Here is a 72089-nt window from a genome sequence, read left to right as displayed (position 1 = left end):
AAGAAAAATAAAGGCTGGATGTAGGCTCAGCAGTTAAAACTACTTGTTGCTCTTCCAGAGAACTGTAATTCCAACATAGAACCAAATCCATGTTAGCTTGTCCACAACCCCTTGTAATTTTAGTTCCAGAAGCTCCAATACTTCTGGCTTCCATGTGCACCCTCACACATGTACACAGAAACACACATACTCACATAATTTTGTTAGGTCCCAAACTCCCAAAAAAAGGCAGTGCCACTGACTATGTCCCAAAATGACAGTCTGGACTCAGCTCAGGGTGAATTCTGACATGGTAAACAAAAATATTGCTGGCAGAGAAATAAAAGCCTACATGAAACATTTCTCAGAAACCCAGGTAAAGCCATCACTTCTTACCTCTCCTACAACCAACTACTGCAAATAGAGTATAAGGTTCTCTATTAGCATATACCTATAATACATATCAAAGACTCATATGAACATCCAGGCTCCTTTGGTCCCCATGAACACATACCTGTAATATATATCAAAGCCACCCGCAAATCCTCTCCCCTCTATCCTAAACTTCCAGGCTATTCCAGATTCTACTCCCTCCCTCCCTTCCACAGCAATACCATTCTCTTTAAAAAAAACCAGCAAGCCCCCTTGCTGTGGAATGTCATTCTGTATGCTGTGAATATGTGTTGCTCTGATTGGTTGATAAATAAAACACTGATTGGCCAGTAGCCAAGAAGGAAGTATAGGTGGGGCAAGCAGATGAGGAGAATTCTGGGAAGAGGAAGGGATGAGTCAGGAGTCAACAACCAGACACAGAGTAAGCAAGATGTCAAGGCAGAACTGAGAAAAGGTACCAAGCCTTATCTCACATGGCTAAACATAGATAAAAATTATTGGATTAATTTAAGTGTAAGAGCTAGTCAGTAATAAGCCTGAGCTAATGGCCAAGCAGTTATAATTAATATAAGCCTCTGTGTGATTATTTTATAAATGGGCCACAGGACTGAAGGACCACAGAAACCTTCCAACTATACCTCCTTACCCTACTTCTCTCTGCTCTCCTGACTCACCCTTATCCCACGCCATCTCTGAAGGAATTATTGTTGTTGATGATGTTTTATTGTCCTTGTGGAAAGAGGCTGACAGATCTCTGTTAGTTGAGGCCAGCCTGATCTATACAACAAGTTCTAGGACAAGCTAGGGAGGACTACATAGTGAGAGCCTGTCTCAAAAAAAAAAAAAAAAAAAAAAAAGTTTTGAAGTTACATTTCTTGGCTCAAATTTTGGTTTTCTCACTAACTAGGCAGATCTATCTGCCCTTCAATTTTTTCATCCATATAATATAAGTAATAGTAATACATACCTTCAAGCTGAGTGTAGTGGTGTACACCTTTAATTCCAGCACTTGGGAGACAGAGGCAAGCAGACCTCTGTGAGTTCAAGGCCAGCCAGTCCTACATAATGAGTTCCAGGAAAGCATAGTGAGTCCCTGTCTTGGGGGAAGAAGGGAGTGGATAGTAATATCTACTTTCATAGGCTGCTAAGGGTAACACCTTAGTGTGGTGGTATTGTGTTCCCCAAAATATTGTGCACTCTAATAAACTTATCTGGGTTCAGAGAACAGAACAGCCACTAGATACAGAGGCTAGAAAATGGTGGCACTCACACCTTTAATCCTAGCATTCCAGAGGCAGAAATCCCTCTGGACCAGGAACTAGGCTGGTTAAGCTTTCAGGCTTTTGAGAAGCAGTTCAACTGAGATCCATTTGGATGAGGACTCAAAGGCTTCCAGCCTGAAGAAACAGGATCAGCTGAGGAACTGGTGAGGTGAGGAAGCTATGGCTTGTTCTGCTTCTCTGATCTTTCAGCATTCACCCCAATGCCTGGCTCCAGTTTTGTTTTTATTAATAAGATCTTTAAGATGTATGCTACACATTAGAGCACAGTAAGTAATCAGCTCAATATGATATGTGCTAAGTGGAAAACACTATTTAGCTGTTTTTACAATTTTGATGCTTGGCTTGTTCTCTACCTAGTAAACCCAGATCTCATAAAAAATTAAGAGCACTTTCTGTAGCCAGACTACAAGGAAACATTTTTTTAAAAATTAAGTCAGGTGGAATCAAAATAATCCACCCCAGTGCTTACGAAGCTAAGGCAGAAGTTTGAGGACAGCTTAGGCTAGACAGAAAGATCTTGTCTCAAAACAAAATAAAAAAAAGAGGGGCAGGGAGTCATACAATCAACACATAGAGCTGTCTCATTTTATTGTTGTTGATACATAAAAAGTCCATGCTGATAATGAATGTGAAACGCCTGGTGTGCTGAAGAAAACAAGACCAGATCCTCCAGGAGGACATTTGTTAAGTTTGTGAGTTACCCTGTTATTTATTCCTTTTATTAGTCAGCTAATTTAGGGGGAAAGAGATCTTCTTGTCACAGAGATTTTTTTGCTTGAGATAGGATTTAGCTATGCAGCCCAAGCTGGCTTCAATTTCTTGATCCTCCTGCCTCTGTCTTTTAAATACTAAAATTACAAAACTGAGCCACTCACAGCTATTCTATTCATTCTGTCTTTTTCTTCTTGAAAAACTATGTTTTGAGTAATGAATTGTAACAAGAAATAACTGAGTGTGATACTTTAAATTATAAAAATAGCTAGACAGTGGTGGAACACACCTTTGATCCCAGCACTCTGGAGGCAAAGGCAGACAGATCTCTGAGTTTCAAGGCCAGCCTGGTCTATAGAGTGAGTTCTAAGACAGCCAGGGCTACACAGAGAAACCCTGTCTCAATAAACTAAAAACTATAAGCCAAAAAACAAAACACTTTCTTCAAGTTATTTTTGTCACAGTAACTAGAAAGGTAACTTAATATACTTCCTAAGCAGCACTGAATGTAAACTTGAAGCTCCTATATATACTTATCCAAAAATAAACATCAGTCTTTTTATTGTTCTTACTGAGTACATAAAATAATAAGACTTTCAAGATACAAGAAATAGAACTGAGAATGGAGTTTGGGTACTGATCTTAATCCAGGGCCAGAGCTCTTTTGTTCAGCACTTTCATCCTCAATGACTCTCCTTTCCCATTTTCCACTTTCCTTTTTCTTTATTTTCCTTTCCAAGAATGGTAAAAGAGTGTCAGCATTAAAACTCAATGTTGTATGGGCTGAGAACATAGCTCATCAGTACAACACTTGTCTAGCATATGTAAGGGCCTTGAATTCAATCCCCAGTACTACCAAAGAAGAAAAAAAAGGAGGAGGAGGAAAACAGAGGAGGAGTGGTGGGGAGAAGAAAAAGAAACCTCAAATGCCAGCAGATACATGACAGATACATGACATTATGTAATCAGGGGAGAAGAACAGTCAGTAAGACAATGTGGATGAGATAGGATGATGGATGTTCATATTAGATATCCAAAAGGAAACTCACTCAACTCCAGTCCCCTGATTTCATGCAGAAATGTGGCCCCATGGCTTTGTGAAATCTTCTAATTTTTTGAAAGAGTCCCTAAATCCAGTTTTTTAAAGGACTCTATGTTGAAAAAAAAAAAAACCTCCCTAATTCAAATCATATGTTTCTCAATCAGTGGGACACATTCTGATCCTGCAACATCAGTCTGCAGTCTGTGATCTGAAGCTTGCTGAAGAGGTCATTTATTACTGTGGTATTTCACTTGTGAAGTTTAACAACCTATTATTGCAAAGCAAACCATAGAATTGATGCACATGTTGTTATCAGAACTTCATTCTAAGTTACAAAGAAAATAGACACACTTAATGATAGTCATAGTGCTGAAAGTAATTTAGACAACATCTTTTCCAAAATCTATGATGTTTCTGAGTTAGTTTCTTCACTCTCTAACAAGTAGCATTTTGGCTTGTTTCAGTGCTCCAATGAGCTAACAGAGAAGGCTCTGGTCATGTGGCTGCTAACTCACTCTGCCCTTCAGTCTCTATGGACAGCACTTCTTCATAGTCAGTCCTCTATCCTTACTATCTGCAACCCATTGGTCCCAGGATGAGGACACCAGAACATAATATTCCAGAAGCAATAAACAACATTTACAAGACATTATAGACATTGTTTCTGCTATCACATCAAATTCTTATAAATCAACATACCTGTCCCCTTAGCCTCTGAAGATTACCACATGATCTAGCAATACAAGCAAGTCATTAAAGTCTTACCAAAGGAAAGAAAGAATAAAGTGTTCTTTTACTGTGTTCATTTGTTTTGTTTGTTTGTTTGTTTGTTTGTTTTTTGAGACAAGGTCTCTCTACATAGCCCTTACTGTCCTGGAACTCATTATATAAACCAGGCTGGCCTTGAACTCACTGAGATCCACTGCCTCTGCTGGAATTAAAGGCATGTACCACCACACCCAGCTTTAAAGTATTGTTTCTGTTAGTCTCATGTTTTACTTTAACTCTCAATTCAGGATATATTTATATTCTACTCTGCATGTTCCTAATCTAGAGTATATATATATTGGATTCTACAGGTAATAATCCTTTGTCTTAAAAAAATCCTGACATCCACTTTAGTATCAGGATGGGATGATTTTCATAGGATGTTAAAAGAATATGCCTGGTTATTTTGTCTGACTTTATAGAAAGAAAAATGACAACATTTGGGCTTTGTAATAGAACAAAAAATATTGCTTTATACTCAATGTGCTTCATAAAATGCAGTCAGTAAATTACATCAGAGAACACTACAACTATAGAATGAGGCTTTTTAACTCTTATTCTTTCACAAGATCATATATACATATAAAATCATATTCTCCTCCCATTATCCTCTCTCTTCTTCTTTCCCCTCCCATCAAAACCCCTCTTCCCAGGAAGTCTCCTTCTTACTTTCCTACTTCCGTGTGGTGTATATGTGTGTTTGAAGGCACTACCTACATGAGCATGAGTAGGAGAATATTTACTTGAACAAGGGAAATTTAGCAATGGCTACACCACTAAGGAATGACTTCCCCTGCCTCAGTACCCATTAACTGCTCATAACTCCTCAGACATGGATAGGGGCTTGTGGGCTCCTCTTTTATTCATGATGAAAATTTAAGTCCAGTTTTCTGCAGGTGGATGCTTATTTTTCTATCAAATTGATGAATCTCTTCTAAATTATGTGTTTTGGCAGACTCATTTTTAAATTCCTTTTAAAAACAAAATGTCAATATTGGGACCCATAAAAAATTTCAAATTCAAACAAACATTCATTTCCTAATCTTAATTGAGAATATTTTATTCCTTCATTTTTAAATTTTTTATTATTATTTTATTTTATGCATATGGGTGTTTTGTCTACATATATGTCTACATACCACATGCATGCCTGGTGCACAAGTAAGTCAGAAAAGGGTATTATATCCCCTGGAATTGGAGTTACAGAGTGTTGTGAGCCACCATGTGTGTATTAGCAATCAAACGCAGGTCCTCTGGAAAAGCAGCCAGTACTCTTAACTACTGAGTCATCTCTCCAGCCCCTTATTCATTCATGTTTATATCTCTTTGTTATATGATTACTTTTTTCTTCGTGCTGTATAAAGAAACCATCTTTTTGCAAATCCACCATCCATCTTGAATCAGATCATTTCTCATCCCAGATATTGCTATCCCAAATCTAAATTACCATCATCTCTTATCTGAACTACTCCAACAACCTCCTACCTTGGATTATTCTTCCACAGTCCACAAGACTGTCCACTCTACTTAAAATAAAATTCAGATTTCTTGCCAGGCATGGTAGTATACACTTTTAATCTCAGCACTGGGGTAACAGAGATAGGTTGATCTTTGTAAGTTCAAGTACAGCCTGACTACATAGTAAGTTCTAAGCCAACTGGGGCTACATAGTATGGTCTTATCTTTAAAAAACTAATACAAATTTCTTCTTAGGGCTCAAAGACCTAGTTGCTGTCTAATTCACCATAATTTTCTGCCATATCCACCCCTTCTACTCCAATCATACCTAAAGTCTTCTGAGGTTCTTAATGAACAGCAGTACTGTCCCCTTAGAAGAACAGAAAAAACAAAAACAAAAAGTCTAGAACATGTGACAGTGTTTAATTATCACACTGACTTGGGAAAAGTGTTTCCATTGGCTGTTAGTAGGGAGGGCCAGGATCCTAAGCATCTCACAGAAAACCAAAATGCACAGTTCAATTCTATACCAGATGGGGTCATTGCAACTCAAATGCTAGTAAAGCTGTACTATTTTTATAAACACAAAGCTTGTTCCCACCTAATGATTTCTAAATTTGCTGGTACTTTCAGCCCAGGACAATCCCTTTCTGATTTGTTAATTCTCATTACCTGGGACTCAGCTTAAATGTCATTTCTCAAAAAGGCTTTGAATGACTCTCATCTCTACTAGCTCCTACTAGGTTTATTATTCCATAACCCCACTTTGCTTTTTTTTAAGTATATATCCCTATACAAAATTATTTATTGCCTATTCTTTTGTTACTTTTCTTCCACTGTCAAAAATTTACTCGCCAGGGAGACTGGAGAGACAGCTCAGCAGTTAAGTGCACTAGCTGCTCTTTCACAGGACCAAATAATCTTTTAAATCAAAGACAAGAAATAATGTACCCACAGTACCTAAAAGTATCTAGAATATAATGGTTAGTCATCATGTGTGAAATGAATAAATATCTAAAATAATTTTTCTTATTTAAGATTAAGAAGATTCCTTTAATCTTCAAGTCAAGTTGTCATTTTGCAAAGGCATTGCTTTGATTTTTTAAAATTTTAATTTGGTTTGGTTCTTGCTATACTGAGACTAGAACCCAGGGTCTCACATTTGCTAGGCGAGCACTCCTACTGAGCTATATCCACAGCTACAGAAGTTAGTTTTACACTATAATATGTTCACATATACATAGCACAAAGAAGTAATGAAAAATTCAAAGTACCCTAATACACCATCACAAGAGTGAGGCATTAGCTGCCACTTTATAATTTACAGGAACCCCTGATGTTCAAGAAAACCCTTAAATACACCAGAGCAATTAGAGTGGCAGCTACATCCAGACTCCTTGTTAAGACTATGTCTTAGTTAAGGTTTCTATTACTATGAAGAGACGCCATGACCACAGCAACTCTTATAAAGGAAAACATTTAATTGGAATGGCTCACTCACAGTTCAGAGATTCAGTCCATTATCATCATGGTGGGACGTGATGGAATGCAGGAAGACATGGTGCTAGAGAAGTAGCTGAAAGTCCTACATCTTGCAGGCAACAGGAAGTGGACTGAGACAATGGGCAGTACTGAGCATATATGAGACTTCAATGCCTGTCTCCACAGTGACACACTTCCTACTCCAACAAAACCACACCTCCTAATAGTGCCACTCCTTGTGAGATTATGGAGTCAATTCCATTAAAACTGTCACAGGGGAGATCCTTCTACTGGTGTCATCTGCTATCACTAAGGGAGACTTCCTGTGGCTAGCTTCCTATGCTATGCTGAGGCATTAGCTAGCAAGGACTGACTGAAAGGGCCTTTACATTTGGCTCTAATCATTTCGCCAGTCCCATCTCTCATCTCTCTCTACATTTTTAATCTGTTGCCCCCTGTAACCGCACAGATGGTGACAATTGCTCCAGGCTCCCTCCCTTGTAGGCTGTTTCCTCTTCCTGAAAGACTGCACTCTTCTCTCAGAAAAAAATCCCTACTCACTCTTCAAAGCTACCTCAAACAGTTTTTCTGATTCCTTTAGGTTGAGCTTTATCCTTTCAAGCCCAGTTATTCTATTATCATACCATGAATGATTATTATTGCCACCATGTTCATCATTTATCGGGTGGTTGACATAGATTTTTCTTTACCACCCAGTCACTATCTTCCTACATTTGAGGATGGGGTAGGTTCACAGAGTTTAAAGTATTATTCTGAGATCACACAGCTACTAAAGGGATTCAAATACAGATGAAAAAGTTCCATGATCTTTCCTATGAAATCTTATTATCAGGTTTGTTTCTCTCTGCAGCAACCAGCAATAAATAACTTAAAAATAAAGATCTTATTTTCTTTTTGAAAAAATATTTATTTTATGTGTATATGTATATGTGTGTGAGTGCATGTATGTGTACTATGTGCATGCAGGAGCCTGCAGATGTCAGAAGGCATCAGATCCCTGCGAACTGGAGTTACAGGCAATTGTGAGTTGCCATGTGGGTGTGAGGAAACAAACCCAGGTCCTCCACAAGAGCAGCAAGAACTTTTAACTGCTGAGTCATGTCTCTAGCTCCAAGACTCTATTTTCTTATACATAGCAAAATTCTTGACATAGAGCTGATGCACTCAAAATATTTAATAAGCAAATGAAAGAATAAATGAATGAATGACCAGCATTCTAGAATATCAGTTATATCAATCACAGAACCAGTAATACATGCTGAAACTGTCATTGAACCCTTCACTAGGGTTTCCTGGATGACTTACATTATTCAGAATAAAAAGGCAGAGACTGAGTGTAAATTTAGGTACAAGGAACCAGACAAGTCAGTACAATGGCTTTCTAGTCAGTTGGTTTAACCTAGTAAAGTGGGTATTTTTAAATAAACTGTTTTTGAAGTAATTTGCTATTTTTAAAACTTTATATAGTTTTCCCAGCCTAATTCAATGCAATATCATAAATATTTACTAAACACTTGCATTGTGGATGAAAATGAGAACAGAGCATACTTCACAGGCTACAGGCTTTATAAAAACCCTTTTTTAAGCCAGGCATGATAGCCTGAACTTGGGAAGTGACTATAATCCAGCTACTTGGGAAACTGGAGCAAGAGGATCGCATAAGCTTAGTAGTTCAATACTAACATAAGCAACATAGTGAGACTCCTGTTTCAAAAAGAAAAGAAAGAGAGAGGGAGGGAGGGAGGGAAGTAGGGAGGAAGAAAGGAAGGAAAGAAGGAAGGAAGGAAATGGAAAAGGGGAGGAAAGGAGAGGGAGAGAAAATAAACCAAAAAAAAATCCAAATCCTTCTTTTCCCAGAGGAGTTTATAATCTTGCTTAAATGTACATCAAGGTTGTTCCACCAGGGTAAATAAGAATTCAGAGTAGTGAAACTCTGGCCAAATCCTCCAAAAGTTCTGTCTCACTTAGAACAAAGGCCCAAATCCTAGTATAAAACACTACTATGTAATTTGACCCTAATTCCCTTTCTGGCCTCATCTACTTTTTAACCCCTGGCCCCACCCTTTCTGGCTACAATGACCCTCTTGCCATTCCTTCTCGATGAGGCTTTCTCTTGCATAATAATCATGACCACTATACATGCCATCTTTTTGTTTTGTTATTTCTCTGTAACATTAAGGGCCATTTAACATATTATCTATCTTTCTTGTTCATTTTTATTATTGTCTTTTATGATGGTTTGAAAGAAAATGGCCCCCAAAGGGAGTGGCACTATTAGGAGCCGCGGCCTTGTTGGAGGAAGTATGTCACTGTGAGTGAAGACTTTGAGGTCTCTTGCTCAAGCTTCCTTCAGTGTGACTTTCAGTCAACTTCCTGTTGCCTGCAAGAGGTAGGACTCTCAGCTACTCCTCCAGCAGCACATCTGCCTGCATGCTGCCATGCTCCCGGCCATAATAATTGACTGAAGCTCTGAAACTGTAAGCAAGCCACCCCAATTAAATGTTTTCATTTATAAGAGTTGCTGTGGTCATGGTGTCTCTTCACAACAATAAGAATCCAAACTAAGACATTTTTCTTTGCACAGAGAGTACAAGCTTCATGAACATGGAGCTTTCTCTCTGTTCTATGCTGTATTTTCAATACCCAAATCTGTAATTCTCACACAGCAGAAATACTAAATATATTAATGTTATTGAAAGAATGAATGAACAAACTATCATTTATTTTTATATAATACCTTATCTAATCAGAGCACTTCTTTTATACCCATTTTTCAAATTTCTTAATCACATTACCATCACATTTTTTATTTAGAATTGGTTGCTGATAACTAAAACATTATCTGTCTAAATTTATTTTTGCTTTCAATGTGTTTTCCTGAAATAACTTATCATGACTATTCTCTAAAAATATTTTATAGTTTTTAGGTCTTTGTTGATTTGAATGAAAATGACGACCCCCCCCCCACTACCACCACCATGGGCTCATATGTTTGAATGCCTCATCTCCAGTTAGTATAACTGTTTGGAAAGGATTTGAAGGTGTGGCCTTGTTGGAGGAGTTGTGTCACTGGTGGGGGAGAGGCTTTGAGATTTCAAAAGCCCAGGCCAGGCCCAGTCTTCTCTCTCTGTTTCATTCCTTTCCTCCCTTCCTTTCTCTGTCTCTCTTTATCTCCCTGTCTCTCTCTGTCTCTTTTTCTCTCTGCCTACTACCCATGGATCAGGATGTAAGCTCTTAGTTACTGTTCCAGTGCCATGCCTCCCTGCCAACCAACATGCTCCCCACCATGACAATCATGGACCAACATTCTGAAACTATAAACAAGTCCCCAACTAAATGCTTCCTTTTATATGTTGTCTTGGTCATTTAAAACAACAATAAAACAGTAATTAAGATAAAGCCCTAGTCTAAACCTTAGTTAGGAAATAATGGCATATCTTATTGAAAGCACTTTAATGTAACTTGCAAAGATAAATTATTTTCTTTTGATACAATAAAAAACTATCTTGATTATAAAACTAGATCAGAAATAACTACAGTGATTAAGGTAGAACACCTGAAGATTCACTTAAGAAAGAGTTTTAGTTCTAAATTATTTTAAAATATTGACAAAAATGACCTTCTTATAGTTCTGATCACTAGATCAATAAACCAGTTAATTTTTAACATCCTTCCAACATTAAGAATCTATGTCAACCTTAAAAAAATATAAAGAGCCAGTAAGTCAAAAGTTTTTACAATTGGTTCTGGAGTATAATCTCACTTATATCCATATTCATATTCATTCTCCCTCTTCCTTCTGCCCTTCTATGAAGCCAGGTGCAGGTATTTCAATGATAAAAAAATTTGTGAATCAGTTCTAAAATAAAATAGGGAAGTTTAGAAAAGCAAATTGAGTTTGAGAGGGAACTGTGTATGGGCCAGGTGTTCATATAAGAATTACTAATTACTTTAGAAAAAACGGTGCGAGGAAGAGTATGAGTGATCAGTGACATATTATGACTAGAACTGAAAGCACAGGACTGAAATGGACAGGAAGACAACATGGAAAACAGTTGAGGACAAATTCAAGAAATTTAGGTGAAAGCTAATGCAAGTAAGTGAGATTATTTTATATTTTGGGAAAAAGTAGAAGGAATTTGAAAAGGAAAGTTTAGGTAGACAAGCAAGCTGGATAGCTAAAAAAGACAGCAGGTCAGAAATTTAATGCTGGTAAATATTTTGAATTTATTAAATCACCTAGATTTTATAGACAAAATAATTAGATCCCAGGAGGAAAACATACCAATAATCATCCTTTCATTAAGACACTTGCTAACATTTTCATGTTCTCTACTCACTTTTCCCTGTCTCCTATAAGATGCTGTACAAGAGCTGAAGTGCTTGTAAGATCCTAGTTGTCTACCTCAAAACTAAACTGTCAGAGAACAAATAAGGGATAATGTACTAATGGCCAACTACCTGAATCATCCTGGCTTCACACCAAGATCCAGAGTGAGCAGGATGTGGTCACACTGAAGGAGTGGCCCCTCTAGCTGTGAAAACAGTCAGGCATTATGCTGATACACATATTCCCATCACCAGCCAAAGAAACAAGAAAGCAAAATCACCAATAATTCACCTACAAAACCATCCATCTAGTCCCTTGATGTCAACACACAAGGCTGCTATGGGGTCATCAAACAAATCCCCTCATTTTCTTCCATGCACAATTGCATTTCTTTCCTCTCTCACTACCATCAAACTATCAGGACAGAATTTGAGCCACCTTATCAGTCTTCTCTAATTAATACTATATTCTTTACACTTGACTTTATAAAAAATCATAAAGATAGAGTCATATGTTCAAAGACATTTAAAATAAATACAAAAGAATATTTACAAAGGAGCAATGACAATGAGAAGGGAGAACACACAAAAGAAATTCACTGTGTTGTTGACCTCGTATACTTTCTGTTGCGGTGATAAACACCATAACCAAAAGCAATTTGGGAAAGAAATGGTTTATTTGGCTTACAGGTTACAGGTTACAGTTCATCATTCAAGGAAGCCAAGGATGGAACCTAGAAACAGTAACTGAAGCAGAAACCATGGAGGAATGCTGCTTACTGGCTTGATCAGGCTCCTTTCCTATACAGCCAGGGACACCTGCACAGAAGTGACACCACCAACAGTGTGACAGCCCCTCCCACATCAATCATCAGTCAAAAACAGAACAAAAAAGTCCCACAGATTTGCCCAGAGGGCAATCTGATGAGGCAGTTCCTCAACTGAGGTTCCCTCTTTCCAGTTGACCCCAATCAAGTTGACAAGAACTAACAACACATTTGTACTTGCTTTTAAACCAAAAGTATTGGTATTGCAGCTCTTAAAGAACAATTAAATTCTTATGATCAAAAAGGAAAAAATACATTAAAAGTACTAATGCACCTGGGAACAGGCCATGTTCCCAGCATTTTGGAGGTAGAGGCAAGAGAATAAAGTGTGCAAGGCCAGCTTCAGTTACATAGGTCCAGCCCACCTTAGGCTACATGAGACTTTGTCTCAAAAACAAAGCATCGAGGAATTCCAAGAATCAGTCAGTGATGATCAATTTTGTTGTTCCTACCCCTCATGGCTCTAAGAGGGCAGTAAGGGGTAGTTTTCCAGTTAGGATAATGGTCTCACTATGCTTAGTCAGATTTTTTTGCTCATATGTCTTATAATTTAAATTTCTTCTAATTCGTAATGCATATAACTAATAAAACACTATTAATTTGTTCATGCATTCCATATCCTAGAAATTAGATTTAAATTAAATGACAACCAAATACACAAATCATTCATTTTCATTAAATTGAGTGTTGACTATCTAAATTTGTTATGCAACTAAAACCCACTCACAAAAAAATATATAAATTAATAAAACTCATGAAACATTGATTAAAACCCAACCCTCTAAAATTCCTCTTCCTCACAGTGCCTTTCTTTGTAAATGGAACCAACTTCCATTCATCCTAAGAACTGTATTCCTCCTACCTCCTAAATAGCTCTTAGTTGTGTGTCAGGTCCAAAGGAAATTGCAGTTCCCCAAACTACAAACAGCAGTCCATCCAAATATACAGAAATGAGCTCAATCTGAATTATAGTGTTAGATAAAAGCCAACATTCCTCAGGAGCTTGTGGATCCCATCCAGCCTATCAAAAGGAGTCATTTTCCTTACCTCTGGCAAAAGGTACATATGGCTGTCCAATTCATATATACCTGTTGTAACTATCACCATAATCAAGGTCCATGCTAGCCTCTAGGCTCTCTCAATCCCTACTCACAAGTACTTATACATACCCAATGTCCCACACCAGTCTTCTGACCCTTCCCTTCTCCCAGCTACTCACCTTTCTTATAACCCAACTATTCTCACTATTCTAGGCCCCTGTTCCTGCTAATCTCACTATGCTTTCTGTATTTTCTGTGACCTGCCATTCTCCCCCCCCCCCTCTCAGATAGCCCTGGCCATGTCCTGTCTGCTGGCCGTGTTCAATCTACCTCTTTCCCTCTCTGCTCTGGACTCTTCCAGATGGTTCTGCCATCCTCTCTTTTTTATCTACAATAAAATCTTCCCATACCATGGAGCAGTCATGTCAGTTAATACAGTGAGTCCCTCTGCCACTATTTGCTTCATTGTTCCAATCCACCTTCTATAACTACGACAACCTTCTAAATTGCATGTGTGGCTCTAGCCAATACATTTTACCTCCCAAGAAAGTAGGTTTCTTGCTAAACTAGTTCTGTAGACTTCTAAAGGCCCTTAATCTGTCTAAGATCCAATGTGAGTATTATCTGTCGTGTACACTATAAGAGTTGTTAAAAGAATTAGAAACAAGATGTGCAATGCACCCAACCTTAAATAGAGCTTTATATAAACCGATGCTTTATTTTTCTATTATTGTCCTATTTGTAAAAATTAACAAGAAGTTAATAAGTTAAGTGAGATAAGATGTAAGACAGCATATATACTTACTATTTCATTGCCTTTTAATGGTTCCCCATCCCTATGACAAGATGTGGCTACTTCCTTTTCTCTATTGTATCTCCTGCACATGACTACATAACTTCTTTAGCATAATGAACTAGTTTTGTTGTAGTAGTATGTTTTGTTTGGGGAGTTATTTTATTTTGTTATGTTTTTGAGTTAGGGTCTCTCTATGTAGTCCTGGCTGTCCTGAGACTTGCTATGTAGGCCAGATTGCCCGATTATAAATTGTTTTAGTAGTAAGATTCTCTATCCTTTCACAACCCATCCCCTTCAAAGTCACAACTTCATATGTGAGAAAGACCTTTATCACATATTTCAACACTCAAGTATTATTATATTCTCAAACTTGAAATACAGCATGTATAAATCATTTAAGGTATGTTAGGGCAAAAAATTATAATCAAGAAATTTGGAGGTGAATGTCTTCAAAACTATGACTGTATACATGTTTATAAAACATGATAATATAATAAAATATAAAATCTTGTGTAAATGAAATCTGAAAAGTTAGCTCTTCCAGAGATGGAATAAAAAGAAGAGTTGGTGCATATTTGAGCAACTATGTCAGAAAAGAGATGTAAATGAAGTGACTGTTTTTTAGGTTATTTGTAAGCAATTTGAAGAATGTACATAAATATTAGTTTTTTTCTTTTGTGTGTATGTAATCTATTTGTGTATGCACATGTACATGTGTGTTGCTTTCCTGCATATAGCCTGAAAAGGAAGATAGTCTGCAAAAATAGAGTCCTGTTGCTAAACCAAAATTTACAAATGCTCCACTTGAAGTTAATACTGTACTTTTCTGATGACATTCCCACTCCAGGTATTTTTCAATAAACCATATTTGTTTAAAGATTCTAGAAATAAGCCAAAGATGTTTTTAACACTTAACTTTATAAAGTCACAATGCATTAATATTATTTTATTACACTTATTTATTTATTCATTTTGTGTGTATGTATGTATATATGTACCATATGTGTGTAGAGATCAGAGGACAACTTGCAGGAAATGATTGTCTGCTTCCACCATGTGGGTTCTCAGGATTGGTAAACATGCCTTTATCCACTGAGCCATCTTACTGGTACAGCAATATTGTTTGCTATATATTCCTGGTAATGACAAAAAAATTCCTTTTGAATAATCAGAGCACTCAAAAAATTTTAATTACATTGTGTGTGTGAGTGTGTGTGTGTGTGTGTGTGTGTGTGTGTGTGTGTGTGTATAGCACTCATGTAGAGATAAGAAGACAGCTTGCAAGAGTGGGGTCTCTTCCTCCACCATGTAGTGTGAAGGGAGGGTAACCAAACTCAGGTTCATCAAGCTTGGCAACAAAACCCCTTACCTTCTGAGCCATCTTGCTCCTCCCCCGCCCCCAAGAATGTTTTAAAACAATGGCTTCTTGGGTTGGGAAATAACTTAGTTGATAAAATACCTACCATACAAGCATTAGGACCTAAGTTTGATGTTTTGATGGTGGTGAACACTTGTAACCTCAGCAGTGAGGAGGCAGCTACAGGTGGTTCCCTAGGGTTCACTGACCAGCCAACTTGGCATACTTGGTAAGTTTCAGGCCAGTGAGAGATACTGTCTCAAAAAACAAGTTGTCTAAGGAATAATATTTGGATGTCATCTGATCTACACACACACACACACACACACACACACACACACACACACACACAAACACACACACAAAATGGCTCCTATATGACATCACCATTGGAATGTCTTGGTTTGCACAATTATTTTTGTTTGTTTTTGTATTTAAGACTGACTCAGTTCATTTAAGTAATAACCTCAACTAAAATAAAGCATATTTAAAAATAAAAATGAGTCTTATTATCAAATAATAACCATTATTTTAGTACTTTAAAATATATTTTTGTATAGCTATAATCCTGCTTACTAAGAATCTTCATTGTTTCTTTACACTAAATGTTAATCAAAATACATGTGAAAATGAGCATCATTTGATAAAAAGAAAAGTTTCTGATAATTGGTATTTGTATTATTGTGTGTTAAGAAACTTCCTTCATCATTCTTATAAAACATTTTCCTTTTTTTCTATTTACTGTCAATGAGACTAATATAGGTGGTCACTTTCTACACTCTTCAATTTTCTCAGTCCTTCTCTGACACTAAGTAACACTGACTTCCAAACATTTGATTAAAAGTGTAGCTTCTTCTAATACAAATTGATTTTTATAAAATATTTACTACATGCTAAGCTCTGTTTTAAAGACTTTATATTATATTAAATTAAATAATCCAGGCATAGAAAAACAAATATTTCATTATCTCATTCATATAAGGAATCAGAGAAGTAAACGGTAGTTATTAGAGGTGTTGATTGCTTAAAAAGAAAGATGTGGATGAAAAGATGCACTTTTACAGTTATACAGGAGGAATAAGTTTAACAAATTCATTGTGCAGCATGATGACTATAATGCCAATATATTCACTTTTTAAAAATATAGGATAGGTGTTGGGTTATCACAAAAACAATAATTATGTGAAGTAATGTATTAGCTCGATTAAGTCATAACATATGTATACTGCAAAAACAATATTATACATGATAAATACATACAATTTTATCTATCAACTTCAAATGAATAAATAAATGATTGATTCATCTCCTTAAGAATTCATTGTCTACTAAAGACAAAAGACAACTGTATTAAGGTTTACTGTGTTGAGTACATAACACAGAAATAGCCCTAAAAGTGTTTTTTAACTCATGAAGAAAGGTCTATTAACAATCATATTTTAAATCATCAAATAAGTCCACCTCTTTTATCAAGAAAGTGATGACTTAACATTTGTTTGCATTTCTCCACCTTGGCAAAACACAGTTAATAAATAAGACATCATAGAAACATCTCTGAGAATTACAATAACCATCTGTTTCCTTGCTTCCCAAGGTTTAGCACTACATTTAAACATGTCAGCCTAAGTCATAATTTAATTTAGAAAATATAAATAAGTACAGACACCATTAAGACCAAATACGAATATGGCAAGAAAAGCATGAACTAGAATTTATAGCCTTATATACAAAAATTATATTTCTATCTATAGTTTTCAACCATATCTGTTTACATCTTTTTGGTATTTAAGCATCTGAATAAAAATAGCATAATTAAATGTGTAAATCTGTATTATTTATGAATTAGAAGACAAATTGATTAGAATGCCATAACTCATGTATTTTAATTGTAACAGCACAAAATAGAACCTTCTCTTTCCCTAAAATAAACTTAGATTATAAGAAAAGTATATCTATTTATGTATTACAATATGCCTAACATTTAAAATGTTAGTATGCACCTAAAAATAAAAACCTGTCACATAGATAAGCAGTATATATGTACATTAACATTTATACTTGATTACTTGCTACTCCCAGTGCCTTAAATAATATGTATAATTCTTATGAATGCTTGGTTTGACATAAATACATATTCATTATTTCCTTTCAATATCTTAGTATTTAAAAGAAGAAAAACATAAAAATAGAAAAATGTTATTCACAGAACATTGGTGATATTCTGGTTTTATAAATACAGTCATTGCAACTTGAAGGGCCATATTTGACAGGCAGGGCAAGGATATCCATATATTTTACATATATATATACCCTTCTTTCACATCATTTGGAGGTAAGTTTAATTTTCCTCAGTCTCAGTATTCCTTCCATAAAATGTAAGCATAGCTGGCCTGGCTCAGAGGTGAAATTAAGGGCAGCAAAACCACCTAGCAAAGTTGTTTTGCTCCTACAGCCTCAGAATAAGAATTAAAGCCAACGTCATACAGGGTTGGTGAATCCTAATAACTGGTCCTTATTTCATCAAGAAGCAGTTACTCTGCAGACAGCTGAGGTACCAAACTCTACCGTCCCAAAATTATGGGTCCTCAGGCACAAAACTCCTCATCAGTTTGATGGATTATGCAAATAGTCATTGATACCTGGGTTTGAAATAACAGCAGTTTGAGAAGTTTGATTTGTGTATTTCAGCCCAGTTCAATGTCACCTGCCAACGCTGATCCTTGAACACTCTTGTGACTCTCCCTCCCCCCACAGGATAAAGATATTCCCATTCCAGTTTATGCATTCATTTCTTGGGCAATTTTTCTATTGGTGAAAACAATGAACTCTTTCAACACTCTCTTATCAACAAAAGGCTCTAAGATGAAGTCCTTCTGGCCATATCCCTTCTGACTTGTCTACAATGATGACTGGCTCTGAGAAGGGAATAGGAGACAGACAGCTCACCTCTTTGAGCTGCTCCAGCTCTTGTTTGAGGCCGTCATACTCGGCCTCCAGCTCGTCATACTGTTGCTTGAGAGTCAGTTTCTCCTCCAGCACCACCAGCCCGTATTCGGCCGCCTGAATCTTCTCGTGGGTCGTTTCTGTGAGCTCCTTAGTCAGCCTCTCTATTTCAGTCTTATAGTGGTCTACAGTTTGCAGCACCTCTTCTGCGGCCATAGCGGGGTGGCGGAGATAGACGCAAAGCAGAAGGGAAAGGAAGAGCAAACGGGGATAGAGGTATTTAAAAAAAAAAAAAAAAAGGGAAAGGGAAAGTGCCTGATGAATAAGCAGAGTGCCCTGAGGCCCGGCCGGCAGCGGCTGCTACACGGCCGGAAGCAGTGAGGAGGAATACACCATGGAGACTGCAGAGTGATGACCACAGCGAGGATCCTGGGGGCCGCCCGCCCGGGCAGTCAGTAGCCAAGCTGCATAGCGAGGCGCAGTTCGGGCAGCGAGAGGCTCTGCGGCCTCAGAGGCGCGGGGCCGCCATGTCTCGGGCCTCGTCACTGCGGCCCACCGCCCAGTGCTCCGAGGGAGGCTGAGTTCCACCTGCTCGCTGGGCCCTGCAGCAGCCAGTGCACCGGGATGCGGACTCCGGCGGGCAGTCTCCCTCCTTGGCCGGCAGGAGGCGGGGAGGTAGGGAAGGGGGAGGAGCAAATCCAAAGCCCCAATGCGCCTCGCAGCGCGGACCGCCAAGGAGATGTGAGGGAAGAGGAACCCAAAACTAGGAGGAAGGATGGGAGGCTGAAGAGGGATGAGGGCTGCGGAGAGGGAAACCTGCTGAGGAGGGGTGAAGGTTGAGGAGGACTGGCTTGAAGAGAAGTGAAGGCTGGGGAGGTGAAGGAGGCGCGCGGGGGTCGGGGAGCACAGCTGAGGAAAGGTGCTAGGCTGAGGAAGGCGGGGCCGCTGAGGAAGGACAACACAGTTGGGAAGGGTGGGGCCTAAGGGATCAGAGCACTGAGAAGGCCTTCACCCGACTGGTTTTGCTGAGGTAGGAATTCGAAGTCCCCTGGAGTGCAGTGGGCCCAAAGAAACAAACTGAGCTTGTGCTGTGGGCTGTCAGCTCTCAATTCCTGAAGGAACGTGCTTTTCCGAAACTCGATAGATGTATTTTAGGAGCCCTTCCTCCTTTCTCAGTCTCTTTCTACTTTGGTCTAGTCCACCTAACTAACACTCTACCAAAGAACTTTACTGTCCCCTCAGTACAAGCATCACTAAGGATTGCTTACCCTAGCCCAAGCTTCTGTCATTTAGTTCATCCCAAGAGCTTTGTCTACCATTGTAGCCTGCTGTCCTGTAACACTGTTCCTGGGGAGATGTGGACAAGTATCTACTCACCCTAGAGGCCAAAGTAAGGCTACCGATGAAGTCCAACTTGGTGAACCAATGGATTTTATTGGAATTATATTTACAGGAATATGGGTGAGGAGTCATTTACAGTAGCAGAAATGACTTAAAAATACCCACACCAAAAGCCCACCCCCGCAGTGGCGACTGCTCATAAACAGCAGAAACCTGGAGAACATTGCACAACTTGCAGAAAGCTCAACAGGTTGAACACTGTCTCTTTGGGATAACTCAGGTGATCTGCATCTCTTCTAGTCAACTAAGCCTGCCCGACCCATCTCTCAGCCAGCTTTACTGATTATATATGCTTGAAGAGGGAGTGAATCTGGACAGTTTCAGGAATTTCTAGAGGCCTTTGAGTTGTTTACTTCCTGAGTTTAAGAGCTTCCAAGGATGGAATGTTTTACTTCTCTTTAGAATACCCTGTGTCTTGAGCTTCTGTTAAGACCAACTATTTTATCTGAAAGGAAACACCTCTCAACACCACCTGCATGTGCTCAATAAGCCTCTAGGCTAGTACTTCTCAACCTGTGAATCGAGGACCCTTTCACAGGGGTCGCTTATCAGCTATCCTGCATATCAAATATTTAAATTACAACTCATAACAGTACGAAATTCCATTTATGAAGTAGTAATGAAATAATTTTATGGTAGTGGGTCACCACAACATGAGGAACTGTATTAAAGGGTTACAACATTAGGAAGGTTGAGAACCACTTCTCTAGGTACTGTATTTCTCCAGATAATTCTATAAAGGCTTCACTACATGGATTCTTCAGTAAAGGAAACAAGTCTGTAATTTCTTTTAGGAGGTATTGAGGATATTCTACTAAGCAAAAGTACACCCTGTGAATGAGAGCAAAGCTCTTGAGATTGTGAGTCATGTGCTCTTCAAAGTACATTACATATGTCCTAACATCTCTGATATAGAAACCACTCCAGTTTATAGTGCTGAAAGAGGATCGCATCTCCAAAATCAGTGGCTGAAATTTCTCTGTGATTGCTGGGTAATTTCTCAGCCATAGACACATCCTTGCCACCCCACTACTAGGAAAGTACTATATTATCCAGAGACTCAATTTAAGCTGGGATTACCTTTTCTTTTTTTCTTTTCTTTTTTCTTTTTTATTAATATGTAATAATTGTATGTATTTATGGGGTACCATGTGATAAATTTATGCATTCAGAATTGCATTTCTCCGTCCTGTTTATTTTGCCTTTTAAATCTCATCAAAAAAATTTTCTCTTTTTTTTCTCTTGCTGTACAGAGAGACACACTACAAACAGTTTTATTCTTTATAGAAGCACAGTCATTCCCCATCACCCTCTCTTCTCTTCATATGCTGCAAAGTAAATAACTCCTCCCTACAGAGGGGTGGCAGCAATCCTGAATAGTCCAGTGGAGTCACAGAATAAATGGGAAGACTTCAGTCCTGAGACCCCAAATCAATTATCATCCTCTTCTGACTCTTCTGTAGACTCAGGTGCACTCTGTGGCAGGGAAGGATCTATCTGCTGGAATCTTCCTGACTGTACATCCTTTACATAATTGATGGTCACTTTGAATTAAGTCATCTCATATCCAATAAGCATCAGGACACAGGGCTGTGCTGGGGTCTGCATCACCTACTTGCAGACCTTTTGGACATTAGCACTGACACATCCCTCTTGAGGGCAATGAACAGGCCCAGCTGCCTCAGCTATGACTTCATGGCAGGGGAAACTGCTCCAGTGTCCTTGGATCCAGGACACAGTAAAAATTGCTTTGTTCCCATCTCAGGCAAAGGCTATTTCCATATACTTTTTGAACCACTCATTCACCTACTCCTTGGTGGAGTCAATGATAAGACCAATTCTGCCCTTCAACTTCTTGCTGACCTGGTAGCACTTATTAAAAGTATTTCAACATAAACCCTTAATCATCACCAGGATTTTGCCAAAGAACTTCTGGATATGATTCTAAGCATTTCAGATGTCCTTCAGTTTGCTGTTCCTCTGTTGACCACAGAAAAGGTAAAGAGGTTCTTGTGTATGTCTACACATTTCCAAAATTCTTTTATCAGGTTAGGTTTCAGTGGTGAGCCTTTCTCAGCATTTTTCATTGAAGAAACTTTCTTGTCAGAATTGGATTTCTATGCCATGCTGAAGCCATGTGTGACTTTGTTATATTTTTAAAGAATTTTTTATGTGTATGAGTGTTCTGCCCACATGTGTGTGTGTGTGTGTGTGTGTGTGTGTGTGTGTGTGCGTGTGTGTGCACTGCATGTGTGCCTGATATCAGCAGAAGTTACAAGAGAGTGCTGAGTACTTTGAAGCCAGCATGTGGATACTAGGAACTAAACCCAAATCCTCTACAAAAACAGAAAATACTCTTAACTGCTGAGCCATCTCTCTAGCCCCCACCTTTTCTGTTTTTTTAAGGCAGAGTTTTGCCCAAGTTGGCCTAGAAATCACTATGTAACCCAAGCTGGGGCAGTGATTATAGGCATGTACTACCACTATTATCAATTTAAAATTCTCATCCACATTTATTTACTCAGAAGACAATCTTCTATCTCATTTATTCTGTCTTCTATAATAAACCTGTGGTAGTTTGGAAAAAAATGGCCCCAAAGGGACTGGCACTATTAAAAGATGTGGCTCTGCTGGAGTGGATGTGGTCTTGTTGGAGGAGGTGTGTCACTCAGCTACCTCTCCAGCACTATGTCTGACTGCACACTGCCATGTCCCACCCTGATGATAATGGACTGAACCTCTGAACTGTATGCCACACAATTAAATGTTTTCCTTTATAAGAGTTGCCATAGTCATGGTGTCTCTTCACAATAACAGAAACCTAAGACAGAAGTTGGTACCAGGAATGGGGTATTGTTGTGATAGGCCTGACCATGCCTATTTGAAGGAATATGGACCTCGAACTGTGGATTAGAAGAAAAGCAGTTAAATGCTTTAAGTGCTGCTTAATGGGCCATAGTGGTAGGAGCATGAAAGACAGTAGTGCTGAGTGTGATTTGATGAACTTGGGGGCCTTGCTGAAAAGGTTGCAGAGATGAAGAATATTAATAGGTAACCTAGAGATCATTCTCAAGACATTTTGGTGATGAATGTGGCTACTTTTGGGGCCTTGTCCAAAGAGTCTGCCTGAGGCTAAAGTTTTGGATTAATTCCATTGGCAGAAGAATAATAAGGTTTTTTTGCACCCTGATAAGCCTCTTCACCAATGTAGCAATCCTAATTAGACCAAATCAGACCAAATTTTTAAAAGCCCTGGTTTAATGGGTAAAGCATTCCCAGGTGATTCTCTGGCCCCCTAGAGAGGAGATGGGGATGAGAGACCAGAAAACCATGTGTATGTTTTCTGGGATGCAGATTAACTATCCTGTGGGAGTGGTCTTGAGCCTCTCTGGGGAAGGAGCTATGTTTGTCAGGCTTTGAAGGGGCAGGTTTGGGGAAAGAGATGGGGGAGGGGAGGGGAGGTGGCTCTTCCACCAGAACATTCCAGACTCTGGGTATATGGATGCCAGGGTTCCAGGGGCTGAGGTGGAGCTTCCACCCAAACATTCCAGACCCTTTAGGTTTAGGGGCACCAGTTTAAGTCTGGCTACTTCCTGTGGGGATGGGGTGACATGGGGAAAGGGAAAGTTGGGAGGTGGTGGGCTCATATTCAGCAGGAGGTGTGAGTGGAGGACCATTGGTTGTCAACCTGAAGACCTTAGGCATCTGTTTCTTGAGGAAGTAGAGAAGGAAAGTTTCTAGGAAAAAAATAGATTATTAACATCTACCCTAGTTGTACTGCAAAGATGAACACACAGGGCAGAAGAGCAGATAGGCCCTTTGTTGGGACATCTTGGAAAACTGGAGGGTCTAGGGTACCAGCTGTTGGACAGACCATGTATCCTGAATAGGTACCCACTTGAGCCTGGAAAGATGATACCAGCATGAATGTCCCAGGAGTTTGGCAGCCGAGGGGATAGTGAGAATCACAGTATAAGGTCCTGTCCATTGGGGCTCAAGAGATGTAGGAACTAGCTGTTTGAGGAGTACTCTGTCCCCTGGGGAGAGTGGGGCAGGCTCGGGGCAGTTGGGTCTGTTGGTATTGGGGCAGGGAGATAGCTGTCAGCATGTGAATGGAGAAGGGACCTCAAAAAGGAGAGGTAGGGGAGGTACCCAGCCAGTGGGGGAGTTTGGGCCAGGAGGTGGTGATTGAGGAGGAAGGGCCTTCTCTAAAGGAGCTCAAAAGGACTCAGGCCTGTAGTAGAGCATGAGGTGACCCAGAGGTGGATAAGGGGAATGGGAGAGGGAGGGCCAAGGTACCCTGAGTTTAATGGAAAGCTTGGTGAGCTGTTGTTTGATGAGTCCATTGGCCTTCTCAACCTTTTCTGAGGATTATGGGCGATAGGGAATATGGAGCTTCTAGGAGCTGTTGAGAGCATTTAACATGAGCCCCATGACCCTGCCAATCCTCGCCGGGTTGGTGTCCTCAAAGCTGGTGCAAAGGCTGACATATCTGGAGGACCCCCTGTGAATATACCTGTGAAATACTCAGGATAGTGTGGTGGCCAAGGTGAGTGTGGCCCCTAAAGTAACTGAGAATATTGCAACCAAGCAGAGGTACAGGTCAAGCAGGTATGACCAGAAAAAGTGTGAAAAGAATCACCCTGCAAGAATGCAGGGAAGTGTCCAGATTTTAAGTGGAAAGGAAAGGGTCCTGTCCATTCCCATGACAGAAATTGGCAAGGGAACAATAGGACCCGAGTGATATCTCAAAACAGAACAGGTAGCTCCCATGTCCAATAGAAAGTCAATGGACTTACTCAACTACCTGCAGCATCACTCTAGGCTCAGAGAGGGCAATGGGAGGCAGCAAGTCTAGGCTACATCAGTCCTCTGCCAGGCTTAGGAGTTCAAAGGCTGGAAGTGTCTCAGTTGCTGGTGTTGGTGAGGCCAGACCTCTGTGGTATGGCATAGAGGACGAGCCTGCACCAGGGCATTTAGATCTCCAGTGTCCAGGCTGTCAGGAGACAGGGCATTGCCTCCTGGGTGGCTGGGGATCAGAATAATACCATGACTAGTGGCTCTGCTTGAAGCAGGCTTCTGGTGGAGTTGACTTGGGCTGAGCTCCAGTAGGATATAGCCTTGTGGCTGACTTCCCTTGTCCCCCTTGTAGGGGCCATGGTGGCCTTGGAGCAGCTGCTAAGGCTGGGGCTTGGAGCATAGCCTTCTGTTGTAGCCTTGTCTGTCAGGATGATTTGGCTCTCTCTTCTCAAGCATTAAAAACTTTTTTTTCCTGGTGTGATCAGATACCTCATAGCCAAGGAATTGAACCTGGGTCCTCTGGAACATCAGTGCTCTTAACCACTGAGCCATCTCTCTTTCCTGCATTAAAAACTTTAAAAGCCATTTTCACCAGTTCCTGTAGAGGAGCTTGGGGACCCTCTCAGCCTTTTTAATTTTTTTTTCTAGTATCTGGTGCGGACTGAGAAATGAAATGGGTAGGCTAGGTTGTAGATATAACCGTCTTGTTAGATAAGAAACACAGAGCCAATTGCAGTTAAAAGCCAAGAGGTCAGAGCAATAGTAAAGAGCTATAAACCTTACCCTTCACTGCCGCTCCTGTCCTTCCCTCAGCAAGAGACCTACTTCTGTGTGTCCTGTCTTTTTATAGACTTTCTGTTCTGCCTTCTCATTGGTTGTAAACCCAACCACATGACCTCCTTGTCACTGCCTGTCTGTACAGACTTCCAGGTCTTCTATGGTTGGTATTGAGATTAAAGGTGTGTGTGCTGGCTGTATCCTTGAACACACAGAGATCTGCCTAGCTCTGCCTCCCAAGTGCTCGGATTAAAGGCGTGCAACCACCATAGCCCAGCTTCTGCTATAGCTTGCTCTGACCCCAAGGCAACTTTATTAACATACAAATAAAATCACATTCCAGTACAAATAAAATATCACCATACTGGGTCAAGGTCTCTTGTAATCAATTCAGAAAAAATAGCCAGGTTTTCATCAGCTAGCTGTGTAATCTCTTGGAGTTTATCAAAATTAACAACTTTGTCCAAGACCATTTCCATACCTTGGAGGAGGCAATGAACCATGAAGCCTCTTCTCTGGTGGCCATTTTGACCTGGTTGGTAATCCCAGTAGGGCTCTGTCACTGGCACTGCCATGTCACCCACAGGGACTGTATTGTCCTATGTGGGTTTGGTCTGCATATTGCCTAGCTGCTGCCTGAACTTGAGTTCATTCCTCAGGAGTGAGGGTGGAGGCTTGGATCATATAAAGGTCATGCCAGGTCAGATACAGGTCAGATTATAGGCCTGGGACAGATAACAGAACTCCTTGATATAAACAGAAGGCTTAGCAGAGAAGGAACCCAGTTGCTTTTATTTGTGAGAGGTCCTGAAGGGAGAAGGGCACATGGACTTGGACAATTCTATCATCTCCAGCTACCTCTCAGAGAGGGCAGAGGAAGGCAGGAGTCTGGCGAGACCAAGTATGAGAAGAAACTGGGGAAAATCCGGGGGGGGGCATTAGGCCAGTGTGTAGAAGGGGACCAGGATGTAGGTTGAAGAATTGGAAGATAGGGAGGAGCAGTGCAGGGGAGGGAAGGATGAGAAGTTGGGTAAGGAGGAGGGATTTGGAAAAGGAATGGAAATATGTGGCCCCAAAGGAGGGGGTTGGGTAAGTAGAAGTTGGGAAAGTGAGGTAGGAGCCAGTGTCTCGGCTCCACAGTCAGGGCAGAATTTTCAGGGTTCCAGTTCCATATAGGCGGGAATTGGCAGGTGCCATGACCCTAGCCAACAAGACCAGTACTGTGAGACCTTGGCTGCTGTAGGGAGGGCAGAAATGCAGGACTCAAAAACCATGGACATCAGGTAGTTTTGTCCATTTATCTCTGCCCCGACAAAAATTTTCAAGATTGCAGAGGATGGAAAATTTTAAGGTTCCCTCCTGAGGCCACCTTGATTGATTATCAAGGGGGTATTGTAGCCAGGCCTTAGTGCTCAGAGAAATCAAGTGTTCAGGACAGATGGTATATCAGTTAGTCCCAATTTGAATAGATTTTGTAAAAGACAGCCCAGGGGTGTTTGGGGATCCAGCTTCAAATTGCAAGTGCCCATTTCACAAGTCTATGCCGGAACTAAAAGCCTAGCACAATGCATCCATTGTGGTAGACCTTGGGTCAAAAAACCAGGGGGTGGGGAATTCCCTTCAACAGAACATCTTCTAGAGAAGGGGTCCCATGGAACAAAGGCAACCCTTTGCTCCGGAACAGGTCAGGGGCCTGGTGCAGCTGCATCTTTGGCAGGATACCCTAAAAGATGAAGAGGCCCTGGGCCTCTTAGGCAATGACTTGGAAAGGACAACTCACCCATTGAAAGCAGATCTTAGTTTGGTGGAGAGCAGGTGTTAGGGAGAGCGGTGTTTTCCCACCATGTGGCCCCCAGCCAGTGGGGGAAAATCAACCCCCTCTTAGTGGGACCTCCAGATGATAAGGGGTTGTTGTTGTTGTTGTTGTTTTTGCACCCTGATAAGCCTCTCTGCTGATGTAGCTATTGGTGAAATTATTAAGGCCACTCCATGTAGTTAAAAGGGAGGTTTATTTTGTGGGGTGGCTTACAAATGAAGGGAGAGGTTGCAGGTCTGGGAAAGGTATGGTGCAATCTGGGGGTGTTCTCTAGAGAACTCTGCTAGGTCTACCTCCAGTGTCCAGGGTCCTGGAACCAAGAGAAGCCTCTCCTTTTGATCCTGGGTCTTCAGCGTCCTCTCTCAGCCCGCCTTGTAGGCGTGACTATTACCGAAGCCTCAATGGGGGTTGGAACTTCCAGGCCAAGGCTGGAATGGCTACTCACAACATGTAGCAATCTAAATTATACCAAATCAGACCAAACTAGAAAAAGTACTGGTTTAATGGGTAAAGCGTTCCTGGGTGATTCTCTAGCCCCACAAAGAGGAGACGGGAATGAGAGACCAGAAAACCACGTGTCTATTTTCTGGGATGCAGCTTAAATATCCTGTGGGAGTGGTCTTGAGCCTCTCTGGGGGAGGAGCTGTGTTTGTTAGGCTTTGAAGGGGCAGGTTTGGGGAAAGAGATGGGGGGGGGGAGGGGAGGGGAGGGGAGGGGAGGGGAGGGGAGAGGAACCTACCACCAGAACATTCCAGACTCGGTATATGGATGCCAGGGTTCCAGGGGCTGAGGTAGAGCTTCCACCAGAAAAAGGAAATCTCAAAACAGCCTAGTATAGACTCTGTCATGTGGTCATTAGTGGTAATTCTAATGAAGCAAGCTAAGCAAGGAGATAAATAGATTAAGAAATGGAATAAAGGGAGTGGTGACCTCAGGGTAAGATCCCACCAGCTAAATTTCCAATTTGTAAAAGGGAATTAAATAAAAGCTTAGAACTGGGTGTGGCCATGCATGCCTTTAATCCCAGCACTCCAGAGGCTGGTGGATCTCTGAGTTTGAGGCCAGCCTGGTCTACAGAGCAAGTTCAAGAACAACCAGGCTTTGACAGTGACAGTAATCACCGAAAACAGAAGGCTGATGAAGATGTAATTGAACAAGGGGGCCATGGTCCAGCCCCAGCAAGCAGCATGACTTGACAGCTTCAGTCGTGTGGTTCTAGAATTAAGGATAGAAGAAAAGGGCTATGGAATATGCCTCCATGACTAAGGAAAGCAGCTGAAGCCAGGCATGTGTCAGGAGTGTCCCTGAATGGAGGCCTAGAAAGGCCATTATGTAAAACTGTGAAGAAGAAGCCTGGATTGCCTTAGAGATCCCAAGATGTTAGAGATGCCAGAGCTGTGGGATACCTGCCAAGGAAAGCTGCTAAGGAAGAGGCCTAACTTAACATTAGTGCATCCATGACAGGCTACAACCCAACAATACTGGGACTAGGCCTCACCATTACAATAACCAGGAAAAGCCACAAACTGTACCTTGTGGGAGGCCAAGAATTGAGACAAACAAGTACAATATGCTCCAAGACATAAAGGATAGCTTACATTACTTGTATGTAGGTTGCCAATTTCCTTGTAGCAATGCTAGTACCAATCCCTGTTTGACAAGACTTCTGTTACCTCACTCCTGCCCAATCAGGAGTTCAATCCCCATCTGAATCTGTAATTCCCCTACCCCTCATCCTTTACTCCTTAAAAACCCTGCCATAACTGAGATCAAGGCTCTCCATGATGGAACCGCTATGTTGGAACAGTTGGGAAGCCCAAGCCCAGTCTACAATACAGGCTCTTTGCTTTTGTATATGAACTCAGACTCCTGGTGATCTCTGGGAGGCTCATGACATGGACATAACACTAACAGGGAGTATAACTGGCCCTCCCAAAAAAAAGAAATATGTTACAACAAACAAAGCTGAAAGGAGTTGGAAATCTGAAAAGCATTTAGACATCGGACATGGTGATGCAGAGTTTAGAGTTTACCCAGCTGGTTTTTGGTCTTGCTTTGATCCAGTATTTCCTTGTTATGCTCCCTTCCCTACATTTTGGAATGATAATGTATATCTTGTGCCATTATATGTTGGAAGTATGTGGTCTGCTTTTTTATTTTGATTTTACAGGGGAAAACAGTTAAGAGATCGCATGAATCTCACAAGATACTTTGAACGTTAGACATTAAAATAAGTTTGAAATTGTTACAGACTATGGGGACATTTGAAGTTGGACTGAATGCATTTTTTGCATTATAATATGGCTACAAACCTTTGGGGGCCAGGGAGTGGAATATGGTTTAAAAGAAAATAGACCCCAAAAGGAGTGGCACTGTTAGGAGGTATGGCTTTGTGGGTGTGAGTGTGGTCCTGTTGGAGGAAGTGTTTCACTGTAGAGGTAGGCTTTAAGTCTCATGTATGCTCAAGCCATACCCAGTGTCTTAGTTCACTTCCTGTTGCCTATGTAAGATGTAGAACTCTCAGCTCCTTCTCCAGCACCATGCCTGCCTGTATGCCACCGTATCCCATTGTGATGATAATGGACTGAACCTCTGAACTGTAAGCAAGTCAATCCTATTAAATGTTTTCGTTTATAAGACTTGCTATGGTCATGGTGTCCCTTCACAGCAATAGAAAGCCTAAGTAGGACAACTATCCTCAACTATCCTATTTTTGCTGAAACACTAACAACAACAAATAGTCCACTTCAGTACCCAATATAACATAACATCTTTAAAAAAAAAAAAAAAGGCTAAGGAATCAAGCTACTCTATTATCTCTGAATCTGTCCAACCTTGATTTTCTTGCTCTGAGAAAAATGTTCTAAGTTTTCATAAATATTTTAAGGACCACTTTAGTGATCAAAACTATATTCTAACAGCTAAAGTAATAAATGTGCTACAACTCACAAAATATACAGATTATTTTTAGTACATTTTCATAAATAGCTGAGTCATAAAACAAGAAGTTGAGCTAGGCATGGAAGTGTATATTTTTTCATCCAAGCATTTGCCCTATAAGTATAAGGACCAAGGTTCTGATCCTCAGCACCTATATAAAAGCTTAGCAGGCATGGTGACCCATCTATAATCCCATGTGCCCCCATGTACCAAATACACATAAACACACACAGGAAAAAGGAATTTTAAAAAGAGGACAAAGAGATAAAAAAAATACAGAAGGTAGCTGATAAGCACAAAATACTCACATGGCTGGATATCTTTCAACATCTATTCCATTCTTCTTCCATAATAATAGAATACCCAATTTCTTGCTTTCATATGATTGTGTAATAATGTAACCATATGTTTAAGTTAGTAAATTAAGTAAATTGGTTTAAGCAGAAGTGTACATATAAATTCTTAATGTCTTTAACATGAAGAGGTGCGTAGCTGGAGTTTTTCCTCTCCAGGTCCCACAAAGCCCCAGCACTCCTGTAGCCCACTTATAAAATACACAGACGCTTATATTATTTAAACTGTTTGGCCTAATGGCTCAGGCTTCTTGCTATCTAGTTCTTCTATCTTAAATTAACCCATTTCTATTAGTCTATAAGTTGCCACGTGGCTCATGGCTTACTGGTACCTTACATCTCACTTGTCATGGCAGCAGCTGGCAACATCTCTCTGCCTCAACCTTCCACTTCTCAGAATTCTCTTCTCTGCTTGTCCCGTCTATACTTCCTGCCTGGCTACTGGCCAATCAGTGTTTTATTTATTAACCAATCAGAGCAACAATTTGACATACAGAATAATCCCACAGCATTTCCCCTTTTCTTTTTTTTCAAAAAGGAAGGTTTTAACTTTCACATAGTAAAATTACAGATAACAAAACAATTATCAAGCAAGAATTACAGTTATAATATCTAGTCTATTTATAATAACTAGTCTATTTGTCAAAATTAAAGAAGATATCCTACCTTATATTTGTGAGTCTAAGGTTTCATATCTAACTTATCTTTTATCATAACTAAGGAAAATTATAACTATCTCTAGTCTTCAACTACATCAAAGACCTCAGAAGGTTATAATATTACCTGAGAAATGGGAGAAGATGCAAGCAACTTTCGGGAATCTTGCAGGGTAGACAGAGACAGCTGGCATCCTGGACAGTCACTTAATGTTCCTTTGTAAAGTTGGGGCATCTGTCTTCAGCCCACAGGCCTGGAGTCTCTTAGTCATTTCTCTCTGTAGAATGTCTGGAAGTTTTCTCTGTGAAGCAGGAACCTGAAGGACCATTTTGTCAAGCAAAGTTCAGTGGTCACCTTCCTATGGGTCCTGTATGTCCAGTCAATACATTTTTTCAAGCAGTCCAGGCAAGAACAGTTTCTTGCCCAAGTCGCTATTTTTGCCAAGAAGAAAATAAACTCCATATAGATGTCTTTGATGTCCATCTTCCTCTCGTAAGTAAATTGGTGCTGCCAGGAGCAGACATGTCTCACTGTCCAGAAAGTAAATTTTTAAAACATTTAAAATGCCATATTTTGTAGGTCTTTGAAGTATTTGAAGATAACTTATCTATCTGAAATATATCTATGTATACCTAGAAAACTTAACATGACTATAAGTTTGACTATCATAGAAGACTAATTGATCTGTATTTCTTAATTATCCTAAATGAGTTACACAAATATAATACCTCAAATGAGAGTAGAAATATGTATAGAGTATAACAAAATTAAGTTTAAACTTGTATTGATCATCTAAAATCCATACCAATGTAAAACATTTTAAACAAGTTGCACTTTAAAAGTAGGTTCATTAGCTGGGCAGTGGTGGCACACGCCTTTAATCCCAGCACTTGGGAGGCAGAGGCAGGTGGATCTCTGTGAGTTCGAGACCAGCCTGGTCTCCAAAGCAGTTCCAGGAAAGGCACAAAGCTATACAGAGAAACCCTGTCTCAAAAAACAAACAAAAAAAAGTAGGTTCATTAATCTACCTTTTCATCCTATTATATCTAAACTACCCCCTTTTCTTCTTTAGAAAGAGATTGTACTTATAATCAACCTGTTTTAAATAAAAAATATTGTTTTTGTTTGTTTGTTTGGTTGGTTTTTTTGTTTGTTTGTTTGTTTGGTTTTTGTCCCATACCAGAGGGCTCTTCTGATTTGGGACACAAGAATCTCTCTTTTTTTTTTTTTTTTTTTAAGCAATATGTGTGGGTTTAGAGAAGGAGTGAACCAATTCCATCTCCAAAGCCAGCTTGGTATATTTGGGAATTTGGGCATAGCTTCCCTTACTACTTCCTGCTGGAGGGGGGCACTGTATCTTATGAGAACACAAAGAAAATTTTAGAATTATGGAGTAGTCTATGAGGGTCTATTGTATGAGCCAGTTGCCTTGAAACCATTATGGATGTTGGATCATCTGGGCCATAGTGCCAGCGGAGACCTTTCAGGTGGTCTTGGTTGGTCAAATCTGATGTATCTTAATCTGGAACAAATCCATAGCCTCTTGCTTTCTGTGGAAACAAAATCAGAGCCTCTTTTCCAAAGCAACATATCCTTACATCCAAACTTTGAAGTCAAGGTACCTTTAAAATATACATAGTGGCCTAACTCAACAGCTTTTACAATCAAATGGTTTTTTGCAGTTAAGAATACCAAAGACAACACAATCCAGATTTTCTGTGTAATATCAATCTCTATGTGGCTTATTTTTATACTATCTTTACTGTCTCTTTAAAGACTTCATTTTTAAAAGCTATGTATTTCTTTATATAACTGTATATATTCCTTTTTCTCTCTCTTCCAAGCCTACATACATTTTTACACACATTGTAAAGCATTTAAAGTCTTGTTTCATCTGAATCTTTCACTGAACTTTGCTTGACAAAATGGTCCTTCAGGTTCCTGCTTCACAGAGAAAACTTCCAGACATTCTACAGAGAGAAATGACTAAGAGACTCCAGGCCTGTGGGCTGAAGACAGATGCCCCAACTTTACAAAGGAACATTAAGTGACTGTCCAGGATGCCAGCTGTCTCTGTCTACCCTGCAAGATTCCCGAAAGTTGCTTGCATCTTCTCCCATTTCTCAGGTAATATTATAACCTTCTGAGGTCTTTGATGTAGTTGAAGACTAGAGATAGTTATAATTTTCCTTAGTTATGATAAAAGATAAGTTAGATATGAAACCTTAGACTCACAAATATAAGGTAGGATATCTTCTTTAATTTTGACAAATAGACTAGTTATTATAAATAGACTAGATATTATAACTGTAATTCTTGCTTGATAATTGTTTTGTTATCTGTAATTTTACTATGTGAAAGTTAAAACTTTCCTTTTTGAAAAAAAAGAAAAGGGGAAATGCTGTGGGATTATTCTGTATGTCAAATTGTTGCTCTGATTGGTTAATAAATAAAACACTGATTGGCCAGTAGCCAGGCAGGAAGTATAGACGGGACAAGCAGAGAAGAGAATTCTGAGAAGTGGAAGGTTGAGGCAGAGAGATGTTGCCAGCTGCTGCCATGACAAGTGAGATGTAAGGTACCAGTAAGCCATGAGCCACGTGGCAACTTATAGACTAATAGAAATAGGTTAATTTAAGATAGAAGAAGGAGATAACAAGAAGCCTGCCATGGTCATACAGTTTATAAGTCATATAAGTGTCTGTGTGTTTATTTTATAAATGGGCTACAGGACTGCTGGGGCTTGGCGGGACCTTGAGAGAAGCTCTCCAGCTACAGAGATGTACCTTTCTTTTCTTCCCTGATGGCTAGAAAGAATATAGAAAAAATAATTCCCTGAATGCCACCTCAACCCATGATTTAATTTTTTGTATGCGTGCACATATGTGTATGAGTATAGTGTATCTATGTGTGATATATGAACATATATGCATATAGGTATATCTATGTGTGCATGTGGAAGCCAGAGGATAGCTTTTTCTATCACCCTCCACTTTTATTCCCTTAATCCAGTATCTCTTACTGAATCTGGAGTGATGCACAGTGATCCTTCTCTCTCTGTTTTTTCCCGACAGTGCTGGGATTACAGATGCATATATGGCTATACCCAGGTTGCTTTTTAAATATAGGGTCTAGATATTTAATCTAAGACCTGCATGCTTGTGCAACAACCACTCTTACCTGCTGAGCCATCTCCTCAGCCCTTCTGATATAATTTTGATAATGAAAGTCATACATATTCAATAATAACACAAAGAATCTTAGGTTCTTACACCTTAACAGGAAAGCTAATGGGATAGTGGGCTTTGCCAATTCTATTATGGTTTGTGTAATGGTTTGAATAAGAATGACCTCCATAGGCTCATAGATTTGAATGGTTGGTCACCAGGGGGTGGAAATATTAGAAGTTGTGGCCTTCTTGGAAGAAGTGTGTGATTGAGGATGGGCTTTGAGGTTTCAAATGCTCAAGCCACCTCAGTGTCTGTCACTCTTCTGCTGTCTGCCTATCTAGATGTAGAATTCTTGGCTCCTTCTTTAGCACCCTGTCTGCCTGTGTGCTGCCATATTTCCTGCCACAACAATAATGGGCTAAACTTCTGAAACTTCAAGCCAGTCTCAAATAAATGTTTTCTTTTATAAAAGTTGCTGTGGTATCTTAGTTAGGGCTTTTATTGCTATGAAGAGACACCATGACCACAGCAACTCTTCAAAAGAAAACATTTAATTGGGGTGGCTCACATACAGTTCAGAGGTTCAGTCCATTATCACCATGGTGAGACATGGCTGCATGCAGGTAGATATGGTACTCTAGAAGTAGCTGAGATCCCTACATCTTGAAGGCTGCAGGAAATGATCTGTCTCACTGAGTGTGGCTTGAGCATATATGAGACTTCAAAGCCCACCTCCACAGTGACACACTTTCTCCAACAAAACCACATCTACTCCAACAAGGCCATACCTCCTAATAGTGCCATTCCCTTTGGGAGCCATTTTCTTTCAAACCACGACAGCTACTGAGAGGTAAGATCTAAATAGTGGATTAATTTCTTAATGGATACATAATTTGATGGCTTGGTTGGTGATAAAAACTTCTGGACACAGGACCAAGTTGGAGTAAGTAGGTCACTAGAGATCATGCATTGGGGCATTTCCTGTCCCTGGCTCCCTATGTCTTTCTCTGTTATCTGACCATCATGAAGTGAATAGCTGAGTGTAAACCACACTCCTGTCACTATGATATTCTGCCCTCTCTGAAGCAAAAAACAAAAACAAAACAAAATATTTTTAAAAAATGGAACCAGCATCCAGAAGGCTCATCATGGACTGAACACTCTGAAACTTAGTTTCAGACTTCAACATGTTTATTTCAAGCATCCTTTTAAACTTCCTGTCATGGGCCATAACACAGGGGGAAAGGAGAGCAGCAGACAGCTACAGGTAATAAAAATACTGGGCCCTTTGCAGTCCTACCACAGCCAGAGTCTTTGTTGAAGTCCAAGACCCTTGTTATCACCAAAGGTTACATGGAAGCCCAGGATCAGGGCTGCAACCTGTGGCCTTGTTCTTGGGGGCCATGCTGCCATCAGACCCATCCTAAGCTGAGTGGCCTGTGTTTCTACCTGGAGCCAAGATGTCATCTGGACACAAACTGCTGCTAAGGGCCATGTCTGGGTTCATGGTCCTGCTGCAGCTGGGGTCTGAGTTGATGTCTGTGGGCTATGTCACCTCAAGGGGCCATATGAACCATACCTGAAGAAATCAGAGGGCCATGCTGATCTGGCCCTGCCCTTTGCTGTCCCTGCCCCTTGCTGGATACTACAGCAAGATATCTGGCCCCAATACTCACTGGAGAGCTGCCTCTCACCCCATACATAGGAGAGATGGCCCCACCCCTCACCACAGGTGGAGGAGAACTGGCCCTGATGGCATGGGCTTAGGGGAGCTGGCTCTGCCCCTCACCTAAGGGGGGTAGCCCCAGTGACCTGGAATGACCAGCTTAACTACCTCCTAGGCCCACAACTAGGCTTTAGGTTGGCCTAGCCTAACATCTAGGACCTGCTAGAGCTCATGAAGGGACTGGTCCTGTGGAATGATATCCAAAGGATCTCCATACTCAAGGTAGCCATGAGATATTCAAAAGAAGTTTCAATGAGGATCCAGTGATGATGGTGTGCCAAAAACCAGAGGCCTTGAACCATAACAATGACCCATTGTAATGAACATTTGAAAGTAAGGCTAATTGGACAAAAGGATATACTGTGTGATACACCATGGCTCCCAATGCTACCAGGATGAATGAAGAGGTGTTGGAGAGGCAGGAAAGATGGAGGAGCAAAGTTTTTTTTTTTTTGTTTTGTTTTGTCTTGTTTTTGTTTTTTTGTTTTCTAGATTTGTTTGGGTTTGGTTTGGTTTGTTTTGTGAGTGCTGCAGGGGTGAGAAGAGAATATGGAGAGACTGGGAGATGAGTAGAAATAGGGTGCATGACGTGAAATTCCCCAAAATTCAAGAAATTTTATATATATATATATATATACCCTTGAGAATAGATAGAGGGTAAAACATTTACCAACTATTATTTACCTCATGGTATAAAAATGCCTGGAGAAAGCCTGGTGGTGGTATCACATGCCTTTAATCCCTAACCCTATAATGGCCCCCTCTGTCAAGATATCTCTTTCTTTGCTCTCCCTCTCTGTCCCTGCTCCAAGTCAACCATCTGGATCCCTCACATTCCCATCCCCCATGTTCCCATCCCCCACCCTCTCCCCAGTTTACCCAGGAGATCTCATCTATTTTCCCTTTCCAGGGTGATCAATGCATCCCTCTTAGGGTCTTCCTTGTTACCTAGTTTCTCTAGGGCTGTGGGTTGTATCCTAGTTATCCCTTGCTTTACATATACTATCCACTTATGAGTGAGTACATGACATGTTTGTCTTTCTGGGTCTTGGTTACTTCACTCAGAATGATTTTTTTTCTAGTTTCATCGATTTGCCTTCAAATTTCATGTCATTGTTTTTCTATTCTGAGTAGTACTCCACTGGGTAAATGTACCACCACATTTTCTTTATCTGTTCTTTGGTTGAGGGGCATCTAGGCTATTTCCAGGTCCTGGCTATTATGAATAATGCTGCTATGAACATAGTTGAGCAAGTGCCCTTGTGGTATGATTGAGCATCCTTTGAGTATATGCCAAAGATTGGTATAGCTAGGTCTTGAGGAAGACTTATTCCCAATTTTCTGAGAAACCGTTGTAATGATTACCAAAGTGTACAGTTTGCACTCCCACTAGCAGTGGAGGAGTGATCCCCTTACTCCATATCCTCTCCAACATAAGCTGTCATCAGTGTTTTTGATCTTAGACATTCTGACAGGTGTAAGATGATATCTCAGAGTCATTTTGATTTGTACTTCCCTGATGACTAAGGATGTTGAGCAATTCCTTAAATGTCTTTCAACCATTTGAGATTCTTCTGTTGAGAATTCTCTGTTTAGATCTTTACCCTATTTTTCAATTGGATTATTTGGTATTTTGATGTCTAGTTTCTTGATTTATTTATATATTTTGGAGATCAGCCCTCTGTTATATGTGGGGTTGCTGAAGATCTTTTCCCTTTCTGTAGGCTGCAAGTTTGTCTTATTGATGGTGTCCTTTGCCTTACAGAAGCTTTTCAATTTCATGAGGTCCCATTTATTAATTGTCTATCTCAGTGTCTGTGCTACTGGTGTTATATTTAGGAAGTGGTCTCCTGTGCCAGTGTGTTGAAGACTACTTCCCACTTTCTCTTCAGTCAGGTTCAGTGTGACTAGATTTATGCTGAGATCTTTGATCCACTTGGATTTGAGTTTTGTATAGGGAGATATATATGGATCTATTTGCATTCTTCTACATGTTGACATCCAGTTATGCCAGTACCATTTGTTGAAGATGCTTTCTGTTTTCCATTGTACAATTTTGGCTTCTTTGTAAAAAAAAAAAAATCAGGTATTCATAGGTATGTGGATTTATATCAGGGTCTTCAGTTTGATTCCATTGTTTCACATCCCTGTTTTTATGCCAATACCAAGCTGTTTTTTATTACTATAGCTCTATAGTAGAGCTTGAAGTCAGGGATGGTGATGCCTCTGGATCTTTATTGTACAGGATTGTTTTTAACTATGCTGGGTATTTTGTTTTTTCATATGAAGTTGAGTATTGTTCTTTTGAGGTCTGTGAGTAATTGTGCCGGCATTTTGATAGAGATTGCATTGAATCTGTAGATTGCTTTTGGTAAGATTGCCATTTTTACTATGTTGATGCTACCTATCCAAGAGCATGGTAGACCTTTCCATTTTCTGATATCTTCTTCAATATCTTTCTTCAAAGAGTTAAAGTTCTTGTTATACGGATGTGGTGGTATTGTGTTCCCCAAAATATTGTGCACCCTAATAAACTTATCTGGGATCAGAAACAGAGCAGCCACAATATTAAACATAGAAGATAGGCAGTGGTAGCACATGCCTCTAATCCTAGCATTCGAGAGGCAGAAATCCATCTGTTCAAGGATACAGCCAAGCATGGTGACTCACACCTTTAATCCCAGAAAACAAACCTTTAATCCCAGGGAGTGATGGCAGAAAGAGAAAGATATATAAGGCATGAAGACCAGAAACTAGAAACATTTGGCTGGTTAAGCTTTTAGGCTTTGAGTAGCACAGTTCAGTTGAGATTCATTATGAATGAGGACTGAGAGGCTTCCAGTCTGAGGAAACAGGATCAGCTGAGGAACTGGCAAGGTGAGGTAGTTGTGGCTTGTTCTGCTTCTCTGATCTTCCAGCATTCACCCCAATAACTAGCCTCAGGTTTGATTTTATTAATAAGTACCTTTAAGATTCATGCTACATATAGGTCTTTCATTTGTTTGGTTAGAATGGTCCCAAGATATATTATTTGTGACTATTGTAAAGGGTGTTTTTTCTCTGATTTCTTTCTCAGCCAATTTGTCATTTGTATATAGGGTAGCTACCAATTTTTTTTAGTTACCCTTGTATTCTACCATATTACTTAAGGTGTTTATCAGCTATAGGAGTTCCCTGGTAAATTTTTGGGGTCACTTACATATACTATCATATCATCTGCAAATAGCAGAAATTTGACTTCTTCCTTTACAATTTGTATCCCTTTGATCTCCTTTGGTTGTCTTATTGCTCTAGCTAAAACTTTGAGTACTATCTTGAATAGATATGGAGAGGGTGGACTGTAGTTAGAGTTTTTCTGCCTGGCCCAGTCAGGACAAATCGCTCTCACCTGCCAGGCCCATAGATGCTCAGAGCCAACCAAGTAAACACACAGAAACTTACATTGTTTAGAAACTGTATGGCTGTGGCAGGCTTCTTGTTACCTACTTCTTCTATCTTAAATTAACCCATTTCTATTAATCTACACTTTGCCACTTGGTTTGTGGCTTACCTGTACCTTTACATCTTCATTGTCATGGCAGTGGCTGGCAGCATCTCCTCTCCCCAGCCTTGGAAAGCCTTATCTTGGACCTGATTTTAGTGGAATCACTTTGAGTTTCTCTCCATTTAATTTGATGTTGGCTGTCAGCTTGCTGAATATTGCTTTTATTATGTTTAGGTACGTTCCTTGTATCCCTGATCTCTCTAAGACTTATGATCATGAAAGGGTGCTGGATTTTGTCAAAGACTTTTCAGCATCTAATGAGATGATCATGTGGTTCTTTTCTTTCAGTTTGTTTATGTGGTGGATTACATTGACAGATTTTCATATGTTGAACCACCCCTGCATCTCTGGGATGAAGACTACTTGATCATAGTGGATGATTTTTTTATATGTTCTTGGATTTGATTTGTCAGTATTTTATTGAATATTTTTGCATCAATGTTCATGAGGGAGATTGGTCTGTAACTCTCTTTCTTTGTTACATCTTTGTGTGGTTTGGATATCAGGGTAAACGTAGCCTCATAAAAAGAATTTGGCACCGGGCGGTGTTGACGCAGAGGCAGGTGGATCTCTGTGAGTTTGAGGCCAGCCTGGTCTACAAAGCAAGTTCCAGGACAGGCTCCAAAGTTACAGAGAAACCCTGTCTCGAAAAACAAAACAAAACAAAATGAAGAAGAAGAAGAAGAAGAAGAAGAAGAAGAAGAAGAAGAAGAGGAGGAGGAGGAGGAGGAGGAGGAGGAGGAGGAGGAGGAGGAGGAGGAGGAGGAAAAGGAAATAGTTTGGCAATGTTCCTTTATATTTTATATTATGTGGAACAGTTTGAGAAGTATTGGTATTAGCTCTTCTTTGAAATTCTGTGCTGAAACCATCTGACATAGCTTTTTTTAGTTGGGAGACTTTTAATGATTGCTTCTATTTCCTTAGGGGTTATAGGTCTATTTAAATTATTTATCTGGTCTTGATTTAATTTTGGTATTTGGTACCTATCTAGAAAATTTTCTGTTTCTTTTAGGTTTTCCATTTTTGAGGAGTACAGAATTTTGAAGTATGACCTAATGATTCTCTGGATTTCCTCAGTATCTGATATTACATCCCCCTTTTCATTTCTGATTTTGTTAATTTGGATATTCTCTCTCTGCCTTTTGGTTAGTTTGGATAAGGGTTTGTCTACTTGTTGATTTTCTCAAAGAACCAACTCTTTGTTTCATTGATTCTTTGTATTATTCTCTTTGTTTCTATTTTATTGATTTCAGCCCTCAGTTTGATTATTTCTTGTCCATTTCTCCTGAGTGAGTTTGCTTTTATTTGTTGTTCTAGAGCTTTCAGGTATGCTGTTAAATCACTAGTGTGAGATTTCTCCAAATTTTTATGTGGGCACATAGTGCTATGAACTTTCCTCTTAACACTGCTTTCATAGTGTCTCCTAAGTTTGGGTATGTTGTGCATTCATTTTTCATTGAATTCTTTAATTTCTTTCTTTATTTCTTCCTTGACCCAGTGGTGATTCAGTTGAGCATTGTTCAGTTTCCATGAATTTGTAGGCTTTCTGTAATGTGTGTTGTTGTTGAATTCTAACTTTAAGCCACAGTGATCCAATATGATATTGGGGGGGGGTGTCCAATTTTTTTTTTAATCTATTGAGACTTTCTTTGTGACTATGTGGTCAATTTTAGAGAAGGTTCCATGAGGTGCTGAGAAGAAGGTATATTCTTTTGTGTTTGGGTGAAATGTTCTATAGATGTCTGTTAAGTCCATTTGAGTCATAACATCTGTTAGTTCCTTTATTTCTCTGTTAAGGTTCTGTCTGGGAGACCTGTCAATTGATGAAAGTGGTGTATGGGGTTTGATGTGTGAATTAAGCTTTAGTAATGTTCCTTTTACAAATGTGGGTGCCCTTGTATTTGGGCATAAATGATCAGAATTGAGATTTTTATTTTGGTGGATTTTTCCTGTAATGAATATGAAATGTCCTTCTCTATCTCTTTTGGTTAATTTTAGTTTGAAGTCTATTTTAATAAAGATTAGGATAGTTATACCAGCTTGTTTTTGAGGTCCATTTGACCAGAAAATCTTTTCCCAACCTTTTACTTGGAGGTAATATCTGTCTTTGAAGTTTAGGTTTGTTTCTTGTATGCAGCAGAAAGATGGATCCTGTTTTTGTGTCCATTCTGTTAGCCTGTGTCTTTTTATAGGTGAATTGAGACCACTTATATTAAGAGATATTAATGACCAGTGATTGTTAATCCTGTTATTTTTTGGTTTTGTTGGTAGTGGTGGTAGTATGTGATTATTTCCCTTCTTTGGGATTTGCTGGTGGAAGATTATTTTTACTGCCTGTGTTTTCGTGGGTGCAACTAACTTCCTTTAGTTGGAGTTACCCTTCTAGTGCTTTCTGGAGGGCTGGATTTGTGGGTAGGTATTATTTAAATCTTGTTTTGTCATGGAATATCTTGTTTTCTCTGTCTACACTGATTGAAAGTTTTGCTGGATAGTATAGTAGTCTGGGCTGGCATCTATGGTCTCTTAGTGTCTGCAGAATGTCTGTCCAGGACCTTCTGGCTTTCAGGGTTTCCACTGAGAAGTCAGGTATAATTCTGATAGGCCTGACTTTATATGTTACTTGGCTTTTTTTCCTTTGCAGCTCTTAATATTCTTTCTTTATTCTGTATATTTGGTGTTATTATTTTATGTGGTGAGGGGACTTTTTTGGTCTAGTCTACTTGATGTTCTGTAAGCTTCTTGTATCTTCATAGGCATGCCCTTCTTTAGGTCGGGAAAGTTTTTTCTATGATTTTGTTGAATATATTTTCTATGCCTTTGAGCTGGAATTCTCCTTCTTCTATCCCTATTAGTCTTAGGTTTGGTATTTTCACCATGTCCCAGATTTCCTGGTTTGGCTGCAAAGGCAACAGCTGGAGGAGATTTTGTTCCCTCAGGCACTGACTCTTTCAAAGCTATGAAGGAAACTTATTTAAATCTCTGTCCTTTTAAAAAACTCAAGGTTCAAAGGTTGAGGTGAAATTCTGCTCCTCAGACAGGCTGAATAGCAAGTTACTCACCTCCTCTCCTTGCTCATGTCTCCCAAAAAGCACTCATCTTTTATCCTCATCCCCACTTAAAAGCCCTTCTCCATCTGGCTCCTCCCTACCACTTCTTGTCAGCTAGTTGCTGACTCAGCCTCCTGACCACAGGTGAATTTTATTTATCAAACAAATATGACATGTATTTGCATCATTAAACAAATGTTCCACAACATAAACAAAAGTAACACACCTTAAAATAATATTCTACATTTCCCCCTTTTTGTCTAAACAAAAAATTGAAGGCTTTAACTTTAACATTAGACTGTACATAATAAGAACAATTATCAAGTAAAGATTACATTCACAATATAATGAATTCCAGTTGATTTGTGTCTGGCAAATTAAAAGAAAATATTCCATTAATTATCTTATCTTAGTGAATCTAAAGTTTGGTTTTTTAAAATAATTTAAATTTATTTCATGTGCATTGGTGTGAAGTTGTCAGATCTCCTGGAACTGGAGTTACAGACAGTCGCAAGCTGCCGTGGGGGTGCTGAGAACTGAACCCAGGTAGTCTGGAAGAACAGCCAGTGCTCTCAACCACTGAGCCATCTCTCCAGCCCCAAATCTAAAGTTTTATACCTAATTTACTCTCTATCATAACTGAGGAAAACTGCAACTATAACTATCTAGTCTTCAACTCCATCAAAGACCCCAGAAGGATAATATTATTTGAATAAACAAAAGTGCATTGCAATAAACTTCCCAAACTCTAGAAATAACAGAGACATCTGACTGCCTGGACAGTCACCTGAAGTTCCTCTGCAACATTGGGGCATCAATCTTCAGCCTACAAGTCCAGAATATCTGGCAAACTTTTCAGTAAAGCAGGAAATTTGAAAGACTGTCCCACCTATATTGGCAAAGTTCATCAGTCACTTTCCTCTGTGTCCTGCAGAATATCTAAAAGTTTCTTCTGTGAAACAGGAACCCTGAAGGACCATCCCACCTTGTTTTAGAGAAGTTCAGCAGTCTTTTTCCTGTGGGTCCTGCATGTCCAGTCTTCACAGCACATTGTCAGCAGTGATGTGCAAGAACAGTTTCTTTGTCCAGTGGCTAACCTTGCCACAATGAAAGCAAACTCCATAAGGAGTTTTTTCAATGCCCATCATCTTCTCTGAAGTAAATTGGTGCTGCCAGAAGCAGATGTGTCTCATTGTCATGAAAAATTTTAAATTAACAAAACAATTTAAATACCATATTCTACAGGACTTTGAAGTATTTGAAAACCATCTATCTAAAATGTGTCTTTTGAACCTAGAAAACATACCCAGTGTATCTACAAGTTTGTTATAAATGACTAACTACTGACATATGTTTCTTGATTGTCCTATATAGTTTTTAATAATAGTTTTCAAAAACTAGAACTTTACCCTTCATTTCCAAATGAATTGTATAGACTCAATATCTCAAACAAAATAGAAATATTCATACAATACGTTGTAACAAAAATAACTTTAAATTTTTATCAACATACAAAAATCCCCCAAACAAGAACAGAAACATACACACAGTGTGTTGCAACAAAAATTACCTTAAATTTGTGTCAATATACAAAAGTCCTTACAAGTACAAAATATTTGAGATCAATAGTTGTCCCTTAGTTTATAGTAGATTCTAACAAAATTAACTATAATTTATATCAATAAATCAAAGTCCATGCCAGTGTAAAATATCTGAGATTAATAGTTGTCTTTTTGTCCTATATTCCCTTAAATTATAGCAAATATCCATAACCCACCAAATAACCAAAGACCACCCACCCCATCTCTTGGGAATGTGAATGTCATTCTCTCTATACTGCTTCCTGCTGCCTGTGGATGAAGCATCTTTAGAGTCCCAGAGAGAAAATTTTAGATAATTACCAAGTCCTGGGAAGACCAGCAGTAACCTTTGCTGATAATTATCACTTGTCAAGATTCAGGATGTCTCACCTGATCAAACCTGATCCATATTAACACTGCCTTCATCTCCTACAGCCTCTCATCTCCTGTAGGAACAAAACTCCAAAGGATTTTCTTTCCATTTGATAAACATGGTTTTTTTTTATTTCTTTTTTTTAAAGTTAAGGCATTCCTAAAGTATCTAGATGGGTTCAATTTTTCCATCCAGTTCACAATCCCATGTCTCTTAGCAGCTATTGTTTTCTTGTCAACATTCAAAAAATTCAAAATCAATACAATACTATATAGGATCCAGACTCCCTGTGTATTTCCCATCTCTACATGACTTATTCTTTTTTTATATTACTTTACTTCTCTCTTCAAAAATTTTATTTTTTCTATGACTATGCCCTTCTTCTTTTCTTAAGCCTACATACATTGTTAAACATGTTGTAACCTGTTTAGAGGTTTTTCCATCTGGACCTCTTTTATTGCATATCTTCTAGCCTTTTTTGACCATGTGAGCAAAAAAACTGTTAAGTGGCACAAGATAGGACTTCTGGCTGCAGCTTTGACAGCTGGATCCACCTACTTCTTGGGTCATGAAAGCTAGGCCTAAAGCTCAAAGCCAGTCAGAGGTAGGTGACCAAGAACTGTATTCAACCTTCCCAGAGCTCTAGAATGCTGATGTTTGCACTGCAGCAGGTATTTTTCACTTAGTTTTTTGTTTCTATTTAGTGTGAAAAGGGGTGTTAAAGTGCTCTGTTGTACAGCAGGGTTTCTATCTTTTGTCTTTTCTTTTTTCTTTCTTTCTTTTTTCCGTTTGTTTTTTGAGACAGGGTTTTTCTGTGTAGCTTTGTGCATTTCCTGGAACTCACTCTGTAGCCCACGCTGGCCTCAAACTCACAGAGAGCTGCCTGGCTCTGTCTCCAGAGTGCTGGGATAAAAGACACGTGCCACCACTACACAGTCTACAGCAGGATTTCTGAAAGGAGCTGTATCCTTTTTTTTTTTCAAGGTTTCTCAGGCACTATGGAAATTCAAGTGTCACATTGGTATTTTAAAAATTTTTTTAAATTGAGTTTTGCTCTTTTGTTTTTTGAGAGGCCCACCACCCAGCTCCCAAATAAATCACATATGGATGCTTATTCTTAATTATAAATTCCTGGCCTTAGCTTGGCTTGTTTCTTGCCAGTATTCCTTAACTTTAAATCATCCCATCTACCTTTAGCCTCTAGGCTTTTCCCATTCTCTTACTTTTGTAAATCTTACTCTTAACTCTGTGGCTTGCTGTGTAGCTGGGTGGCTGGCCTCTGATGTCCTCCTCCTTCTCTGGCTACTTCTCCTGTTTTCTCCCAGATTTCTCCTTCTATATATTTTCTCTGCCTGCCAGCCCCACCTATTCTTTCTCCTACCTTGCTACCGGCCATTCAGTTCTTTATTAGATCAGGTTTACACAGGCACAGTAACACAGCTTCACAGTGTTAAACAAATGCAACATAAACAAAAGTAAAACACCTTAAAATAATATTCTATACCAATGTTCCCTCCCCTCAGTTTTGGAATGGCAATGTATATCCTGTGCCATTGTATGTTGGAAGTATGTGTTTTGCTTTTGCTTTTGCTTTTATAGGGTATTACAGTTAAGAGATTGCCATGAGTCTCAGAAGAGACTGTGAACTTTAGACTTTTAAATAACTTTGAGACTGTTATAGACTATGAGACTTTTGAAGTTGGACTAATGCATTCTGCATTATGATATAGCTATAAGCCTATGGGAGCCAGGGAGTGGAATGTGATAATTTGAATGAAAATGGCCCCCATAGGCTCATAGGGACTGCCAACATTGGGAGGTGTGGCCTTGTTGGAGTAGGTGTGGTATTGTTGGAGGAAGAGTGTCACTGAGAATTAGCATTTGTCAGGGTTTTTTCTATTTTTTGTTTGTTTGTTTGTTTGTTTTTGTTTTTGTTTTTTTAGCTAGGAGTAATTTTCCCTCACCTCCCTATTCTTGGAGATGACACTTGGCAACGTCTAGAGGTATGTTTGGTTGTCACAGTTGGGGGACTATTAGTATCTAGTGTGTAGAGGCCATAGCTGACATGGAATATCCCAAAATATACAGGGCAAAATATAAAATGTAAACAGTGCTGAGATTTACCATCCCTGGTATTGCAGTCCAGGGGAACCAGCTGCAGGCTATACCAGGGCGCAAAGAGAATGCCTAGAGTCTCAAAACTTTAAACTTCTATCTGAGTGCTTTTTAAGAAATAGGAGAAAAACTCACACATTCTCTCTGTAGTTACTTTATTTTCTCATGTTGGCTTCCATTGTGCTGTTATATTTATGTTGTTCTTTCTCATTGTTCCATCCTCTCATGTCTTTTTTTAGTTTATATATCCCAACCAATTATATCAGACAATATAAGAGTTTTAATTATCCAAGAACACCTGCAGCCCTCATTTGGGGATTACAGAATCAAATTATCTTCTGTAGCCTTGACTAGTTAGAATTTATTTTCACAATTTGAGGTCAGGAATGGGTGTAAGGAATTAAGCATTTGCCAGCTAGCAATAATTTGGCTGTCTTTGTATTTACAACCTAGCCAGTCAGTTCAGCTATGTGTCCTTGTGACAGCAAGGTACTTGGTCTAATATCAAACTCTTTTTAAGGTTTGTTTCACCTAATGATGTACAAGAAACCTGTAACTACAATTCTCAGCATAAAAATTAGAAGAATTTGAGCCAGTCTGGCTCCTAGACTCAAATGTCTTCCAAAATCATAAATCTAAGCTGTGATTAAAGCAGCTTCTCAGTGGAACTCAATAGGCCCTGAATGTGTCAAAATTTATATGGCATCTTACTGACAGTCCACAAATATGAATATTCCCAGTAGATGAGATATAGTCATGGGACAAACACACTACAATAAAGCAATGTAAGACTGCCCACACCATATACATAATATAAGATACCAAAGTACAGCTGAAGCAAAAGACATTCTGGAGTCTATAATCTTGTAAGCCTTGCTTGAATAAGACATTTCCACTAGAGAGTTGAACTTCTGGTATGCTGACACCTGATATATAAACACCTCTGATATGGCTATTGGCTACCAGCACCATGGATTAGTATAAATCAAATTTTATTCATGTGAGTATGTGACTATGTGTATACATATTTACATATTTGCATTCATAAATATCTACATACATACAGAGACACAGATATGCTGTTAGTGAATATAAAATAATTTGAATGTTTCTTGGAATGTAATTACTGACATCTTTGTTAGCTACAATTATTATTTTTTTAAACCAAGGATCTGGTTCTCATAGACTTTAGATCAACAATTCCCAACCTATGGGCCACTATTGCTTTGGAGGTAACATATCAGTTATCCTGCATACCAGATATTTATATCATAATTTATAACAGTATCAAAATTATAGTTATGAAGTAGCAATGCAATAATTTTATGTTTAGGGGTTGCTATAACATGAGGAACTATATTTAAAATATTCCTGCATTAAGAAGTTTGAGAACCACTGCTTTAGACTAAATCAAATGGTTGTTTGTTATTGGCATTCATTTTGTATATGCTAGAAATTGGTTTAATACATAAAATTAATTAGAAGCTGCTTTTATCTATTATAACCATATATATATATTCTGTCTTATCAGAAAAAGTCATCATACAACAGCAACTTAGCAAAACCTTGCATCAAATTAAAATTTTTAAAGGGCTGAGGATGTAGCTCAGTGGTAGAGTACTTGCCTAACAGGCTGATGGCTTAAGTTCAATACCCAAAGTTAGATAAACATAAATGTGAATGTATTTACCAAATCTTAATTCTATTTAACTGATAGAAGTGTGTGTGTGTGTGTGTGTGTGTGTGTGTGTGTGTGTGTGTTAGTTTGGGCTGCTATATCAAAACACCTGAGCCTGGGTGACAGAAGTCCAAGATCAAGGACTTGGAAGGTTCATGTTGGATGAGGACTACCCTCTACTTCCCAGGTGGCACTTTATTATTATATTCTCATATGATAAAAAAAAAAAACAAGCAGATGGCAACTGTTCCCTGCCAGCACCTGATTGGACTAAGAGGTGAGTCTTTATCCTCATAGCCGAACACCACAGCCCCTAGGCTTTGGGCCCAGGGGCACAACCTTGCGCCCCCACACCACCACCCATGGCAGTCCCTGTAGCAGAATTGTTAGAAGGTCTTATTAATAAAAACAAACCTGGTGCCAGTTATTGGGGTGAATGCTGGAAGATCAGAGAAGCAGAACAAGCCACAGCTTCCTCACCTTTCTAATTCCTCAGCTGATCCTGTTTCTTCAGACTGGAAGCTTCTGAGTCCTCATCTAAATGGACCTCAGCTGAACTGCTTCTCAAAGCCTAAAAGCTTAACCTTCCAAATGCTTCTAGTTTCTGGTCTTCATGCCTTATATATCTTTCTGCTTTCTACCATCACTCCCTGGGATTAAAGGCGTGAGTCACCATGCCTGGCTGTTACCGGTGTGGCTTTAAATTCACAAAGATCTGGGTGATCTCTGCCTCCCAAGTGATAGGATTAAAGGTATGTGTGCCACCATTTTCTGGCCTCTAGTGGCTGTTCTGTTCTCTGACCCCAGATAAGTTTATTATGGTACACAATATTTTCGGGAACATAATATCACCACAAGTCCCAGTTACAGGCCAGTTGGCAGGCAAACCTCCTGTAGACTGGTCAGACTACCACCATCCCCCATCAGACCCAGTAACCCACAAGCCACACCTTTCCTAAATCCTGCCCACCCTCCAAGACTGCAACTGTTCCCTGAGACAGAGCCTGCCAATGCCTGATTGGACTAAGAGGTGAGTCTTTGTCTAGGTGGGGCCCAAGGGCACAACCCTGTGCCCCCACACCACCAGCCATTGCAGTCCCAGTCTCAAGCCAATAGGTAGGCCTTCTGCAGACAGGTCAGACTACCACCAACCCCCACCAGACCCTGTAACCCACAAGTCACACCCCTCCCAACCCACCCACTCACCAAGATTGCAGCTACTCCCTGAGACAGAGCCCCACAAGGGCCAAGTGGACTAAGAGCTGCTCCCTAGACAAAGAGTCCATCATCACTGATTGGACCAAGCAAGTCAATCAGACCAAGAGAGGCTCCCTCAGACACAGATACCACTTGCACCAAGTGGAGAAAGAGATGGGTAAACACCAGTGCAAAAATACAGCCAACAACATAGAAAACAGTATGGCTCCATCAGAACTTATGTCAGCAAGACCTGAACATCCCAACACAGAAGAAACAGAAGAAATTGACCTTAAAAGTGACCTTAAGAAGATGATAGAGATCTCTAAAGAGGAAATGAAAAATTCCCTTAAAGAATTCAAGGAAAAGTCAAACAAAAAATTGGAAGAATTCAATAAATCCCTTAAAGAAAGCCAAGACAAAACAATTAAACAAGTGAGGGAAACAGTTCAAGATTTGAAAACTGAAGTTGAGACAATACAGAGGACACAAACTAAGGGAATGCTGGAAGTGGAAAATCTGAGTAAATGAACAGGAACTACAGATGCAAGCATAACTAACAGAATGCAAGAAATAGAAGAGCAGATCTCTGGCATTGAAAATATGATAGAGGAAATAGATTCATCAGTCAAAGAAAATACTAAAGCCAACAAAGTCATGACCCAAAATTTCCAGGAAATTTGGGACAGCATGAAAAGGCCAAACCTAAGGATAATAGGGATAGAAGAAGGAGAAGAATACCAACTCAAAGGTACAGAAAGTATATTCAACAAAATCATAGAAGAAAACATTCCCAACCTAAAGAAGGAAGTGCCTATAAAGATACAAGAAGGTTACAGAGCACCAAATAAACTGGATCCAAAAAAAAGTCCCCTCACCACATAATAATCAAACCACTAAACATACAGAATAAAGAAAAAATATTAAGAGCTGCAAAGGAAAAAGGCCAAGTAGCATATAAAAGCAGACCCATAAGAATAACACCTGACTTCTCAATGGATACTCTACAAACGAGAAGGTCTTGGACAGACATTATACAGACACTAAGAGACCAAGGATGCCAACCCAGACTATTATACCCAGCAAAACTTTCAATCAACATAAACAGAGTAAGCAAAATAGTCCATTAAAAAAAAAACAGATTTAAACAATATATTTCCACAAATCCAGCCCTACAGAAAGCACTAGAAGGAAAAATCCAACCTAAGGAAGTTAGATACACCCATGAAAATACAGGCAATAGATAGTTCCACACCAACAAATACCAAAGAAGGGAAACATATTACCACCAAAAAATAACAGGAATTAACAATCACTGGTCATTAACATCCATTAATATCAATGGTCTCAATTCACCTATAAAAAGACACAGGCTAAAACTAGTGGAAACACATGAACTATGAACCAATAGCTGAGGATCCCCCATGGAACTGGATCAGGCCCTCTGGACAAGTAAGAACTATTTAGGGGGCCCCCAGGCAGTAGGACCAGGACCTGTCCTTAGTGCATGAGCCGGCTTTTTGGAACCTAGGGCCTATGCTGGGACACTTTGCTCAGCCTAGGTGAAGGGAGGAGGGGACTGGACTGCTTCAACTGAATCTACCAGGCTGAGCTGAATCCCCAGGGGAGTCCTTGCCTTGGAGGAAGTGGGAAGGGGAGTGGATTGGGGGGAGGGCGGGCATGGGTGGGAGGAGAGAGGATAGGGAAATCTGTGGCTGATATGTAGTATTTAATTAATTATAAAATTTTTAAAAAGACAAAGGCTAGCAGAATGGATACAAAAACAAGATCCATCCTTCTGCTGCATACAACAAACACATCTCAACTTCAAAGACAGACACTACCTCAGAATAAAAAGCTGGGAAAAGACTTTCCAATCAAATGGATTTAAGAAGCAAGCTGATGTAGCTATCCTAATATCTAATAAACAGACTCCAAACTAAAATCAATTGAAAGAGATCAGTAAGGACATTACATATTTATCACAGGAAAATCCAACAAGATGAAATCTCAATTCTGAATATTTATGCCCCAAATACAAGGGCAACCACATTTAAAAGAAACATTACTAAAGCTTAAATTCACATCAAACTCCATACACTAGTAGTGGGAGACTTCAACACCCTACTCTCACCAATGGAGAGGTCTGCCAGACAGAAACTTAACAGAGAAATAAGGAAACTAACATATATCAAGACTCAAATGGACTTAATAGATATCTACAGAATATTCCATCCTAACATAAAAGATTATACCTTCTTCTCAGCACCCCATGGAACCTTCTCCAAAATCAAGCACATGCTTGGTCACAAAGCAAATCTCAACAGATACAAAAAAATAATTGAAATTACCTCCTGTATCTTTTTGAACCACCATGGCTTAAAGTTAAATTTCAACAACAACAAAAATTACAGAAAGCCTACAATTTCATGGAAACTGAATAATGCCCAATTGAATAACCAATGGGTCAAGGAAGAAATAAAGAAATTAAAGATTTCCTAAAATTCAATGAAAACAAATGTACAATATACCCAAACTTATGGGACACTATGAAAGCAGTGCTAAGAGGAAAATTCATACACTAAATGTCCGCATAAAGAAGTTAGAGAAATCTTACACCAGTGACTTAACAGCATGACTGGAAGCTCTAGAACAAGAGGAAGCAAACACACGCAGGAGAAATAGATGCCAGTAAATAATCAAATTGAGGGCTGAAATCAATAAAATAGAAACAAAGAGAACAATACAAAAAAAAATCAATGAACCAAAGAGTTGGTTCTTTGAGAAAATCAACAAATAGACAAGCCCTTATCCAAATTTACCAAAAAGCAGAGAGGGAGCATCCAAAATCAGAAATGAAAAGGGAGAGATAACAACAGACGAGGAAATCCAGAGAATCATTAGGTCATACTTCAAAAACCTGTATCCACAAAATTGGAAAATCTAAAAGAAATTGATGATTTTCTGGATAGGTACCACATACCAAAGTTAAATCAAGACCAGGTAAACTATTTAAATAGACCAATAACCCCTAAGGAAATAGAATCAGTCATTAAAAGTCTCCCAACCAAAAAAAAAAAAAAAAAAAGCCCACAACCAGATGGTTTCAGCACAGAATTCTACCAGATTTTCAAAGAAGAGCTAATACTCTTCTTTGAATAATACCAATACTTTGAGTAATACCAATACTTTTCAAATTGTTCCACACAATAGAAACAGAAGGAACATTACAAAACTCTTTTTATGAGTCTACAGTTAGCCTAATAGCCAAACCACACAAAGACACAACAAAGAAAGAGTTACCGACTAATCTCCCTCATGAACATTGATGCAAAAATATTCAATAAAATACAGGAAGACATCAAAAAACTATCCACCATGAACAAGTAGACTTCATCCCAGGGATGCAAGGATGGTTCAATATATGAAAATCTGTCAATGTAATACACCATATAAACAAACTGAAAGAAAAAGCCACATGATCATCTCATTAGATGCTGAAAAAGCCTTTGACAAAATCCAACACCCATTGGTAAAGGTTCTAGAGAGATAAGGAATACAGGGAACATACCTAAACATAATAAAGGCAATTTACAGCAAACTGATGGCCAACATCAAATTAAATGGAGAGAAACTCAAAGTGATTCCACTAAAATCAGGAACAAGACAAGGCTGTCCACTCTCCCCATACTTATTCAACATAGTGCTTGAAGTTCTAGCTAGAATGATAAGACAACAAAAGGAGACTGAGGTGACAGCAATTGGAAAGGAAGAGGTCAAACTTTCCCTATTTGCAGATGATATGATAGTATGCATAAGTGACCCCAAACATTCTGCCAGGGAATTCCTACAGCTGATAAACTCCTTCAGTAAGGTGACAGGATACAAGATAAACTCAAAATATCAGTAGCCCTCCTATATACAAATGATAAATGGGCTGAGAAAGAAATCAGGGAAATATCACTCTTTACAATAGCCACAAATAATATAAAATACCTTGAGGTAACTCTAACTAAGCAAGTGAAAGACCTATATGATAAGGACTTTAAGTCTCTGAAGACAGAAATCGAAGAAGATATCAGAAAATGGAAAGATCTCCCATGCTCTTGGATAGATAGAATTAACATAGTATAAATGGCAACCTTACCAAAAGCAATCTACAGATTCAATGCAATCCCCATCAAAATCCCAACACAATTCTTCATAGACTTGGAAAGAACAATACTTTGGAAAAACAAAAAACCTAGAATAGCTAAAAGAATCCTGTATAGTAAAGCAACCTCTGGAAGCATCATGATCCCTGACCTCAAGCTCTACTATAGAGCTACAGTAACAAAAACTGCTTGGTACTGGCATAAAAACCGACACGTGGAATCAAATTGAAGACCCTAACATTAATCCACATACCTATGAACATATGATTTTCAACAAAGAAGCCAAAACTGTATCATGGAAAAAAGAAAGCATCTTCAACAAATGGTGCTGGCATAACTGGATGTCAACATGTAGAAGATTGCAAATAGATCCATATCTGTCACCATGCACAAAACTCAACTCCAAGTGGATCAAAGACCTCATATAAACTTGATAGAAGAGAAAGTAGGAAGTAGTCTTGATCGCATTGGCACAGAAGACCATTTCCTGAATATAACACCAGTAGCACAGACACTGAGATAGACAATTAATAAATGGGACCTCCTGAAACTGAGAAGAATTTGTAGAGCAAAGGACATGGTCAATAAGACAAAACGGCAGCCTACAGAATGGGAAAAAATCTTCACTAACCCCACATCTGACAGAGGGCTGATCTCCAAAGTATATAAAGTCAAAAGGCTAGACTTCAAAATACTAAACAATCCAATTAAAAAATGGGCTACAGAGCTTAACAGAGAATTCTCAACAGAAGAATCTCAAATGACTGAAAGACATTTAAGGAATTGCTCAACATCCTTAGTCATCAGGGAAATGCAAATCAAAACAACTCTGAGATACCATCTTACAACTGTCAGAATGTCTAAGATCAAAAACACTGAAGACAGCTTATGTTGGAGAGGATGCGGAGCAAGAAGTACACACCTCCACTGTTGGTGGGAATGCAAACTTGTGCAGCCACTCTGGAAATCAGTATGGCAGTTTCTCAGAAAATTGGGAATAAGTCTTCCTCAAGACCCAGCTATACCACTCTTGGGCATATACCCAAGGAATCTCAATCTTACCACAAGGACACATGCTCAACTATCTTCATATCAGCATTATTCATAATAGCAAGAACCTGGAAACAACCTAGATGCCCCTCAACTGAAGAATGGATAAAGAAAATGTGGCACATATACACAATGGAGTACTACTCAGCAGTAAAAAAACAATGATATCATGAAATTTGCAGGCAAATGGATGGAACTAGAAAATATCCTGAGTGAGGTAACCCAGACTCAGAAGGACAAACATAGTATGTACTCACTCATAAGTGGATACTAGATGTAAGGGAAGGGGTGGCCAGACTGCAACCCACAGCTCCAGAGAGGCTAGCTAATAGGGAAAGATCCTAGGAAGGACACATGGATGACCCTGTGAAGGATAAGTGGAGAGATCTACATGAGCAGACTGTGAGTGGGGGGTGGTGAGGAGTTGGGGATGAGAGCATAGGGAAATGGGAGGGTCGTGCTGAAACAAGGACAGAGTATGAGGGCAAGGAGGGAGATACCATGATAGATGAAGACATCATGGGAATAGGAAGAGGATGGGAAGGCTCTCAGGAATCCACAAGGATGACCCCATTTTGGACTGCTAGCAGTAGCCGAGAGGGTGCCTGGACTGGTCTATTCTGGTGACCAGTCTATTGAATACCCTAACTGTCATCATAGAGCCTTTGTCCAGTGACTCATGGAGGCAGATGCAGAGATCCACAGCCAGGTGCTAGGCTGAGCTCTGGGAACCCAATCAATGAGAGAGAGGAGGGATTCTACAGGCAGGAGATGTCCAGATCATGATGGGAAGACATGCAGAGATGACCAGACACACTAGTGAAAGCCCATGAACTGTAGGCTAGTGGCTGTGGAGCCCCCCATGGGACTGGACTAGGCCTTCTGGATACAGAAAACAGTTGTTTGGCTGGAACTGTTTGAGGGGCACCCAGGCAGGGGGATCAGGATCCATCCCTGGTGCATGGACAGGCTTTTGGGAGCCTGGTGCCTATGGTGTGACACCTTGGGCAGCCTTGGTGCAGTGAGGAGGGGCTTGGACCTGCCTAGGCTCAGTGTGCTGGACTCTGCTGACTCCCCATGGGAGACCTTGATTTGGGGGATGTGGGGATATGGGGTGGCTTATGAAGGAGGGCTAGGGGGTAGGAGGAGGTGGGATCTGTGGATGATATGTAAAGTGAGTAGAAAATTTCTTAATAAAGAAAAATAGGGGGAAAAAAGCAGTTGAGAAGGATGGGAACCAGCTAGTCCTCTCCAACTATTTGATAAGCTATCCACAAAGTCAGAATCTTCATGCCCTAATCACCTAATAAAGGACTCACCTCCTCATATTATAGCATTGAAGGTTAAAGTCCAAATGAGTTTTGGAGGTGGATACAAATATTCAAACCATAACACTATCTTCATGCTTGTTCCAAAGTATTTTAATTTCTGTTGTTTTTCAGTAATTTTGAAGTTGGGAAATGTGATCTAGCACAGTCTTACAGTTGGGAACAAGTAGCACTTCATCCCATGTGTAGGAAGAAGCAAGGCCATTTTTTCCAAATCTCTGTGGAGAGGGGATCTGGTGCTGACCTGAAGTACTGGATCTGATAGAAAATGAAACTCTTTGCCCTGGGCCCTCTTTCTTCTCATATAACATCAGGGATCATCTTTTAAGCTTCTGAAGTCCTCTTAGTAAATTCTGCAGATTGCTGTTTTTCTTTCCAATCCATTTCTCCCATAAAGAAGGTCTTTGTGATTCTACAGTCTTGCCCTACAAGCAAATAAAAAAAACAAAATTTCTATCTTTTTTGTTCTTGAATGCAAGTCATACATGCCTAGGACTCAAGTAATTAGCAACCGAATACTGACACTTCTTTTTAAGATATTACAACCCATTCAGAACATACTCCTTTAATCCTAGCATGCTGGAGGCAGAGGTAATTGGATCTCTGTGAGTTCGAGGCCATCCTGGTCTGCATAGAGAGTTCCAGACCACATAGGGTTACATAGTGAGACTTTGTCTCAGAAAGAAAGAAAAGAAACAAAGGGAAGGAGGGGAGAAAGAGAGAAACAAATAAAAAAATTTTAAATAACATTTTTATGTCATCAAATACTTCTTAAGTATTACATGTAATAGTTGAATAATAGACCGTTTATTTCAAAGCTAAGCATAGTGATATATACCTGTAATCTTGTCACTCAAGAAGCTGAGACAGGGGGTTGGGGATTTAGCTCAGTGGTAGAGTGCTTGCCTAACAAGCACAAGGCCCTCAGCTGAGACAGGAGGATCACAAGTTGAAGACTAAGCTAGGCTGAGCCGCACAGCTGGACTACAAAGTGAGGCCTGTCAAAACAGCAGCAGCAACAAACAACAGAAAAGAAATAGCATTATCTTTCTTGTAGAGCTAATAAGGATTAAAAGGCAAACTACATGTAATGACCTCAGACCTATAGCTTGCTTGCTGTAATGTACTTAAAACAAATTTTAAAGAATTAAGAATAAGTCATTGCAGTCACTCTCCTATTGTTAGAGTCTGCCCTTGTACATAACTAACTCAAAGTAGAATTGCTGGGTCAAAGAGCATAAATGTGTTGAAGGCTGTGTGCTAATTTCCATATCATTTGAAGTGGAAATGAACTCTAGTTTAACCAGACCTTTTAACAGGGTCAGATGCTCTTGCTTTTAAAACTCCTTGCTTAATCTGATGTGTAAGAAAGCATTGCCTAGTTATCATTGCTATGTACATTCTGTTGACAATTCACGAGACTGAGCCTCTTAACCAAAACCATTAACATTTATTTATTTTACTGTCTCCATATTTTATAAATTTGTCATTGAGGTCTTTGTGTCTTCCTTGAACTTATTTAAATAAGATGGTGTACCCTTATTTTTTTCTGTCACCAATCATCAGCTGAGAGGACTGAAGAGGTACAGGAGTATGACAGGAGTAATTGTCATAGGGAGCATGGGGAAAAGGGCACCAATAACACATAAACAGATGGCCAGGTCGGTGTGTGGGTCCTGCAGAGTGAGCTGCCATCTAATTATATGTGAATAGATGTAATTTCTAAATGTAAAACTGAATGTAGAACATCTCCCTAATCTGGCACTCTCCTTTTCTCCTTCTAAGACACATCAGTCCAAAAATGTTAATTCTTAATAGAAATATTGCAAAGTACTTTTAAGACTATAAGTACTTTTTCTGTTGTAGAGGCGATCACAAAAAGATAATTATTTTTTTTAGCCATGAAAAACAGATGCCATGACTCCATAACCAGTTTACACTATTTATTTATAGTAAACCAAGTCAAAATAATCAGCTTATCTTCAGGCCATTTTTAAAATGCTTTCTCTCACTGCTGATGGTGAGAAAGTCAAATACTTTGACATTGTATTATACTGCTGACTCAACTATTAGCTTTTGTGTGTTTATATTTTAGCTTCTTTTGTTCTTTTTTTAAAAATTTAATAATTATAAAGCACATAAAATTTCTTAAATTTCCCTTCTAATTTCTTCTCATAATACCCTGGGTACAGAAACTTATTTTTGTGAGGAAATAGTCCTCAAAAGTGCTCTTGTCAGCCCATACCCCCATGCTATGCACAGAATTACACAAACTTTATATCAACTTATTTCATGTGAAACTAGAGTCTTTGGGTAACTGAGAAAAACTTGCTATAAGCTCCCAATGTTTCATTTAATGAGCAGTTTAAAAAGTTTGGTTCACTGTGCTTGTCTTCAACTTTCCTTTCTTTTCTTTTTCTTCTTTCCTTTTTCTCTCTTTCTTTTTTTCTATTTTTCATACAGAATCTTGCTACATAGCCTATGCTGATATTAATTTTGAAATTCTCTACCCAGACATGGCCAAACTATTTTAGTTGTTACTTTAGATAGCATGATTTGAATGACACTCTGTTCTAGACCCTGTTCTACACTTTTAAAAATAGGGGGGTTGGGGATATAGCTCAGTGGTAGAGCGCTTGCCTAGCAAGCACAAGGCCCTGGGTTCAATCCTCAGCTCCAAAAAAAAAATGTTAATTAATTTAACCCTTACAACATCCCCAGAAGATTAAAAATGATAATAATAAAAAATAATGTTTCATTCTACAGAAAATGAAAGCAAAAAGAGGTTATATACTTGCCTCATGCCTCACAATTGAGCAGCTAAAATGATGCTATACTTGTTAATCTAATCTTCCTATACCAAATACTCCTTTATTAATTCAATTTCTTCTACTTTCTCTTCCATTCCCAAAGATTATCTATGAATTACAAGTCACATTCTCTTCTCAAATGTTGTTGTGGACAAAACAGTACCTCATGTGGCTTTGATAAAATCACTTAACTGGGTTTTAGTTTTGCCTTATGTCTGATAAGAATAACAGTAATAACCTATATAAGCTTACAAGTCAGTCATGAAAATCAAGGAAGAAGGTGGAGGTGCAAGGACTTTGTAAGGAAAACTTTTTTACTAGTCACTCCTTAAAAGTGTTCCCAAGAGCTGGAGAGATGGCTCAGAGGTTAAGAGCACGGACTGTTCTTCCAGAGGTCCTGAGTTCAATTCCCAGCAACCACATGGTGGCTCACAACCATCTGTAATGAAATCTGGCGCCCTCTTCTGTATACTAAATAAATAAATCTTAAAAAAAAAAAAAAATGTTCCCAAAAGAAGGCAGGTTAAACCAAGTGTGAAGGAGGGATGTGTTCTAACAACCACAGATTACATTTAGTGACAATTGAGTAACAAATGTTCCAGGCTTTGTGCTGAGAGTGGTCTATTCATTATCTCATTTAATGTTTATAATAAACAATGGATTCATTCAAGTGGACCCTCCCCTCCTGCAATGGAAAGATTTATTAGCATAAGTCAAGAATAAATTAGGGGCTGGAGAGATGGCTCAGAGGTTAAGAGCACTGACTGCTCTTCCAGACGTACTGAGTTCAATTCCCAGCAACTACATGGTGGCTCACAACCTTTGGTAATGAGATCTGCTGCCCTCTTCTGGTCTGCAGGCATACATGCAGACAGAACACTATATACAAAATTGTGGTGGTATTATGTTGCCCGAAGTATTGTGTGTTCCCCGAAATAAACTTATCTGTCAGAGAACAGGATGGCCACAATATTAAACATGAGGATAGGTAGTGGTACCACACGCCTTTAATCCCAGCACTCAGGAGGCAGAGCCAGGTGGATCTCTGTGAGTTCAAGGCCACATTGGAAACAGCCTGGCATGGTGACTCACACCTTTAATCCCAAGGAGTGGGGGCAGAAAGAGAAAGATTATATAAGGCGTGAAGACCAGAAACTAGAAGCATTTGGCTGGTTAAGCATTTGGCTGGTTAAGCTTTCAGGCTTTGGAGCCGCACAGTTCAGCTAAGATTAATTTGGATGAGGACTCAGAAGCTTGCAGTCTGAGGAAACAAGACCAGCTGAGGAACTGGCAAAGTGAGGAAGCTGTGGCTTCTTCTGCTTCTCTGATCTTCCAGCGTTCACCCCAATAACTGGCCTCAGATTTTATCTTATTAATAAGACTTGTTAAGATTCCTACTACACAAAATAAATAAATCTTTAAAAAAATAAGTTAGCTGTGCTGTAACAGGGGTGCAGGAACTGCTTTCACTGAAAAGCGCTGACTGCTCACTAGGGCCCTAATATTACTAGTAGCAAGCTTAGCATCTCTGGCCTTTATTTTTTACCTGTCTTTGTTACCTTGGGTTAGCTGCTCACCTCTGATGGGTATGTTAATCACCTAAGGAACGTTATTTACAAACTAATGATACTTTCAACTATCTTGTCCCCCTTTAAGGCTGAAGGCACAAACAGAAGAGTGACTAAGGCATTTTATAGTCTATTAAAAAAATTCTTGCTCTAAATACCCAAAAGTACCTAAAGTTCTTTAGTCACCTTGGGTTCAAAGACCCTTGTAAGACAGGCCACCCCCGAGGCCCGAGATAACAGGCATTTGTTCACCATGGCAGGGGCTATACTCTGGGGCAGAAGTAGTCATCTGAGAACCACCTTGACCTCTCAAACAATAACTTCCTTGGACCATCTTGAAGAACCAGAATTAGTAAGTGACCAACCAGACCCAGGACTGCACAGTTATATATACCTCTTACTCCTTATCCCAATTATTCTTTGCTTTTTAAACTCAAGCTTATGTCAGCACTCTGAAGATGAGCTTTGAGTAATTAGGTCACTTTTGATGTTCCTCTTTCCAATGAGTACATGTATTAAATCACCTCTCTCTCCTCATCATTATCTGTCTCTTTAATTGGTAAATTGGATGCTTGACCAGGAGTAGTCTGAAGGGACTGCCAGAGCCTGGGCTTTTGCCCTGAAATTCTAGTCACAATGCAGCTGTCCACCAATCGCAGCCAAAGAAGGAAGTGTTAGTAGGTAGATGAACAAACTGTTCAGATTTTGAAGATACAACCCATGTCTCTGAAGTGGCTCTATAGGAGCCCAAGCCATGCCCAAAGAAGGTCAATAAAGACAGGGTGGGAAAATTTCCTTGGATCAGAGGCCACACTTTGAGAAGGTATAACCTGGGACATAACCACCATGTAAATTAAATTGGACTTTTCTCATTGCATTGGGGACTTAGGAAGCTTTTAAAAATTGTTTTAGAAAATTATTCTGATTTACTCAGGCCATAGAACAAAAAAGACCTCAATAAAGAGTCTAGAAACATATACTGCCTCTAAAAAGGACCCCTAACTTATGTTGTTGTACCCATTTAGCGAAACCCCCAAGACCACCCAGCAACTGGTTTCCGATGCAAGCACATAAGGGTCCTTTCATTGTCAGATTCAACCTAGGCCACTGCCAGGCAAATAGAGGAAATGTGGTGGCAGTCACAAGTCCAGGTGTAGAGAGTTTTTATAGGGAAAAACTGCAAGCTGGGAATTGGCAACTAGGGATTGGATAGAAGGGATATGGGGCAAGGTGACTATTTTTAAACTATTGGTCTAGACTTTGGGCATGAAACCACATTTGAAACCATTGGGTTGTACTTTTGGCGGGGAACCACAACTTGCTCAGCAGAATTATCTAGATATTTTCAAGGACCATAAACTGCAAACAGAATGTCTGCAGGACCATGCTGCCCTGTATCTGTTTGAGTTGTCATGGCACATTCCTGAGGTCCTTTCTGGAACTGAGTACAGCAGGTGGTCTAAGATGGTGGCCCTACCCTTAGATGGGGTCTGTATTGCCTTCACAACATAACAAACTAAGTAAAAGATTTCAGAATTGGATTCAAGGGGGACATTGATGGGGATTGTCTTTTGGTGCAAGAGATTTATTAGAAGAGTTAGTAACACCATGAACATATAGACAGACAGGAGCATGGCAAGGGCTCTGAGGAGAGTTCAAGACAACCCGCAAGGCAGAGTGGAGATCCTTTACTATAAGATTTGGAGAAGGAGGAGAGTTTTAGATCACATGTTGGTATGTAGTCCATAGCATAGGCTCACAACCAGCTGTCTTTGATTCTTTGGTGGCAAAAGGAAGTAGTCCCATTGGCGAAGGGATGTACAACTCTAAGGTTAAGGAATGAATAAATCTTAAGGCATGAGCAATAAAAAATGAACCAAGTTAGAGAAACATCATTGCTGATAATTTGGGGAGGGGGGATCATTAAGATTCATTTTTGCTTTGTTTTATTTTATGTATATGTCTGAGTCCCTGCATGTCTAGTGTTAATTGTATGAACCTGGTGCCAACAGAGGCCATAATAGAGACCTGGATCCCCTAGAACTGGAGTTAAAGATGGCTGTGATTCATCCAATATTAGTGCTTGGATCTGAACCCCAGTCCTTTTCAAGAGTAACAAGTACTATTACACTGAACCATCTCTCCAGTTCCACTGACATATTTTTTATGCTTCCAGATAGTGCTCTTGAAACAAATACTTCAGAAAACTAGAGTGGAAGGGAGCAATTGCCCCAGAGAACAAGAAACAGTGAGGGCTTAGCAACCCTGAAAAGATAGGATGAGGCTGAGCATTCAGGGCACTGAAGATAGTAATTGCTAAGCTAAGGATAGAGTACCAATAAAGATATAACTCATATCACAATGTTTCCAAACTAATGGGGAGGGAGGGGTTAATTGGTTGGTTGGATTGGTGTGTGTGTGTGTGTGTGTGTGTGTGTGTGTGTGTGTGTGTGTATGTGTACATGTGTATGTGTATGTATGTGTTTGTGTGTTTGTGTGTGTTTGTGTGTTTGTGTGTGTATGTGTTTGTGTGTATGTGTTTGTGTGTGTTTGTGTGTTTGTGTGTGTATGTGTTTGTGTGTATGTGTTTGTGCGTGTGTATGTATATATGTGTATGTATGTGTATGTATGTGTGTATGTGTTTGTGTGTGTGTTTATGTGTGTGTTTGTGTGTATGTGTGTGTTTGTGTGTATGTGTGTGTTTGTGTGTATATGTGTGTTTGTGTGTGTATATGTGTGTGTATATACACGTGTATGTGTGTGTATGTGTGTGTATGTGTGTATATGTGTGTATATGTGTGTGTTTATGTGTGTATATGTGTGTATGTGTTTGTGTATATATGTGTATGTGTGTGTATGTGTGTGTGTATATGTGTGTATGTGTGTATATGTGTATGTGTGTGTGTGTATTTGTTAGTATAGATATATGCTTGTGTGCATGTTGATGTGGAGGCACAAGATTGACATCAAGAGTCTTTTCCAAATAGCTTTCCACGTTTATTTTTTCACACTGAACCTCTCTGATTCATCTAAACTGGCTGGTCATTGAGCTTCAGGGATCTGCCCTACTCCAGCCCAACAGTTACAGGAACACACTGCCACTGCTAGCTTCTTACATTGTTCTAGGAATCCAAACTCATATATATATATATATATTTCACAACAGGCAGTCTCCCCAGTGCCACCTCATTTTTAAAAGCACTTTTCCACTTCAGAATAAAAAATTATTTTACTCATTACTAAGTAAAAAATAAAGAAATCCCAGCCTCCTTTGATTCTTTACAGGAATGTGACAAATAGTATTCTGAGGGAATGTTAGTCAGATTGGTTCTACATGTGGCTGAGGTAAGAGTGATGGTTTCTTTGTCTGTCTGACTGTGTGAAAAGCACTCTCCTTAGCAGAAACTACTTGTTACAGCCTGGCTGAGAACAGAGGAAGAAGAGCACTCAGAGACCCTTCCTTCTGCAAGGCCAAAAGTATACACTAAGAATTCTTAATGAGAGCAAAGGAAGTGGGTGGAAGAAATTTGAGTCACAAACAAGGCCAAAGTTAATCCTGAGATTCACCAGGGAAAAACCAGTTCCACAATTTTGAACCACATTTGAAGCAAGCTTTGACTAAACACTGACCAGGATGGACTTAGATCAGGACCACTCCCTGGAATTCCCAGCTGAGTGGCCCCAGGACAGGTGTTGTGGAGGCCTTTAAGGACAAACTCATACAGCCACCAGAAGTTACTTGTGGACAGATGGGGCTAACCACTTAACTTTTGGGTCTTATATCACTCTATCAAGCTGTGCTTACTTTGGACTTTTCCCTAAAGAAAATGGTTTCTTAACAACTTTTCCATACATAAACTTAGCCTATGACAAAGGATGTTGAGTAAGAATTGTTATTAATCTATCCATTAATGTCTATAGCTATTACTTTGTAACACTGAGGTCATTACCCTTTGTGGCATCATATCATGGCAGCAGTATAGGGTGGAGCAGAAACACCTACCTCATGACCAACAAGTAGAAGAAAGGAAAACAATGACCAGAAAGCCACTATCTCCTTCATGGGCACACCACTAACAAACCAATACTTCCCTCTAGACCCCACTTCTTAAAGTTTCCAACCCCACATGAACCCTGAGATCCTACTTCAGGGGCTAGAGAGATGGCTCAACAGTTAAGAGCACTAGCTGCTCTTGCAAAGGACCGGGGTTCCATTTCCAGCATCCACATGGCAACTCACACTATTTGTAATTCCAGTTCCAGGAGACAAAGCATCATCTTCTGGCCACAGAGAGTACTGCATGCACATGGTAACAGACATGTGCAGGCAAAACACCCATACACACAAAAATAAGTAAATTTTTTTAAAAATCTAAAATTACATAGTTGGTACAGAAAAGAAGAAAGGAAGGGAAATGTATCAAAATTTAAACTCAGAGCTTCTTACTATAAAAGGCAGATATTAAGAACCACAGGTTTTGAAAACCACATTATTTCACAAATACTTGATTCAGTGATTACAGGATGAATACTATTGAAACAATGGAGCAGCTTGTTCCAGTAAAACTTTATGTATGGACACTGAAATTTGAATCTTACAATTTCACTTGATATAAAATACTAGTTTTTGTTTTGTTTTTGAAGTTTTTCAAAACAGGGTTTCTTTATGTATCCCTAGCTGTCCTTGAACTCATTCTGTAGACTAAGCTGTGTGCCACCATGCCAGGCAAAATATGAGTCTTCTTTTGGTATTTATTTTAAATATTTTTAAAAATGTAAAAACTTTCAAAGTTTAAATACTTTTGATTCATTTGCTATCTTGAAACAGGCACCAGCCAAATTTGGTCAATTAATAAGAATTTGTTGGCCTTTGTTCTGAATTAACGGACTATAGCGATCATTTGAGAAAGCATTCTTATTATTCAGTCTTCTATGGCTTTATTTCCTCTCAGTTACCTGCCATCTTCTTTTACCTCATTGTTTTTTCCATCTTTGGTTTGTTTATTTTTTTTTTTGTTTTGTTAAGATGGGCTCTTACCACGTAGCCTTGAACTTGTAATTGTCCTGCCTCTACCTCCAAAGGGTCGAGATAACACAGGTGTACACCACCACACTCAGCCTCTTTATGTCATTTTTACTATATATTAACCACAATTAAATAAGACCTCCTAGGGCTGGGGATCTGGTTCGGTGTACAGCACTTGCCTAGCATTCCCCAGTACCACTCATAGATAATAAATATAACCTGTGCTGCTATGGAAACTTACAAAAATAGAAAAAATAGGTTGGTGAATATTTCACAGCACATGGAGATTAGAGGTTAATTCATTTATTCTGGCAATAAGAGATAAGAAAATAGTTCTGGAGGTAAAATTTAGACACTGCTGGGCATGGTAGCACACACTTGTAATTCTGGAAATCAGGATCACAATTTCCATGTAAGCCTGAGCCAGATAACAAGATCATGTCTCAATAGGACAAAATAAGAGGTTAGAAATGTCACTGAGTGGTAGAGTACTTACCTATAATGCTCAACAGCCCTGGTTTTGATCTCCAACAATGTAAAACAGACAAACAAGAAATATTCTATCTCAATGATGGCATGAAATCCTTATGAAACACTTACCTGAAAGCAGTGAGATCTGCAATACAAACAGAAATCTTTTTTAAAAATTAAACCGAACTGGTCAACAAAACTGGTCAACAATAACAAAAAACACATCCATTTATGACAAATGCCTAAAAGTAATAGGCTCATAATTTTATTTTTATTTATTGTTATTATTTTTAATTATATGCATTTTAAATTATGATTGGGTATGTGTACATGCAGTACCCACAGAGTCCAGAAGAGGGCATTGTATTCCCTTGACACTGGAGTTACAGATGGTTGTAAGCTACCAGACCATGAGAAACGGGAATGGAATTCCTCTCCTCTCTCTGCAAGAGCAGCAAGTGCTCTTAAAGGCTGAGTTATCCCTCCAGCCCACAACATGTAATTTTAAAAGAGTTACCTAGTGACTAACCCTATAATCTTCAGATAGTATGACTTTTTTGTTGTTGTTGAAAGCAAACTTTAAGTCTGTTATCTGTGTTGAAATGTGCTAAAATTATTACTGATATTCCTTTTCCTTTAAATTTTTTTCCTTAATTTGTCACATTCTGGTGAAAGTTTAATTACATATTGATTTGAGAGGATAAAATTCTTATTTTATAAGATTATATTGATAAGAAAAGCATGAGGGAGGGCTAGAGAGATGGTTCATCAATTAAATCACTGACTTCTCTACCAGAGGACCTGGGTTCAGTTCCCAGAACCCCATGGGAACTCACAAGTATCTGTAACTCCAGCCCTAGGGGATCCAATGCTTTCTTCTGGCCACTATAGGCACCAGGCACACAAGAAGTACACAATATACATGCACACAAAATGCCCATACACATAAGATAAAACAAAATAAAAAATTTTGAAAAAGAAAGAAAAGAATGGGACTAGAAAGATGGTTCTGTGGGCAAGAGCTCTTCCTGTGTAAGCATAAGAACCTGTGTTAGAATCACTAGCATCCTTCTAAGAAGCTGGTTGTAGCAGTGTGCCATTGTAACCTCAACAATGTGACAGGTAGAGACAGAAGGACTACAGAAGCTTGCTGGCTGCCAGTCTAGCTCCAGATTCAGTGAGAGACCTGTCTCTAAAGAACAAGGTGAAGAGTGATAGAACAGGACACCTAAGCAAGACACCCAGCATTCTTCTCTGGCCTCTGTGTAAACACTTGCATATATGTGTGAATATACCAGGAACATATACATTTTCCTCTCCTTCCTCCCCTCCAATAAAAAGTATGTTTCAGTGTTCTATAAAGTCCAGACAGTGAAATGATCTGCAATGGTTATGTTTTCCATTTCAAATGAGTGAGTATGTAGTAAGTATATAGCAATCAATTAAAGAACAAATAACAACATGAATAAATAGAATCAGCAATGGATAACAAAACATAATTAAGCCAAGAGTATACAACATCCATCAGAGTCAACTGGCATAGTTTGATGGAGAAAGCAAACAAAGATAATACCATAAAATTTTGAGTTTGCAAAATCCAGCAGATATGGAGTAGGGAAGTTGAGGTAGTCAGCTGGAGTTTCCAGTTGAGTTCCCACCCACCCACCCCTGTCCCCCATGGCTGAACTTCCAGCTTCTTGTTCCCACTGTCAGCATTCAGTATTTTATATTTGGAACAAGATAAAGTATACCCAGTTGTAAATAATTTCTCTTCTAGCTAGTCACAAGAACATTATGGGTTTGGTTTTTGGTTTTCTTGAGAATTTCATGCAACACACTTTTTACTTATTTTTTGTATATAGGTGTTTTTCCTGCATGTCTGTCTGTCTACCATGTGCATTCCTGGTGCCCATGGAGATTAAGTAAGGGAGAAATCTCTGGGAATGGAGTTACAGATGGTTGTGAACCACCAGGTAGGTGGTAGGGATCAAACTTCAGTTCTCTGAAAGAGCAACCAATGCTCTTAAATGCTGAGCCAACTCTCCAACACCAATGTATAATTTATTTTGATCATATTCACTACCAATCCTCTTTTAACTCTTCCCAGATCCAGTCCCCTCTCCCTACCAACTCAACTTTGTGTCCTCTTCCCCACCCTCATCCCCATTCCATTGTTGTGGGAATTTAGCAGAATCACTGTATGAAGTAGATATTAGAACAAACAGCTGTTTCTTTAGAAGTACTTTGACCTTGAAGAACCATTGTAGAAAACAGTGACTGTTTCTTGTGATCTGCAGAATTGTTTTGCAGCCATCCCATGACTTGGGTCACAAGATACCTTAGGCACACCTGAGGCTCTTGTATTATTGTGTATTGCACATGATACATAATAAAGACTAGAGTCATGAGGCATATGATGCTCCCCTTCAGCAAGACATGTAAATTAAGATTAGGAACCTTGATATTGCTATGCCCATGTCATGAGCCCCCCCAGAGACCACCAGGAGTCCGAGTTCATATGCAAAAGCAAAGAGCCTTTATTGCAAGCTCAGGCTTGGGCTTTCCATCTATTCCAACACAGCAGTTAGATGGGGAGAGCCTTGAGATCAGTTGAGGCAGGGTTTTTAAAGAGTAGAACATTTAGTACTTGTTTGTCTCAATTCTGATTGATCTCCCACAGGGTACAGTTTGTAATTTTTCCTGGTTATTGTAATGGTGTCTCTGTGTGTTTACTTGGGGGACGTGAGTGGGAGAGATTTCTCCTGACCATGGGCAAGGCAGGACCAGGAAAACTTCAGCTATATAACTTTATAATCAGTTTTATGAAAGCTATACAACATTGCAGAGAGATATGCTTTAGGGAGATACTAACTATGAACATTCAACTTAATAACTCCTAATGTAGCTCCATGATGAACACATCAAGAAAATGTACTGAAAGTTGCTGTTTGAGGATAAATTCAGTAGGCATATTGTACTGCGACTTCAAACTAAACAATTTATTTGTATACTTGTCACAGTGTTCTCTGCAAGAAGTAACTGTCAAAGGAAAAAGGGGCTAGGAAAATGATCCAATGGGAAGGGTGCTAAATGCAAAGAATGCTTTGTGTTGCATTTGTTCCTGGCAGCACCAGAAAATTTTCAGTCTGCTTTTTGAAATTCCCCACCAGTGGACTGACATTCTTACTATCAAGTACCCTACAAGTGGGGGTGAAAAGCTGTCAAGTACCTTTCAGGAAAAGCAATATCCTTGTCACTTGTCAATGTCCTTGACAGTCCTCAGGACAACCTGTCAGCTTGCGAGTGGTGTCAAATTAATGAACCTTGTCATCAAAAGGGGAAAATGTTTAACAGTTCAACACAGAATAACCAATGAAGAAACTTTTTAAAAGATAATAAAATATGTCCATTACAAAGGTGTTCTATGCGGAAACAGTAGATACTTCTTAACCCTGAGTCCAACAATACTTCCCATAATAAGGTGGAAATCCCTTATTCAACATCAGTAAGATCATAGCAACAATGTGATACAGGCTTGGTGATATGCTCAAGTAACCCCATCACTTGGGAGGTTGAAAACAGGAGATCACCAGTTCAAAGTCATGATTAACTACACAGCAAGTTTGAGATAACCTGAGGTACATGAGACCCTGTCTCAAAAGGAAAAAAAAAAAAGTACTTTAAAGCTTTAAGGAAATCTATGATCCACCTTCATATTGGTTTGCCAGATACAAATCTACCTGCTTTCACCTTGATATCCTACATTCCAGTTTGCCATCCTTGGAAACTAGGGAATATTTTTCTAGACTTCTTGCAGCCATGATTACACATATAACCTAAGTCTTACCCAACACAACTGGGAGACTCAGGATATTCATTGAAAATTCCAGGGTGGCAGGCAGGCACACAAAAGCTGAGCACTCTAGTGGCAAAGGCATTTGATTCTCCAGAATTGCTACCACCATGCTTTTCCCATCCAAGGTCAGGTGACTTAAGTACCCAGTGTTTATATGTATACATACAGCAATGGAGTTTCTGTATTGACAGTCCACCTGTAGCTGGATTTTTATCCAATCTGTGCAACACTGAAGTCTGGTCCCAGCACTCTTAGATATTCTACAAATGTTCCTAAAAATTTGAAATAAATTATTTTCTGTTTAAATTAGGAAGAACCCATAAGTTATTTGCAATTGAAAATCCTGACAAATTAAAATGTCTGGCTCTCAAACTGCAAAAACATTTTGGAGATCAATAGACCTGCAAGTGAACATTGGCTCCACCAATTGTTAATTTAAATGCCTTGGCCAAAGTCCCCAAACTTATGTACTTAAATTTCTTTCACTATAAAAATGGGTAGAGGGAGAAAAGGCTAATACTTAGAATACACCAGGCTGTTGTACTTAAAACTGAGACAAAAGGAAATAAAATTCCAGGAATACATGATTATGAAGTCACAATAAAAAGCTGATAAGATGATGCCTAGAAATAAGACCAGACTGGCATGCTAAAAGGAGAAAAATTACAAGACAGGAATGTATGCATTTGCAAGTGAGAAAAAGTGCAATCCCAGGCTTGCACCATTGTTAGAAGTGTAAAGTGTGGTAGTGAATACCTGTAATTCCAATGAGTCTAACAAGAGGCTGAAGCAGGAGTTTCTCAAATAGGCCAGTCTGTACTAGTTAAAAGGACCTCCTCTCTCTCTGTCTCTGTCTGTCTCTGTCTGTCTGTCTGTCTGTCTCTCTCTCTCTCTCTCTCTCTCTCTTCCTCTCAAAAATAAAAGGAATCATGGTATGATAGCTAATGCTTGTAATCCCAGCACCTAGGGATTAGAGACAGAAGAGCAGAAGTTCAAGGTTTTCTTTGATTACATAGCCAACCTCACTATGAAAACAGGAGGTAGATATTTACTGTATTGTTTAGGGTCAAGAAAAGTGATCAGTTTCTTTCTTGGCTAAAAGCTGGAAATGTTCACAACTTTGCACTTGCCAGAGGCCAGAGAAGTCAGAAGTACTTAAGCCAAAAAAAGTGTCTTTGGTTTTGGCATAATCAGAAGTTGGAGATGCCAAGAAGAGGGTCTGATTTTCTCTTATATCTTTTCCCTAAAGGAATATCCATACTGAGAATATGACCACAACTATCAGGATCTCAACACCTGGAATGAAAATTGGACTGACCAACTCATCATCTTTCCTCTTCTTCTATCCACTAAAGCTTTATTAACTCCAAAGCAGTAAGGCTCAACAGTGTTCCACTCGCAGGACCCCTTCTATTATATAAGAGCTTTGCCTTCTTTCTCTCCCCTAAGCTTCTTATAATAAAACTTCTTTTTCTAAAACTCACCTTCTGTGGTCTGTGAATTTCATTATTTGCTGAAAGCTGCAATAATATGAAGTAAGCTGATTATGACAAGGTAATACCTGGAAGAAGCCAAGGGCCTTCCAGATGTCAAGCCAAGGCTCAAGGAGTCTTGGTGATATTGACTTTTGATTATTAGACATTTTCCTACAATGAAATTTCTTGCGTGCTATTGTAGCTTTTTGCATTCAATTCCTTTTCTAAGAACAGTGTGTTGATCATTTATTGGGCACCATTTCCCCTCTACTAAAGGAATATTTAGATAACTTTCTGTGCTAATAGCAGCATGCAGCCAGAACCCCAGTTTCAAGCCTCCCTATAATTATCGTCATTAGCAGCATCAGGCCAGGACCTCCCCAGATGGACGAAAGTATCTTATCAGAGATACCTCTCTAAGAACATACTTAAGCATACAGATTATTTGTTTGAGAAGCCCTGAAGGATGTACTGATTGTTTAACTTTCTCCCTCTCCAAAGTCTTATCTCTAGTTTTAGATCTACCTTGAACGGTTAACTCAGAACTAAAGGGTTTCTACTTACAGGTACATCAAGCTGACTCAAGCTGCCCAGCCACTGAGTGCACTCCCCAACCCTGCCAGAAAACCCTGCCAGAAAACCTCAGTAGCCAAGATAGCTTGAACAGATAAGGGGCCAACGGAAAACAAGGCAATTTTATTTTCACTCATCAATGACAGACTCCTAACACTTTAACTAACCACTTCTA

At 39.4% G+C, this 72089-nt stretch overlaps 1 protein-coding gene and 1 long non-coding RNA gene across 9 annotated transcripts in view; one reads left to right on the top strand and one right to left on the bottom strand.

Moving 5' to 3' along the window:
- The window catches only part of Bicd1 (BICD cargo adaptor 1), a 187912-nt gene extending 169193 nt beyond the window's left edge, over positions 1–18719 (bottom strand). For 7 of the 8 annotated variants that reach the window (XR_004944515.1, XM_036181710.1, XM_036181711.1 and 4 more), the window contains exon 1: positions 18433–18717. Coding sequence is in view for 7 of the 8 variants with exons in the window: in XM_036181710.1 (XP_036037603.1) it covers positions 18433–18645 (213 nt within the window). In the remaining variant the exon portion in view is untranslated. Of the gene's footprint in view, positions 1–18432 lie in introns of all 8 variants that reach the window. The other variant, XM_036181717.1, reaches the window with a different exon arrangement.
- A 27842-nt stretch (positions 18720–46561) lies between these two features.
- Positions 46562–71349, top strand: LOC118579921. The gene is made up of 2 exons (XR_004944516.1): positions 46562–46616; positions 71116–71349. It is a non-coding gene; the product is annotated as an uncharacterized LOC118579921 (long non-coding RNA).
- The last annotated feature ends 740 nt before the right edge of the window (positions 71350–72089 follow it).

This window comes from Onychomys torridus, chromosome 3 (assembly GCF_903995425.1).
Source record: "Onychomys torridus chromosome 3, mOncTor1.1, whole genome shotgun sequence".
NCBI lineage: Eukaryota > Metazoa > Chordata > Mammalia > Rodentia > Cricetidae > Onychomys > Onychomys torridus.
This window is presented reverse-complemented; position numbering and strand designations above follow the sequence as displayed.